The 55,031-nt window shown below is 43.7% G+C and overlaps 3 protein-coding genes and 1 non-coding gene across 18 annotated transcripts in view; 3 read left to right on the top strand and 1 right to left on the bottom strand.

Annotated features, from left to right (window-relative positions):
• Positions 1-3,783: 3,783 nt before the first annotated feature.
• HAUS4 (HAUS augmin like complex subunit 4) lies at positions 3,784-14,033 on the top strand. 2 transcript variants are annotated; one of them, XM_042477569.1, is made up of 10 exons: positions 3,784-3,990; positions 6,355-6,423; positions 6,509-6,651; positions 7,105-7,221; positions 8,319-8,459; positions 9,274-9,370; positions 9,500-9,645; positions 11,248-11,378; positions 11,726-11,794; positions 13,748-14,033. In XM_042477569.1, the coding sequence occupies exons 2-10, from the start codon at positions 6,378-6,380 to the stop codon at positions 13,923-13,925; spliced, it is 1,068 nt and encodes a 355-aa protein (XP_042333503.1). In that variant the 5' UTR covers positions 3,784-3,990; positions 6,355-6,377; the 3' UTR covers positions 13,926-14,033. The 2 variants fall into 2 exon arrangements, with proteins under 2 accessions (XP_042333503.1, XP_042333504.1); XM_042477570.1 differs by lacking the exon at positions 3,784-3,990 and adding an exon at positions 4,018-4,134.
• Positions 14,034-17,869: 3,836 nt separating this feature from the next.
• Positions 17,870-17,942, bottom strand: TRNAR-ACG. The gene has a single exon. It is a non-coding gene; the product is annotated as a tRNA-Arg (tRNA).
• Positions 17,943-18,424: 482 nt separating this feature from the next.
• Positions 18,425-42,481, top strand: PRMT5 (protein arginine methyltransferase 5). 2 transcript variants are annotated; one of them, XM_042476149.1, is made up of 17 exons: positions 18,425-18,597; positions 23,508-23,626; positions 24,298-24,383; positions 24,912-25,046; positions 26,081-26,196; positions 26,590-26,639; positions 26,780-26,943; positions 30,342-30,503; positions 30,763-30,840; positions 33,104-33,162; positions 34,303-34,425; positions 37,183-37,358; positions 37,760-37,869; positions 39,872-39,965; positions 40,248-40,364; positions 40,476-40,540; positions 42,090-42,481. In XM_042476149.1, exons 1-17 carry the CDS (start codon positions 18,449-18,451, stop codon positions 42,240-42,242), a joined length of 1,956 nt encoding a protein of 651 aa, XP_042332083.1. In that variant the 5' UTR covers positions 18,425-18,448; the 3' UTR covers positions 42,243-42,481. The 2 variants fall into 2 exon arrangements, with proteins under 2 accessions (XP_042332083.1, XP_042332084.1); XM_042476150.1 differs by lacking the exon at positions 18,425-18,597 and adding an exon at positions 18,757-18,775.
• Positions 42,482-44,948: 2,467 nt separating this feature from the next.
• The window catches only part of RBM23 (RNA binding motif protein 23), a 16,183-nt gene continuing 6,100 nt past the window's right edge, over positions 44,949-55,031 (top strand). For 3 of the 13 annotated variants that reach the window (XM_042474309.1, XM_042474306.1, XM_042474310.1), the window contains exons 1-9: positions 44,949-45,104; positions 51,360-51,488; positions 51,601-51,681; positions 52,851-52,898; positions 53,024-53,094; positions 53,179-53,229; positions 53,571-53,750; positions 54,528-54,581; positions 54,691-54,808. In XM_042474309.1, coding sequence (XP_042330243.1) covers positions 51,453-51,488; positions 51,601-51,681; positions 52,851-52,898; positions 53,024-53,094; positions 53,179-53,229; positions 53,571-53,750; positions 54,528-54,581; positions 54,691-54,808 — 639 coding nt within the window. In that variant the 5' untranslated portion in view covers positions 44,949-45,104; positions 51,360-51,452. Of the gene's footprint in view, positions 45,105-45,229; positions 45,376-51,359; positions 51,489-51,600; positions 51,682-52,850; positions 52,899-53,023; positions 53,095-53,178; positions 53,230-53,570; positions 53,751-54,527; positions 54,582-54,690; positions 54,809-55,031 lie in introns of those variants that run through there. The other 10 variants (XM_042474307.1, XM_042474311.1, XM_042474308.1 and 7 more) reach the window with 10 other exon arrangements.

Below are 55,031 nucleotides of genomic sequence, written 5' to 3'. Positions count from 1 at the left end.
AAGTTGTATTGGGTTCCTGGAATTAGTTCCCAGGAAAGAATATATGGGAATGCAGCTCTGTATAAGTACAACTCAATAATAATAATAATAATAATAATAATAATAATAATAATAATAATTATTATTATTATTATTAATAATAATATATCCTGTCTCTCCCTATGGATTGAGGGGGATTACAATAGGAAATAAAATACAAACACAATATCAGCAATATAACACAATCCCCCAAACCCTCCACCATACATAAATAACAATTACAATTTAAAATCAACTGCTAGATTTATCAAACTTCTTATCGTAAAAGCAGAGCCTTTTTGCTTTCTGACCAAGTGGAAACTAATAATAATAATAATAATAATAATAATAATTATTATTATTATTATTATTTATATACCGCCCTCTGGCAAACCAATCCGGGCGGTTGACAACAGTAAAATATAAAATATAACAATTAAAAACACTTTATCCCTCCCCCCTTAAGACAATATTAAACAGTATAACATATTAAAAACACAATATCAAGCATAAAAACAGCAATTAAAACCCTGATATCCCTCTGTTGATCCTCGACCATCACTGAGATGGGGCCACGGGAGGAATGAGGGAATCAGGGAACCTGGGCCGGGATGGTTAGTCTGGAAAGGCCTGCCAGAAGAGATCCGTCTTGACCGCTTTTTTAAAGCTGTCTAATGATGTTATCTGACGGATCTCATCTGGCAGGTCGTTCCAGAGTTTGGGGGCGACAGCAGAGAACGCCCTCTGGGAGGTTGCCGCAAGCCTAGATTTTAAAGGCTGCAGTAAGTTCTTCCCAGAGGACCGGAGAGCGCGGGGAAGATTGTACGGGAGGAGGCGGTCCCTGAGATAGCTTGGACCCAAGCCATTTAGGGCTTTAAAGGTGATAACCAACACCTTGTACTGGGCCCGGAAGCTGATAGGCAGCCAGTGGAGGGACCTCAAAACCGGAGTAATGTGGTCCCTCCTAGATGTTCCTGAGACAAGCCTGGCTGCCATGTTTTAAACCAGCTGTAATTTCCGAGTCAAGCACAGGGGTAGCCCCATGTAGAGTGCATTACAGAAGTCAAGGTGTGAGGTTACCAGCGCGTGCACAACCGTCTCGAGATCCCTTCCAGAAAAGGGTGCAGCTGGCATATCAGCCGAAGCTGATAACAGGCACTCCTGACTGTCGCATTTACCTGATTTCTCATCAGGAGCGACGAGTCAAGGAGCACCCCCAGACTGCGAACACAGTCACTGGAGGAGAGTGTGACCCCATCCAGGACTGGAGGTTGCAACCCAATTCTTGGTTTCGGGGCCGCTACCATGAGCACCTCCGTCTTGTCTGGATTCAGTTTCAATCTGTTTTTCCTCATCCAGCCCATTACCGCCTGAAGACATTCATTGAGAGAAGAGATGCCATCAGAATTCGAGGCCGATGAACGAGATACGGAGAAATAGATTTGGGTGTCATCAGCGTACTGATAACACCCAGCACCATGACTCCGTATTATCTCACCCAGCGGCTTCATATAGATGTTAAATAACATTGGGGACAAAATAGCCCCCTGAGGTACCCCACAAGTGAGGTACCTCTTACTGGAGCTACAGTCCCCGAGTAGCACCCTCTGAGACCTGCCCGAGAGGAAGGACCGGAACCACTGCAAGGCAGTGCCCCCGATACCTAACCCCCTCAGGCGGTCTAAGAGGATGCCGTGATCTATAGTATCGAAAGCCGCTGAGAGGTCTAAGAGCACCAACAGGGTCACACTCCCCCTGTCAATGCTCAGACGCAGATCGTCGGTCAAGGCAACCATGGCAGTCTCAACCCCAAAGCCTGTCCTAAAGCCGGTTTGAAATGGGTCTAGATAAACTAAAGATGACCTACAAAATTCCACAGAGCAATTCAAAAGAGATCTTTCATTTTAGCAACTTGGTGTGGTAAATTAATAAAATGCACCCATTTTACAAATAGGATAAACTGGAGATCAAGAGACAGCGACAATTGCTGGTCTGATTCAGCAACAGTTAATTCTAACAGCTGGTTCCAAGCAGACCATCAACTTTCTGGCCCTTGTAATGGGGGAAAATGGGAGTTTGTTACAGGTTTTAAGATATTTTGATATGAGAAAGGTGCAAACGTTGGCAGGTTTTTTTTGTCCTTTTCTTTTGTAGGAAGCTTTACAGTTTCTCCCCAAATAATACTTCTGCAGCACTGAGATGTGACCGGGGCTGGTCCTACTGTTTAACTAATGTACCACACTTTTGGTGTAATAAAAAGGGCAGCGAAAACATTCATTTGATGTGGTACTATAAGTTGTTCTAAGGTATCATAGAATCATAGAATCGTAGAGTTGGAAGAGATCACAAGGGCCATCCAGTCCAACCCCATTCTGCCATGCAGGAAATCTCAATCAAAGCATAGGTAGTACAGTATAGGTAACTTTAAGTTCCACTTGCTAGAGATGGAGAAAAATGGGTAAAGGACTGCATGCTTCATGTGATTAAAATAATTTGGGTGGTTTTGGAGCTGGGCCTTTTGGCCTAGGAGCTGATGGGGAGGGCACCATGGAATCCTAGAGTTGGAAGAGACCCCAAGATCCTTGATCCAGTCCAACCCCCTTCTGCCATGCAGGAACTCTCAATGAAAGCATCCCTGACAGATGGCCATCCAGCCTCTCTTTAAAGACCTCCAAAGAAGGAGACTCCACAATCCTCAGAAGAAGTGTCTTCCACAGTCAAACAGCAACTACCATCAGCAAGTTCCTCCTAATGTTCAGGTGGAATCTCTTTTCCTGCAGCTTGCATCCATTGCTCCAGGTTCTGTTCTCTGGAGCAGCAGAAAACAAGCTTGTTCCCTCCTCAATATGACATCCCTTCAAATATTTGAACAGGGCTATCATATCACCTCTTAGCCTTCTCTTCTCGAGGCTAAACATCCCCAGCTCCCTAAGTCTCTCTTCATAAGGCAAGGTTTTGCAGACCCTTCACCATTTTGGTCGTCCTCCTTTGGACATGATACAGTTTCTCAACATCCTTTTTGAATTGTTTTGCCCAGAACTGGACACAGCATTCCTGATGAGGCCTGATCAGAGCAGAGTAGAGTGGGACTATTACTTCCCTTGATCTAGACACTGTACTTCTATTGATGCAGCCTAGGATTGTATTGGCCTTTTTAGCTGCTGCATCACACTGTTGCCTCATGTTCAACTTGTGTCCTACTTGTGAAGCCAGGTGTCCTACTGCAAAATCCTGTTGCAAAAAGTGTCTTGGCAAGCCCTGGATCATGTGACAGATGCACCATCTGAATGAACCACTTCATCGTAGCTCTTAAAAGATACAAGACAGAGCACCATCTCTTTTATTTGTTTGTTTATTTATTTTGCAGGGCCCCATCCCATAATTTCCCCTTGCTCCCAAAATTTCCTGGTGGCAAGCAAGCGGTTAAGGCTGCGGGGAGGTTCCTTGAAGAGGGAAAACATTCATTAAAAATGGTCCTAAGTCCTTCCATATGCTTTTAACTACAACTCCCAGAATTCTTTATCATAGCCCGGGCTGCAAGGCCTTCTGGGAGTTGGAGTTCAAACTAGAGCGGAAGATTCCACGCGCAGCTGAGCCAGAGTTTAAACAGCGCCCCGCCCACTTTCCATCCTTAGGGTTCTGAATATTAAGCGTGGTGGTTAAGACTGACCAATCAGAAGATGAAGAGCGGATGAAGGCCCGCCTCCTCCGTTCATCCCTTCCTTCCATTGGTCCTGATTCTTGAACGTTATGTTGAGCTCTGCCTTCCTCCTCCCAGGTTCTTATTGCCTTGCTGTCTTTCGGAGGAGGCGGGTCTCTCTTGATCCTTTGCTGTACCTGAGCGGGCGGGCGAAGAAGAAGAAGAGATGAGCGGAAATTGTGCGCGGGCGGGCGCGCTCAAATCCGAACTTTGATAAAGAGGAAAGGCGGGAAAACGAAGAACGGAGAAAGGAGTGAAAAAAGGCGGGAAAGGTGCGGCTGCCTTTATTCTGACGTCACTGGCTCCCCCTCAGCAGCTTATTATAAGGCTTCCTTGGCAAAGTTTGTTCAGAGGGGGGCTGCCTTGCCTTCGCTCCTCTCTGAGGCTGAGAGAGTGTGACTTCAAGTGACTCCAAGGTGAACCAGTCATAGGGTTTCCTTAGCAAGATACGCTCAGGGAACTTGCATTTTGCCTTCCTCTGAGGCTGAGAGAGTGTGACATGAGGCTTCCTCTGAGGCTGAGAGGGTGTGACTTATGAGGCTTCCTCTGAGGCTGAGAGGGTGTGATTTATGAGGCTTCCTTTGAGGCTGAGAGGGTGTGACTTAAGAGGCTTCCTCCGAGGCTGAGAGAGTGTGACTTATGAGGCTTCCTCCGAGGCTGAGAGGGTGTGACTTATGAGGCTTCCTCCGAGGCTGAGAGGGTGTGACTTATGAGGCTTCCTCCGAGGTGAGAGAGTGTGATTATGAGGCTTCCTCTGAGGCTGAGAGGGTGTGATTTATGAGGCTTTCCTTTGAGGAGGAGAGGGTGTGACTTATGAGGCTTCCTCCGAGGCTGAGAGGGTGTGACTTATGGAGGCTTCCTCCGAGGCTGAGAGGGTGTGACTTATGAGGCTTTCCTCCGAGGCTGAGAGGAGTGTGACTTATGAGGCTTCCTCCGAGGCTGAGAGGGTGTGACTTATGAGGCTTCCTCCGAGGCTGAGAGGGTGTGAGCTTATGAGGCTTCCTCCGAGGCTGAGAGGGTGTGACTTATGAGGCTTCCTCCGAGGCTGAGAGGGTGTGAGGAGTCAGAAACACGTTCTTAAAAACATCTGAGGAAGTGGAACTGGCAAAGTCTCTGCCAAATAGGACAGTTGTGGTGTATCCTGTTTCCCTGCAAGTGCAGACTGGACCTCTGTCTGTCGATATCCGCTCTGTTTTAAAGGAAAGCTGCACCGGTTGAACGTCAGCCTGCCTTGAAGCTTTTAAAGCGCAGGTCTTCTCTTACACGGAAGATGGCTGAACATGCGATGAGGAAGGATGTCATGTGAAAGCGCATGGCTTTGTGGCTTTGACTTTTGCAGCTTTGATTATTCATGGATTTTAATATGGTCTCTCTAGGAATATCTAGGTCCTCCAGCACAACTCTATGGTCAACTTTAACCAAAAGTGGCACTGAAGGACCTAGAAGAGGTTCCTAGAGAGAACACTCCGCTAGGCCTTTGTAGCTCCTTCAGTGCAATTCTATGGTCAATGTCTAGCAGATGTTGACCATAGAGTTGCATTGGAGGAGCTAGAGAGATGGTCTCTAGTAGTTTGAGTGTTGGACTACGACTGGAGAACAGAGTTCGAATCCCTTCTTGGCCGTGGAAACCGACTAGTTGACCTCAGGCGAGTTATACTCTCTCAGCCTCAGAGGAAGATAAAAGCAAACCACCGCTGAACAAAACTTGCCGAGAAAATCCCATGATGGGTTTGTCTCAATGTTGCTTTAGGGGAACAACTTGAAGGCACACACAGCAACAAATGATTACATTTCGCTTGTTGTGGTCCATTGCCAGCTGGGAAATGTGATGCAGATTTGGCACGGCTGCCTGCAGCGGGATCCAGAGATGTCTTTCTTCAAGCTGACACAGTCATTGAAAGAGAGAGAATGGGTTGTCAATGGGAAATACAGATGATCTGGTATAAGGGAGATCTGTTTTAGGCTGTCTTGACTTGTATAGGGATGAGAATGCATTGGAAAGCTTTACAGAATTTGGCTCAGATTAGCGTGCTTTTTGTGCCATAGGAGATAAGAGAGGATTTTGGCCAAATGTGGTCCTACAGTAGGAAACCTGACCCTTTATTTTGTATTCCTGTCTTCAAGGAGTTTAGCCGATGCAGGTCATTAAGTCTGATACACCTTGGAGTCTTCTCCAGTGAGAAACTCCAAGATGTAGAACAAAGTGTACTCTTTTAACTATTCCTTCAGCTAGCATGAACGATCTCCATACCTCCATCAAAGCCCTGGTTCAGTTCTAGGGAATCCTGGGAACTGTAGTTGGTGATGGCACCAGAGCTCTCTGACAGAGAAGGCTAAACATCTAACAAAACTACAGTTCCCAGAATTCCCTCGCATTGAGCCAGGGCAGTTGAAGCAGTCTCAAACTGGATCTTTTTCTGCAGTTTGTTTTGGTGCTCATTGATGAAACTGGTGTAAATGTAGGCATACCAAAAGCTAGCTAGCTAGCTGTTGCCCAGTATCTACACAAGATGATTTGGACTTCATCCAGAATATAACAAACTTAGTTTCTGTGTTTCCTGTGGCCTCTGTTTATCTTACTATTGCTCCTGTTAAAAAAGAAACAAAATATTGATATCTCCTTTTGTCTTTTGCAGGTGGTTTCCCTGCTAAAGGGCCCATGGCATCTGCTTCAAGAACCATTGCTACCAAACTGCTGCAACAAGGTAATTTCAGTGGGGTTATGTCAATGAAGACTAAGGTGTCCAAAGGGAAGAGCTTCATTCTCTACCTTTGTTTTCTGTCCACCAGATCATGGCAGCCGCCTGCCCCCCTGTTCGCTCACTGATGACGATCTGGCTGCCCATCCTAGCTTGGCTAATCTTCTTATAGGTCTGACTAAACATATGGACTCCAGTGGGCTGAGTGTCAACTTGGCGCAGCAAATGGAAGAGGTAGGATGAGGGCTATCATCCAGACTACTCTGCACTTCATGGTTATAATGCACTTGTGTGGATGGAAAGTTCTTGGGCAGAAAGGCTCCATCCTGAAACCTTGCTTGCTTGCTTGCTTTCTCCCCTCCCCTTTTTTGATGTTGGTGGAAGAAGCAAAGTAATAGATCATAAGGCTGCAAAAATGTATCTCGAAAGCAATGGGTGGTGTGCTGCAGGATCTCAGAAGACAAATGGGAAGGCTTGCTGTAGCACAGCATGCCCCACATTTATTTACCTTCACCTGTTGCTAGCAAAAAATGGAATAAACTGTGTAAGGTAGATATAATTCAAGTTCGGTTGAGAAATGAGCCATTCCTTGTTGTAGATTTGCTGCAAAATGCAGAGGACAGTGGATTGTTTTAACCATTGACCGAGTTAGATGTACACCCCTTTTCTCTTCTTCTTCCCTTATAGGCAAAGAAAGAACTGCAGCTACAAAGAGCAAACTGGCTGAAATGGGAGGCGCTGCAGCGGCTTCTGAGGGAGGCAATAAGAGAATTGGGAACCGGCCCTCTCACGCAGGACAGAAAAGTAATGCTAGGAGAGAAACTTTGGAGAACTGGTGTATGAACAACAGGTCCAACTGGTCCATGAGAATTTGGAGAGTCTAGAAAATCTAAGCGAGACTAGCTGAGGAATTTAGTACAGGGGTGGGAACAGTGTAAGGTGCAGGGTGTGTCCAGCCTCTGAAGCCCCTGTGAAAGCCCCATCCCCATTTTTTTTAACTTGGGGGTGGAACATATTGCCCCAAAAGGACAGCTTGAAGCCGCCCCTGCGAAAGCCAGATTGGGGCTGCAGTAAGTGGACGCTGCAGCCTCAATCCGCCTTTTTCCTGCCCAAAAGGAAGGGGCAAATTCCCGCTCATTTTTGCAGCAGCAAGAAGCCGTTTTTTCCTTCTCCACTGCAGCTTTATGGCGCTTGTGCAGTGTGTAAATGCCACGTTGCTGGAGTGCCCAGAAGCCGGCTCACGTTTGGGCAGTTAAGCAGCTCACGGACGTGCGCCATCTAAACACCATGCCCCCAAGCCATCGGGAAGCTGGCGTTTAGTGCTGGTCTGTTTCATCCCTTTGGGGATTTTTTCCCAAACATCTGAAATGGTAAAAGGCTATCCCAAAATTTGAGAATTTGTGGTATAGTAGATTTTACGATCCCTCAGAAAATGAAAAAGAAAGAAAAACCTGGAAATAAAGCGATGCCAGAAGTGATGTGATTGTAGTTTTGGTGTTCTGAAATCACACTGGTGTTGACTGCTGAGAGGGAGGCAAAAATGGGCTCTTTCCCTCAGTGCAGTAGCCTAACCCTGGCTTAACATAATGTAGTACTGTATAAAAAATGGTGCTAGAGCATTAAAATGAAACCATGAAGAGATCTAACAAGGTTCACAGGCAACACATGGGATCTTAATTGGAAAAATGAAGACATTTATCCCCCCAAAATCAGGTTAAAAATTAATTCTGAGAAGTAAATGCAGAGGAAGTATGGCAATAGTGATATAGGATGATGTAAAAGTTTATAAAGCTCAAAGAAAACTTATCAGTCTTGATGGAATGGGAAGTCTATTGGGGCTGAGGAAAAATTTAAGACAGAAGTTTGTCTCTGTCCTTAATCTTTCCTGTTCTTATCCTCAGTTCCTGGAAGTCTTGGAACAGCAGCTTTTAATAGCTGAATTGAAACGAATGCTTGATGTTGATCCTTCTCTGCAAGGAACACAACCATCTCTCTTAGGTCTGGAGGCCTCTCATGTACTGGAACTTCTTCCCCCAAAACAAGTAAGGAGGACATCCTCATCTGCACCGTCCCTGATTTATACTCTGCTGTTCCTCATAAGAGATCAGGGTGACATATTTGTTTGCTAAAAGTATTGTTGTTGAAAGGGCAAAGCACAAAGCCAAACAAAAACTGGGGAGCAACCAGGGTAATTGGAGAAAACAAAAGACATCTTTCAAGTCATTCTGTGGATGAATGATTTATTAATAAAAAGCCCAATCTGTTTTTTCGATTTTGTGTAGCCCCTGAAGAAAGCCTTTGAGATTATTAAAAGGCTGAAATATGAATTGTAGTTTTAGACTGCAAATAGGACTTTAGGCTGCTTTGTTAAAATGTTCCTTTACCATGAGTATCTGTGGAATATTATTCCATGATTGAAGATTCTTTATTTTCTGGGTGTTCCAGTATCTGTGTTATTATTATTATTATTAACTTTTTTTATAAAGCGCCGTAAATCTACACGGCGCTGTACAAAACCAAGTAAAATCAAGAATATAAAAGCCTGCCTATGGCGTACAATCTAAAAGTTAAGGCAACAAATTAAAAACATCATATGAAATAAGTGAGTGCATCTGTGAGGATGGGGATCATTTGTGATAAATTCTGCCCTATCATATATAGGGCTGGATTAAATTATGTTCAGGCTTCATCACCAGCCCCAGAAAAATGTGTGTGTATTTGGTTGGTCCTTGATTTTTGGATGGTTCATTTACCAATTCGGTGTGTACAGCACTATCTTGAAAGTTAATCTGAAGTGTTTTCTTATGTATGTTAGTGAATAGTGCTGATTTGGCCTCTGCTTACATTTTGCTACAGGAGCTGGAGCAAATGCAAAAGCAGCTCCCCATGGAGCTGGAAAAACGTCTTAAGTCCAAATGCTTGGCTCTGCTCAGCTACTACCGTCCTGAAAGTGGTAAGGTACACTTTAAATGGGGTGGAAGCCCCTACAAATGGGAGAAGGAGTGCGAGAGTTGAGGAGAGTTAAGTGTATAGCAAGGGCCGAGGCTGGATATTGAGTGACTTGGATCTTCTTCACTTGCAGATAGTGCTGGGGAGACGGCTCGAGCTGCTATGTTTGGGACCCTCCCAGAAAGTCTGGTTGTAGAGAAGCAGCGTCTTCAGGAGACCCAGGATCGACACAAAGAACTCGTGGGGTTGCTGGAGCAGCAGAAAGCTGCATATCCACAGGTAAGGGGTGGAAGAGAAATTTTCTGACACTGACCTGCACCTCTGACATGTGTCTTGGTAAGGAAACCTAAACTTTGTCTAGAATTGTATGTTACTGTAGGTGAAGAAAGGCAGATGTGAGTTGGGTGTGTGTGTCTGGGCTTTATGGGTCTCTTGGGAGGCCCGAGGAGCTGAAAAATGGCATTTGGAACTGAGTGAGGTCTGTGGGGCACACTTTTCTGACCCCTGCTCCACCCACAGGATTTAGGAATAATCCTGGATATTATGTGTTGATGCAGAAGGAAGAGTCATTTTGTATGAATGTATTGTGTTTGTACCTTATTACTCGTTCCACAGAACTGGTTAGATAAGGACCTATGCCTTAATAGTCTAAAGAGGCTGGTTGTCTGGTTTTAAGAGGCAGGGATGGGAGCTCATTAACTTCTTGCCCTTACATTAAAACATTTTCTGAGGCATACATCATATTGAAATTTCCTCCAGTGGCTCTGAGGGTTTTGTTTAAGCCACCCTTGGAATCTCTTTGCTCTGAAACACTTGAACTGAAAGGTGCTTTTCTGGTGACTGTTTTATCAGCCAACAGTGTGAGAGAGTTGAGAACTCTGTCAGCCAGACCTGAATTCTGCATTTTGTGCCTAGATACTGAGTATTTTGGATCCATTCCTTATTCCTAAGGTTACTACTACTTTTCATCAGACACAGAATACTACCTTGACTTCATTTTGCCTTTTTCCTTGGTAAAGAAGTGGAATACGTTGAGTGTTCAGTGGGTGGTTAACATCTGTCTGAAGCATCAGGTCCTTTCTTTGTTTCATTCCAGCTAGATATGATGGACCATTGTGAGTAGAAAGCCACTCTTTCATGGTGGATAAAGGCATGTGTTCTGCTCTGCTATGTTTGTCTTTTGGGAAGTGGGAGAGATCATATCTCATCCCACTAGGATTTTGATACTGGGCTCCACTGGCAGATATTTGTAGACCTATCACATGGAAGACCATTTCAACATTTATCAAACATTATACGTCTACTAGATATGTTTGCCTCAGCTGTAAGGTCTCATTTGGCAGAGGGTCCTTCAGAAAGTAATTAATTACTAAGTAGTCATTTTTTTTTCATATACAGCATGGTTGATCTCAGAATGATTAGAAGCTTTGGGATGTCTGATCCAGAGGATGACTTCCTCTGCTACAGGAAGGAGAATTGTTAGTACTTAGCATGATATGGTTGTTTTTTCTACTGACAGAAAGTCATTCGCCTATTCCTCTGTGGCGCCTATGTGCTCCTGATGGATTGGCTGAGGGTTTTTTTTTAATTTGCTTTTTTTCTTCTCTCTCTTTTTTAAAATCTTCTGTTGGTCCTCATTTTATCATTCTGAGTGCTCCATTGTTGTGTTCATGTCCTGCTGCTCCTCTTTCGGATGTATCATGAGATTAATTTATAGAAGTTGCTCTCCCACACTAAAAATAGCTCCATGGTTGAAGAATCTGCCTGTCAGAATGAATGGAGAGGAGCAACTTATCCAGAGGTTTCCTTTCTGCCATAACAGTAAATGACCAAGTACCATCAGTCGCTCCATTCTCATAACCCTTTCCCCACACATTGCAGGTGCTGTTACGTTGTTTAGCCATGCTGAAACGTCTGGCTCGTGAGTATCGTCTTGGCACCCAGTCTGAACTGGACCAACTCAACACTCAGTACCTAGAATTGAAGTGCAGTGCCATGTTTCTTAAGATACGGTGAGCCCTTGTTTTTCTCTAGCATAGGGATCCAAACTTGGCAGTACATGTCAATTGTGTTTGTGTGGCAGGAATCAGCTCTCTCCCCACATAATTCTAGCGAGTGTTAGTGTTTGTATTTAATCATGGAAGGTGGTCAGAGGTTGACACTGAGGAGAGAGAACCACAGTGAATCACTGGCATTATAATTTTAAGAGTTTGGTTAAGACTCTTCTGGACACTTAAGTGCTAGAACTGATTACTCATCTGTCACTGAAGGGCAGGGCAGTTAAGAAACTGAGGATCTGAAGTGTGATAGAAATGGACGGAATCTGTTAACTCTGTTCCTTCAAATAACTCTGTCATAGGCTTGAGGAACTGAGCATCCTTTTAGAGACATACACTCCTGAGAAAGTGGATGTACACCGAAAGATGAGGTAAGCTGGTGTTTGTATGTATTTAGGGGGTTGTGGAGCAGCTTTTGTACAACAACAACAACAACAAAAAGAAATAGCCAGCTCTGTTTTGGATTTATTTTCATGGATCACACAGCTAATAGTGACCACTAAAATACCATTAAAAATGGGAGCTTTCTAGTCTTCCAGGAGTCTTCATCTAGCTGTGGGGCAGGTGAGGCAGAAATGACCCAAACAAATGGTGTCATTCAAAATAATTAACAACCAGTTCCCAATCCTGACTCTGCCCTGCAGCTCCAGAGGCTCTAGTCCTTCATTCCTCTGACCTTTCTGCCTCTTAGTGCTCCTTGTCTGTTCTGGTCCCTTCCTCCTCCTCCCCTTTGCTATGCCTGGCTCCCTTTTTAACCTCCCCAGCTTCTGCATCTTTTAACAATTTAAACAACTCGTTCTAGCGAACCAGTGCAAACCAGCTGAATGACACCACTGTCCCAGACTAAATCCCAGCTACCGTAAATGTTGAAGTCACATCTTCAACTAGGATCTCTAGTTAGAGCTTGCAGACTTGAAGAATCAACCTGAGGTATACTATTATCCAGTGGCTCTATCTGTTTCTCTAGAACACAAGTGGAGCACTGGGAGGGGGGGGGCTGTGGCCAGTTTTAAGTCCGATAACGGCCCCCACACGTCATGCCCTAACATCCTAGGCTCACCGCAATGGATGTGATGTCAGTTCCAGACACCATTTTTGGCTGATCTCAGCTTTTTTTCCTCATTCGTGATTTCTGGAGTTTGGGGGACTTTTTGTGGCGGTGGATATGTTAAAGTTCTGCTTTTATGGGAAGTTTTTGGATATTTTACCTGTTTGCAGTTGGGAAATTGTCTGAAAATTGGCCTGGGAAATGAAAAAAAAACTTGGGGGGATGTTGGGGGGCTTTGGGGAGCCTCCAGAGGGTCTTCAATAGGCTGCATGCAGCCCATGGGTTGCGTTTTCCCTGCCTCTGCTCTAGACAAAGGGCTGGCGGTCACACAGTGAACAACCCATTGTGTTTATTCAAAGAAAACAGCTCCTGTGTTGGATGGAAGCAAAAGCATCAAGGAATATGGCTATCCTCATATCAGAGCAGCTGGAGATTAAATATAGCTGGTGCCCTGGGAGAGGCAGTCAATTAAAGGCAAACTATGATTATTACTTAGTGATCCTTTAACCACTGGATAATACTTATAATTTGGTAGACTTTGAAAGCTTGTCTTTTAGTGATGTTGTATTTGTCCAGTAGACGTATTACTCAAACCTGCTTTTGGATTTTGTTCATGGTGATAAAACTGTGCAGCGAGAGCGGCGGTCTCATGGGTCCTAATGTTGTGGCAGGTGTGAATACTGATAGCAGCTGGAAGGTGATTAGCAGTAAATGGTGTTTTGTTGTCAAGGCAGTCCTTTCTTTAAAAAAAATAAATCTCTGAGGTACCTTAAGTCAGGGAGAGTCAGCTTTCATAGAGCTTTCTGGTGACTCACATCCTCACTAGAGGCAAGTCAAAGGAAAATGGAAGCCCAGTATTGAATTTTGAGGTCCAGTACACCTCACTTTTAAACCCATTTGTTTGTTGTTTTTGCGCAGCCCCGCATTTTGTCTTTGTTCTTGAGGCTATGATGTGGTATGTGGAGGTGACTGTAAAAAGACTCCTTCTGGCTAACTGCAGCTACTCTGACAGATTAAAGGGAAAGAAGTATGTGTTTCTTTGGTGCCCACTCAGTGGTACGATTCTAGAATTTGTAAGCTAAAGGTTTGTGCATGAAAGCAGTTCACTAGCTACCCACTCATTCTGCAGTCTCTAGAGAAGATAACTCAGGAAAGGCAGTGAAAAGGAGTCAAGTGTGCAGAGTTGAACAGGATGGGAAAGAAGGGCCATTTTCATGGTGATTGCTTTTCCAAACGCTTATCCTGCAACCTAGTCATGCAGCCTTTCCTTTTCCAGGGACAACTTGCAGGCAACTCTAAGCCAAGAAGAGCAAAACCTTGCCACTTCTCGCAAGATCCTTTCCAACTATGAGACGCTGGGCCCAGACTTTGAGGAACTGGTGAAAGAGTATGCCCGACTGCAAGCCATCATTGAGAACAGGCGATGGGCGCTGACTGAATTCAACAAAGACTGAGGTTGCTATGGTGTTAAGTTGTGCCTTGGGTCAAATTCTGAACAGTTCAGGACTGGCCAGTTTATGTATAATGGTCACTTTATACAATAAAACTTGAAGATGAGTGATCATTATGCCCTTATTTCCTTCTTCCTACTGTCCCAAGGTCTAGTTTCCTGCCTCCCATTATCTGTTGCTTTAATGCGCCAATACTCTTTCTTCTTTTGGTCCAAGCTTTTGGTTCAAAAGTGGAACCTAAAAGGCCCTCTACACATACCATACATACTTGATTATAAGTCATCCTCATGTATAAGTCGAGGGTAGGTTTTGGGGCCAAAATTATGGATTTTGATATGACCCATGGATAAGTCAAGGGTAAAACATAGGGGCATGTGACAAAGAATGTAAAGAATGAAGCAAGGAAAATAATGCCAAGCAATAGCATCTGTGGGTTTTTTGGGCTCTGTGGCCATGTTCTAGAAGAGTTTCTTCCTGACGTTTCACAAGCATCTGTGGCTGGCATCTTCAGAGAATGCTGGCATGGAAAAAGTTGGGTATATATATTGTGTGACCTGGAAAGGCAGGAGTGATTTGCATGTGGATTGTTCTGAAGATGCCAGCCACAGAAGCTGGCGAAACGTCAGGAAGAAACTCTTCTAGAACATGGCCACAGAGCCCAAAAAAACCATGGATGCCGGCCATGAAAGCCTTTGACTTCACAATGGCAAACAACTTACAAAATTCCATCAGGCACAACTGTTTGTGCTTGTCCTAAAGGTTGAATGATGAATGAGAGAGTAGAGGGAGGCCAATGCTTCCAGGACTGATTATGCTCTTGCTTTTCGCCAGGGCATGGTTCCTTTTTAAGTTCAAATACAGTACTTAGCTTCGCCCATGGCTTTTGGGGTCAATTTTTGACTAAAATTTCTAGACTTACACATGAGTATATATACAGTACATTTCCTTAATAATAGAATTTGGGTAATGCCGTCAAGCTTGCTGCTAATTGGAGTGATTAAACGGTGCTGGCGCTTGTGGTGATCTTGGTGGCCTTTCCTGCCTTGCTGTTTGTCCGAGAGCTAAAACGCATCGCAGGAATCCAGTGTCCCTGCTGCTTTTTGTTTGGTGTAATTCATTGCGCAACAAAAGGAGGATTGCGTTGCTTCTGTGGGTTTGTATCTTTGACCATCAGCCAAAAAGCCTGAGTTTGTTTGCGGCTCCTGCTACATTTTAGAGCGTGGCGTTCGCTGCCAAGGATCAGAAACGTGACAGGAGCAGCTCTGCTTATCCTTGTATTGTCACGTTGCATGGATTGTAATTTTAGGCTTCTTTGGCTTGAGAAGTAGGGTGTGTGTGTATACCAAATCCTCAGTGAAACAATGGATTAATATCCAGCACTTTGGTTCCAGACCTGTGCAGTGTCACTCATGTCTCTGTAGTTTGCGTGTTAACAACCATACATTCACAAAATGTCCAGAGATAAAACACGTTTTGTACAAATTTGCAGCAAGCACACACTTGATAACAAAAAGAAAGGAAGGAGGCTGCTATTGTACTTAGCAATGGATACTTGCCATCTAGTGCTGTGTTAACTGGCTTGGCAGAGTCAATGTGTTTCATAGACTTGTGACTTCTTCATTCCTTTATTTTTGCTTTTAAAGAAAACATAAATAAAATGGCTTTAATGCATATTGATGAGGCTTCTTAAAAATATCCCTTGGAGGAGGGGAGGATGAAGGGAAAGGATGCTTTTCTCAAAGATAACATTTAGAAGCTGCTGCATAATGGAGGGGAAAAATAAATAAGGATATTCTGCCAGCATTACTTAAGTATGAATTCTTGTGGGATCAAAGAAATGTAGCTTTCTGTCTCAAGCTTTTACAATTGCTAAAGGGTTTCTTCCTCTTGCGATCAAATATTCATTGGCTGGGACTCTGAATTACGATCCTGACCCTGGAAGCGAAGGTTGAGATGTTTAATTGAAATGCGGAAAACTTGGGGGAGTTTTTAAAAGGTTGTTTGGATATAATTGGCCCAGGCAGAAAATCTTTGGATCTATATACTTTTAGAACAAGTATACAAACTGAGAGATTCAAATGACATTAGGAAGATATTCCTAATATAATATAAAAATTGTACCAATAGCAGAGTAGATTGGAAGGCGATGGTCTATCCATCTTTGGAGGGCTTTAAACAGACATTGGATGGATAGCTTTCCAGAGGGATTTGTATATTCCTGCATGGAATATCATCAATATTTATATTGCCTAGATATATGGATTAGCAAATGAAGACGAGCAAACATCATGTTTTTATTTCCACTTTATTTGGAACGTGTTCTTTATAGTTTTAATTTTATTTCCATGCGTCGCGTCAGACTCTAAATCAATGCCTACGGGGTTTTTTGCCCAATATTTTTATTAGTTATTTATACATAAAACATATTTCTAACATAACAAGTAATGTGAAATAAAATAGTACATGTTCCACACTTAGATTACACTTATGGGCATATATTGAACATATATACTGTTTTAAATCATTCATTTAAATTATTGGACACATACTGTTATAAATTATTTATTTAAATTATTATTTCTAACAACACAAAATATAAAATAAAACAGAACATTTTCCTCATACATTTCACTTATGGGCCAATTGGACATATATACTATTTATTTATATATACACACACACACACACACATATAAATATATATATATATACACACACACACACATATATAAATATATATATACACACACACACACACATATATATAAATATATATATATATACACACACACACACACACATAGAGAGAGAGAGTTTTAAAAACATATGTTCAATTTAAAAACATATTGTATATATGCCTCCAGGGTCAAAGCTGAGTCCAAGAGTACCCCCAAACTGCAAACCTGTGTCTTCAGGGGGAGTGGGACCCCATCTAATGCATGCTGGATCCCTATTCCCTGACCTGCCTTCCGACTGACCAGGAGCACCTCTCTCTTGTCTGGATTAAGTTTCAACCTGTTTGCCCTCATCCAGTCCATTACTGAAGACAGGCAATGGTTTAGGACCAGGACAGCCTCCTTGGATTGAGGTGGGAAGGAGGAGGAGAGTTGAGTGTCATCTGCATATTGATGACATTGCACCCCAAAACTGGACAACCTCTCCCAGCAGTTTCATGTATATGTTAAACAGCATAGGGGACAACACAGGACCCTGAGGGACCCCACAGGTCAATGGCCAGGGGGCCGAACAGGAGTCCCCCAGGACCACCTTCTGAGTTTGCCCCTCCAGGAAGGAACAGTACCTCCAAGCCCCATCCCAGAGAGTCGGTCCAGAAGGATGCCATGATCCCTGCATGGATCATCCACCAAGACAGTCTGTTCCAGAGCCAGGTCTGAAACCAGATTGAAAGGGATCTAGATCATCCGTTTCATCCATATATATACACTCACATACACACACAAACATACATACACTTTATATATACATCGAAACATAGTTTTTTAAACATATATACATATGTATGGTTTTAAAAACAGCATATATGTTCAATTTAAAAACATACTGTACTGTGTGTGTATATATATATATATATAGTATATATATTAAAAAACATAATACATTTGATGTTTTTTATTATATAGATATATGCACTATAGTGTTTTTTAATTGAACATATATATACATATGTAGTTAAAAAGTATATATGTTCAATTTAAAAACACTATATATACACACACACAGTGTGTGTGTGTGTGTGTGTATATATATACACAAACATAGTTTTTAAAATTATACTATACTGTATACATATATATATATGTATGTATGTATGTATGTATATATAAAGGTAGACTTGGTGGAGTGCACAGTAATCCAATGCAGGGAAGGGCCCTTAAGAGAAGCCCAGCGTCTTATGGCCTTCCATTCAGGAAAAGGGAAGTCTGTTCCGAGCCAGCCAGGAGTCGAACCTAGAATCTTCTGATCCGTAGTCAGACGCGTTATCCATTGCGCCACTGGCCCTCAGACACAAGCCCAGCGTTCTGTCGCCTCCCTCATAAGGCATTCTATAGCGTCGCACGCTTAAGAATCACTAGTATTGCGAGGTATGCTGGGAAACTGAGTTCTTCCTTTCTTAAATCGCTTTGAGAAAGCAATGCATGCCGGTCCTTGTAGTACAAATATGTGACAGACCAAATGCAGGATGGGAAATGGAGTTTTTGCCTCACGTTGCTACTGTCACCGCCTCCGGCTTGGATTTTGATTGGTTGGTCTAGGACGACGCTAGCACCACCCCCTCCACCCCGCGATGAAAGGCGCCCTATGATTGGCTGCAGGGTTTAAAACGCGGACGATGATTGGTCCAAGCGAAGAAGTGGGCGTGGGAACCCCGGCTCTGGCTCCTCTGTGTGGCAGGCTATGAAAGGCGACCTATGATTGGCTGCGGAGTTTGAAACGCGGACGCTGATTGGTCGAAAAGACAAATTGGGCGTGGACACCCCGGCTCTGGCTCCTCTGTGTGGCGGGACATGGCGGCGGCGATGGCGGCAGCAGCAGCAGCGGCGGCCTCAGCGGTCGGACCCGGACCCGGAGCGGCGGCCGCTCGCGTCTCTTGCGGCAGGGACCTGAGTTGTGTCCCGGAAGTGGCCGGCACTCTCGGAGCGGTGGCGCGACAGGGGTGAGGGAAACCACGTGGTCCCCCGTGACCTATGACCCCGACCTCTGCCTCAGGAGGGTTCGAGTCGCCTTTATTTAGGCCCCTTTCGCGCATTTTAGGCCCTTTCCCAAATTTCAGTGAGTCTCGCGGTGACCTCTGACCCTCAGGGGAGGTTATAACCCCTGAACTTTGACCTCAGGTGAGGGCAGTAGTAGGACTGGGCTGCTGGGAAAACGTCGCTCTGCCTCTTAAGGACTCAAAAGGCTGGATAGACTCCACAAGGAAAGCTCAGTAGGGATGTGTGTTTGGTGCATCTGCACTGCAGAAATAATGCGGTTTGACACCCCTTTAACTGGGGCAAGTCCAAAGGAGGGCGACTAAAATGGTGAATGGCCTGGAAACCATGAAGCCCTATGAGGAACGACTTAGGGAGCTGGGGATATTTAGTCTGGAGAAGAGGAGGTTAAGAGGTGATATGATAGCCCTGTTTAAATACTTGAAGGGATGTCATATTGAGGAGGGAGCAAGCTTGTTTTCTGCTGCTCCAGAGAACAGGACCCAATGGAGCAATGGATGCAAGCTCCAGGAAAAGAGATTCCAGCTCAACATTAGGAGGAGCTTCCTGGCAACAGTGGAACACGCTCCTTCCTGGGAGGCAGAGGCTGGATGGCCATCTGTCAATGGGGTGCTTTGATGGAGAGTTCCTGCATGGCAGAAGGGGTCTGCACTGGATCAGGGCCCTTCTTGGGGTCTCTTCCAACTCTGGGATTCTTTGAGCTGCGTCAGTTCAAGTGGTGTCAAACTGCATTAACTCTTCAGTGTAGATGCCACCCAATTTGCTTGTCATCTGAAGGCAGCGACCGCACAAATTTCACAGGGTTTTCTTAGGCAAGGAATCCTCAGAGTGGTTTTGCCAGTTCCTTCCTCTGACGTTGGTTGTGTTGCTGTTTGGAAGGCTGAATAATCCCCACCTCTATTCTACGATATTTCACTGATGTGCCGACTGTTTTCCCACTCAGAATGACCAGTTCAGATGCCCTCGTTGTTTGTGGTCAAGTGCCCTCAGGTTGATCCTGACCCATGGTGACCCCATGGATGAGGCATCTCTAAGACTCTCTGTCCGCCTCTGCTTTGCTTAGGTCCTGCACATTCAAACCTGTGAGCATCTTAATAGAATCCATCTATCTAGCATGCGGCCTTCCTCTCTTTCTACTTTCCTCCACTTTTGCTAGCATTATTGTCTTTTCCAGAAATCTACACCTTCCCATTATGTGACCAAAGTACGACATGAAGTCAAAGGAAGGTTTTCACGGCCAGCATCCATAGTTTTCTGTGGGGTTTTTTTGGCTGTATAGCCACGTTCCCAACGTTTTGCCTGCATCTGTGGCTGTCGTCTTCAGAGGGCAGTGTAAACCCCTTCCTCCCAAACAAGGGCTCCGGAGGTATACATACCCCACACATTTCCATGGCACCACCCTCTGAAGATGCCAGCCACAGATGCAGGCAAATTCTTCCAGAATGTGGCCACATAGCTCAAAAAACCCAGAGAATACTTTGACCAAAATACAACAGCCCCAGTTTTATCATCTTTGCTTCCAGGGAAATTTTGAGGTTGATGTGTTCAAGGATCCATTTATTTGTGTTTTTGGCTGTCCACAGTATCCTCAGGACTCTTCTCCAGCACCACATCTCCAATGGATTGGTTTTCTTCCTATCCACTTTCTTCACTGTCCAGCTCCCACATCTGGAGGTGGGGAATACATTGGCTGACATACTGAATATAACGGCTGATATACTGATGGAGAAATGTGCCTTATTTTGTGGAAGAACTTTCCTGCAAACTATGGGCCCAAAAGTTGCTTTGGGTCAGTTTGGAGGTATGCTGTTTAGATGATGCTTGTGTCCTAAGAGGCCAGATGCCATGCCAAAGCCACACTCTAGTCTTTAAGACTGGAGCGCGGCTTTGGTGCAGCTTTTAGCCTCTTAAGATGCGTGTGTCATTTAAACAGCATACCTCCAAAGTGACCTGAAGCAGCTTTATTTTGACCTGTCTGTTTGGGCCCTATGCTGACAGCTCTGCTTGATTTCTCCTGTTACTACTCTCTCACAAAGGAGCATGAACAGCAATGGCACCAGGGTAGGAAGGATCCTCAAGGGAAGGCAATGGCAAACGTCTTCTAAATAAATGTTACCAAGAAAACCCCTTGATAGGTTCACCTTAGGATCATTGTAAGTCAGAAATGACTTGATGACACACTACAACAAAAAAAGGATCAGCTAAGATGTGGGCTGATCCAGCCTTGCTAGATCAGAGTAAAGGCCAATACATTCCTGCATCTGTTCCCAAAAGTGGCTGTTCAGATTACTGTGAAGAGACCTGCAAGCCGACTGTGAGTTCACTGACACCTTCCTGCTTCTCTCTCTCCAGCAAGAGATGCATGGCTGCCTCTGGGGAAGTGCCTCAAGAGTCTTAGTTTATGAATCTTGGTGCCAGCAAGAGCAAACTGGGTTGAGACTGTGTAACCTTTCTATGTATTTTCAAAAACATTAATGATGGAAGTAGCTACCTTGTGTTTTGAGGTTTGTCGGAGTGATGATAACCAGAAGAGTCCTCCAATCTGCAATGGGATTTTGAAAATGGAATACTTGACTAGTCTGCCAAACACAATTATGCATGTCGATGTGATAGACCTTTTCTGTTACATGTGCTTGCCTTTTCCTCTCATTCTAGGACAAGATTAGTGGTCTCAGAATCAAATTGGCCCTTTTCCCATGGCACCCCTTTGCTTTTAAAGAAAACGTGTTTTAGGTTCCTTGGAGAGACAATGTTATAAGATGGCAATGTTGCCGAACCTCTGCTCCACCAACAGGAATAACTATTTCTGCTCCTGTTTGTAGTCACATACCTCATAGAAAACACCAAGTAGGCATGGCTGGCTGGTGCATGTTTCTACAAGGGCAGAGAACTTTTCCCCCCTGATTTTATTACTGCTCCTCTTGTAGCTGTTCAAAGATGAATGAGAGCTTGGCTGGTACTGAAATTCTAAAGGGATAGGGACCAGTTCTGAGAAGCTCCCATTCATCTGAGAACAACTTTGAATGCATCTGCAATGCAGAATAGTGCAGTATGACACCGCTTTAACTGCCATGGCTCAGTGCTGTGGAGTTCTGTTGTGACAGCAGAGCTCTTTGACAGAGAAGGCTAAATATCTCAAAAAACTATAAAACCTCCAAATCCCATAGCTTTGAGCCATGGCATTTAAAGTGGTGTCGAACTGCATATTTCTGCAGTGCAAATGCAGCCTTTGAGAGAACTACTGCAAAATCCCTTCTGGGTTGTAGAAGAGGCCCATCGCTAGGTCAGCCTTCCAAAGTAGGCACCCAGAGTTACTAAACTGCTCACTAAATCCAGTTGTTAGCCTCATGTAGAGTAGATCAGTTTGATAAATGGAATTTACAAAATTGTTGACTTCCCCATTTCCCATTAATCTAATAATAATAATAATAATAATAATAATAATTTTTATTTATATCCCGCCTTTCCAATTGCATGATCAAGGCGGCTTACAAGACAGGAAACAATAAAATACAGGTAAAACATCACAATATAAAAAGTTTAGAAACATCATTACTAGGGGTAGGAACGGGAATCTATACAAATCACAATTCACTAATGGTTTTATGGTAGTTGGGATTCATAATGGAGTTAGACCAGAAATGTATGGTAAGAGTTTTCAGAAGAGTAGTTGTATTAGTCTGGTACAGTGAAAACTATCAAGAGTTTTGGTGCGTTAAAAGCAGATTTATTACGGCATGTGCTTTCTTGGTCTGTATCAGGTGCATGAAGTGTTATTGTATAATGACAGTTTGTTTTTTTGGGGGGGGGGGGGGAGAAAAGCAGAAATTAACTTTACCAGCAGGTGAAAATTTCCATAGATCTCTGGAGGTAATTCTTGCTTAAGCTAGTAACCATTTACAAAAAAATTTTTCTCTGTAGAAATCCTTAAGAATTCAGCAGAGATCATCTTGATTATTATCCCCATGAAGATCATTGAATGGGGGCTTGGGGAATAAAGGGACATCTGCATAATCTGTACTGATAAATTCTATTTTTATTTTATTTGATTGATTGTTTAATTAACTGATGAGTAGTTAAACATAAAAAAACCCTACCAGCAGCATATTATTTTATTGATTCAAAGTATTTTTATCTCATCTTTCCACTATTAGAAGTGGTCAAGGTGGATTACCATTTAATCAGCCTATTAAATAATAGCACGCAAAGTATTTAGTGACAAAAGAGAGGAGAGACAACCAGTGAAAAACATAATCTGATGTATTGGGGGTTTCACAACCCAATAATTCAAATATATATTGAAAATAAATGGCCTTGAATAGAGAAGAAGGCCATCACAAAGTAGGTGAGGTAGGCTTCCTTTACAGAATCCACGCGGAATTACAGAGAAACCCCTTTTGTGTATGCCAAACAAACACAACTCAGGATATTGTTGGGACTCAATGACATATCCTCGCACTGTCCTGATTTGGTAGGGACTGTCATGATCAATCCTCTGTCATCCCATCTCTTCACCTGCTTTTAAATTGTCCTGGCTTCTCTTTTCTCCTCCCACTTTCTTACTTTGACCTTGGCTTACTTCAGGTGCTGCAAACTTAATTCAAAGTGCACTGAATTAACTTACCAGGGAGGGTAGGAGGGGGGCACAACCTTGCTCTTCCCAGTCAGCTCAGGCAGAAGTAAACTGCTTCAGCCTCTCCTGGCTTGTGTGTTCTTCCTCAGTTGCTTGGCCACATCTGTCCTGGTTTTCATCTCTGAAACGTTAGAGAGTATGCAGTATTCGCTTTTAATATTGTCACAGGAGGATCTTAATCCATCCTTTTTCTTCCTATTTTCTCTTATATCTTTTTAACAGGTTTGATTTCCTCTGCATGCCCATTTTCCATCCCCGGTATAAGAGGGAGTTTTTCCAGGAGCCAGCTAAAAAAAGGCCAGGTCCACAAACCCGTTCTGACTTGCTTCTCTCAGGGAGAGGTGAGAACCCACTGCTTTTACTGATCCCAGAACAAGAATTTATGGATTAATTTACTTGTAAAAAGCACTGTGCTGTTTTCTCTTTCATTCTCAGAGGCTTGGAAAGAAGGAATACACGGAAAATAAAATAAGACACTCCTGCTTAATCCTGGCAAGGGAATGCTAGCCAAACAAATTCTCCCCATTACAAAGAGTATTGAGCTCTGGATCTGGATCAATATCTGTGGAGAATGGAATTTCTCAGTTGTGTGGGTGTAACCCAGGGTGCCAGAAATAAACTGCAGAAATAATGCCATTTGACCCTTCTCTAACTGCTATGGCTACATCCTACAGAGTCCTGGGATTTGTAATTTTATGAGGCACCAGAACTCTGCCAGAGAAAGCCACAGACCTTGTAAAGCTATAAAACCCATGATTCCATAGGATGGAGCTACAACACTTAAAGTGATGTCAAAACTGTATTATTACTACAGTGTAGATACACCTTTAGAATCTTTTTGCATACATTCTTATTTTCTTGTCCAAAACATAAATGGTTCATTTTTAAAAAAATGACTACTGTTTTGATTGAAAGGGCATGCCATATTCTCAGCCTAGCTCTGGGCTGTAACTGCTTTGCCCCAAATGAAGTTTTGCTTTTTCTAATCCCATCAACATCTTTCCCTCAATAGACTGGAACACACTGATTGTAGGCAAACTGTCCCCATGGATCCGAGCTGATTCCAATGTGGAGAATGTTCGCAGGAATTCAGAGGCGGTAAGTGAACTTGGCAAGTGAAGGGTTGTAAAATCTTGATCTTGCATGATGTACATATTTGGTTATGTTGCTTTTGAGAGGAGGAAATTGTGTCCTTGTTGTATTTGACCTGTGGACATTGCTTTGGTAGTGACCAGCTGGGTGCATTTACAAAGAGGAAAGTGCCAATGAAGGCAAAAAAAATACTTGCCACCCTGTTTATAATCTTCTTAGTCTGTATCCTGTTATCCTTAGTGGTGTAAAAATATAGAAGCTGTAACATCTTCATCCTTTCTAAACTTTGTCCTGCTTTGTTTAGACAGATCCAGACTTAGCAGTACTCTAACTAAACAACGGGACTGAAGTTTGTCCCGACTAACTGAGATCCAATTGCTATTGGTGAATTTCCTTGGGGTATGGATGAGTCTGGATCCAATCTGGCTATCATGTTCAGTTGAAATTTTCAAAAATGTCTCAGATGAAATAAAAGTTGGGCTTTATTATTTGTGCATTTATATATCAATACCTGTATTTCTCTGTTTTTTGCAGGCCATGTTGGAGGAACTGAATTTTGGGGCATACTTGGGGCTCCCAGCATTCCTCCTCCCCCTGACACAGGCAGACAACCCTAACCTGGCACGTGTTCTGTGTAACCACATCAACACTGGGCATCATACATCAATGGTATGTCTGACAAAATGTTTCCAACCCCACCCATGTTGAGCATCACAGAATATGCACAAAACCTCTTGCTCTGAATAGACACCATATTCCATGGAATTGTTCCCAAACCATGAATGTACAGATAGGTTCATCAAGTAGATGTGAGCATGAGGTTACAGAGTAATGGGTTCTGCAATTTTGTACAAGATACTGTAGGTCTTGTAACATTAACAAAACTCTGCAGTCTTTCCTGCTTGGTTTATTAGGCAAATTGATTAAGAGAAGAATATTCCAAAATCCATACAAAGCTTAATACAAATTCAGAATTCCTTCACTTAAGTTAGCTTGTTATAGGATTATGGGTATTGTAGTCCAACCTATCTAGAGCCCACCAGGCAGAGTCACCTGAATTAAATTTTATTGGGTGTTCCATCATGTCCAGGACCCTTTCTTTCTGTGGTCAGCCCTTAATTTGGCCTCAGAGGGAGCGACCAGGCAGACCCAGCAACATCAGGGACAGCCTGAAGGAAGAGGCCCCTCCCTCCTCAACTGTCATCTCGGCCTCAGAGGGAGTGATCAGGCAGAGCCAGCAACATCAGGGACAGCCTGAAGGAAGAGGCCCCTCCCTCCTCAACTGTCATCTTGGCCTCAGAGGGAGTGATCAGGCAGAGCCAGCAACATCAGGGACTGCCTGAAGGACGAGACTTCTCCCTCCTTTAATTTTCACCTTGTATTTGTATTGTATTCAATTTTTACTGTACACCGCTATGATCATTGCGGAATAGCGGTATATAAATAAAATGTATTATTATTATTATTATTATTAATTTCTCATCGACAATGGGATCAAACCCTAGAATCGTCAACTGAGCAGAATCCCTTCCTGGTTCTAATTCTTTGCTATTGAGGTTGTGCCAGGAGATGCAAAAGAAATCCTTCAAAAATATACACAGGTTAATTTTCAGTCCAGTGCAGGGTCCAGCTTCAGATGCATACTAAAAGTTCATCCTTTGCCTTACCCTCTGTGTTCCTTTTCTCTGCTTCCTCTTCCACAGTTCTGGATGCGAGTGCCATTGCTGGCCCCGGAAGATTTGCGGGATGATGTGATTGAAAATGAGGCCATACAGGGGGTGGAAGAAGAGTGTGCAGGCGAGGAGAAGACCTGGCAGTGGTGAGTGATGGCAGCTGGGACCTGGGCAGACTTTTAGATCATAGGAACCATTGGGTAGTAGAGTCAGGCTCTTCAGGTTGTCTGGGTAGTTGCAATGAGCAGACAGCATTTGTTGAGTCCATAAATGTACCTCTGCCTCGTCCAGCTCCAAGCTTAAAACACTGACAAAAGAAATGGCATTTAGTAAATTAGGGTTGGCCAATGTGTGCAGCCTCCTTAAGACTGGAGCGTGGCTTTGGCGACGTTTCCAGCCTCTTAGGATGCATGCATAATTTAAACAGCATACCTCCAAAGTGACCCGAAGCAGCTTTATTTTGGCCTGTCTGTATGGGCCCCTTGTGTCCAGTATTTCCTGTCTTCCAATGTGTCCAAATTAGCTTCTTATTTTCATAGGTGGCATAACTTCCGGACACTGTGTGACTACAACAAGCGTGTTGCTGTAGGTGAGTGCTGCTAGGCCAAAACTGAGAACACCAAGGTCAGGGCCGGGGGACTCACACTTCCATAACAGCCTTGTTGTGGGTAGACTGGCCCCTCTCCTTTCCTTTTGACAACTCTTTTTTCTTTTGTCCTTTTTTGTCAGCCCTAGAAGTGGGCCCTGACCTACCATCCAATCACGTCATTGACCGTTGGCTGGGAGAGCCCATCAAAGCTGCCATACTACCCACCAACATCTTCTTGACCAATAAGAAAGGTTTCCCTGTTCTTTCCAAAATGCATCAGCGCCTGATCTTTCGCCTCCTTAAGGTCAGCCTCTTCCTTGCCTTGCACCTTGAGCCTTGTCTCTTGAGCCATCTTGTCTACGAGGAGCCCAGTCACAGTATTATTTCACTTTAACTGCCATGGTTCGATCCTATGGAAACTTGGGGCTTGCAGTTTGGTGAGGCACTAGCACTCTGGCTCAGATTTTTAAATATTCCAGGATTCCATAGGATGTTACCATGACAGTTAAAGTGAAATGTAACAATATAATTGTGTAGTATAAATGGGCCTCTGCTTTTCATGGTCTTTAATTTGGAACGACAGTAAGACCCACCACATCGGCAGGACTGATAACCTGCATCTGAGATAATATATTCTCTCGTGACATTTTCTAAGTCATCCAGCGTGATTTTATGATATACTTCTGCTGGAAGGTGACCATAGAGTTGTGCTGGAGGACTTAGAGATTCCTAGAGAGAATTCTAGTTCCTCCAGCACAATTCTGTGATATGCTTCCACTGGAAATCATTCACTTCAGCTGTGTGAATCTGCAGCTCTGTATAAATAAACTATAATAATAATTCATTTCAACAGAGTTTGGTACTATCTGTGGTTTTGTACTAACATGATCATTCCTGCAGATATAGGGATTGTGCCATAATTCTTTGTGTGACAGTTGTTGTCGCACAAAAATGAATTAGGATATTTGCTTATCTGGATGATGGTTTACAGTTAGTGCCAAATAAAGGTTGCATGCTCCCTTAAGATATGCCATTTGGGAATGCTTCTTGATTCTGTGCTTTCTATGGAGACATTATGGGGCATCTATGGTTAGGGACTAGGTACAAGCCCTTTGTATCTGTGGTGGTTCTGTTCCAGATGCCCCGCCCCCATGGATGGCAAATTCTGTGGGACCTCAAGTCCCATTCTTTTCAACAGTGGTGCAACATGCGCATCATCATATCGGTGCAGCTGTGTGCATGCACTGTCAATGAGGAAAACAGGGTGGGCTTATCCACAGATGCTCCAGTTCGCAGATGGCAAGCCCACAGATGGGAAGAGCCCACTTTATTTATACATCTTATATCCATTCCGTACTAGTTACGTTGGTGGCCTGTTTGATTCAATACAACCATTAAAGGCTTAAATCAGGGTAGACAACCGTGGAATGTTTGGGGCTAATTTTATGCCTTGCGACCCTCTGAGGGCCACATGGACTACCAAAAATGAAATAAAAAACTGAAGTAGCCAAATGTCCATTTCTAGTTCTCAAAAATGGGATTGGCAGCACAACCTATTGTGCTTGCAGTCTATTGAAAAGGTAAATTGTTGCCCCTGGAACCATGCAACAATAACACAGCCAGAAAGGGCTTGATCTGAGGATTCTAGTGGTGTTGAGGGCCATAAAAATGTCCTTGAAGGGCCACATAAAGTACCACCCCTGGCCTGAATAGTTCAGGAAGAGCCCGTCTGAAGGACAACCTATACTCAGTTGCTCTTGCCTGAAGCTTGTGGTCATATCTATCATTGAGGATGATTGTACTGATGAGGACCAGTGGCATGACTTCTTCAGTGATGCCCTTCCCTGGGATATAGGAACTAACACTGGCCTCATTTGGGTGCTGAGTAAAAATGTCTGTTTACTAAAGTCTTTGTGGTCTCATTCATTCATTTGGAAATCCTTATGTGCATGGTTCTATGTTGTTTTAACTTCTTTAATCTATTTTAATTTACTGATGTGTTTCATATATTTTAATCCATTTAAATGATTTCTGTTGCTTTAAATTGTTTCAGTCTATTTATATACAATTTAGTGCTACACTGTCCTATGATCTCATGATATAGGGCTGGATATAAATACGTTATAAATGAGAACATTGACTTGTACAGTATTTTAATAATGTTTTACCCAGTGGTTTGTAAGACACATTGAGAGGGGGAGTAATTACAGAGACAGAATATCTTGTTTTTATTTAATTATTTCTCTTTTTATTTATCATCCCACTTTCCCCCCAATATGGGACTCCAGGTGGCTTACAATAAGAAACCAAATATATCTGAAAACTATTAAATAGTTAAAAACACTACATTGAAACAACTTCACAATACATTGAAATGTAGTAAAAGAATAAAAGCATAACATAATCCATTAAAATATCCTTTTGCCACATTAAGGCTGCATCTTCACTGCAGATATAATCAGTTTGACACCACTTTAACTGCCATGGCTGAGTGTTATGGAATTCTGGGAACTGTAGTGTTGTGAGATACTTAGCCTTCTCTGTCAAGAGCTCTGGTGCCACAACAAACTACAGTTCCCAGAATTCCATGGCATTGAGCCATGGCAGTTAAAATAGTGTCAAACTGGATTATATCTGGAGTGTGGATGCAGCCTAAGTTAAGAGCAAAATGCCTGGCTAAATAAAAAGGCTGTTTCCTGTTGATGGAAAGAGAATAGAGAAGAAGCCAACCAAGCCTCCCATGAAGGTCAGCACAATGTTCCTGTATCCTCACCAAATGCACCCGTGACACTGGGAGAATGGAATGAAGGCCCTCCCCAAGGATATTAGAAGTTGGACAGAAATGTTTAAAATAAATAAGTACATGGATACTTCCCCTCTTTTTCTGGAACATCTCTGGCTATCATAGAGAGCAGGAATCTCCCCTTCTAGGAAGTTATTACCCATGTCTGGAAAGAAATGTATTTTTTCCTAAAAGGCAGAACAGTGCTGGAGAAGTCTGGGCTACGGCCCAAAGTGATTTTAATAAATTAAATCCTCTTAAAAAGAGGGAGTTATATCTGTCTGTCAAAAAAAGAAGCATGAATAGAACAGCTGCCTGGCAACTTAACACCCGAGTAACTTGTGATCTGTGAGGTTGAGGCAAGGAACCATGAAATACATCAGAGAGATTTGCCCTAGTACAGTATTGTAAGGTGTAATTATGTTAAAGTACGTGTAATTCAGCTAATCTTGTAGTCTTTGCTTGTTTATTCCTGCCTCTGTTTTCCTCTCCATTTTTAGTTGTTTCCATGTGTCTGCTTTTAGCTTGTAAGCCCCTTGGGCAGGACCTGTCGGACTGGTTCTTTGTTCAGCACAATGGAAGCAGGGGATTGCCCTTGTGGTGTAGTGGTTTGAATGTTGAACTACAAGTGTGGAAGCCAGGATTTGAATCCCTGCTTGGCCATGGAAACCACTGGGTGGCCTTGGACAAGTCACTCTCTCCATCCCCAGAGGGGAGGGCAGGATCAAACCCCTATGAACAAATCTCGCCAAGAAAGCCCTGTGATAGATTTACCTTGGGATCACCATAGGTTAGAAATGACTTAAAGGCACACAATAACATGGTGTCATGAAAGTAAAAATAATAATAATACTATTGGTAGTGGGTCACAGGGGAGAATCTTAGCTTGGGTTGATCTCTTTTCTTCTGCCACTTCCCAGCTTGAGGTACAGTTCATCATCACAGGTGCCCATCATCACCCAGAGAAGGAGTTCTGCTCCTACCTACAGTACCTAGAATATCTCAGCCAGAATCGCCCACCTCCTTCTGCTTATGAGCTCTTTGCAAAGGGCTATGAAGACTACCTCCAGTCACCTTTGCAGGTAAGTCTACTTTCTGTTGAGGTTTGGGTTTGAGGCATGTTATGAACATGCAGAACTTGGCCAACTCACTTCGTTCAGCCTTTCTTTCCCATCTGTGAAATGGGAATAATATTCAATCAATTTTGAGCATGAGATCAGGCAAAGTGGATTCTAACATTGCAGTGTGTTATGCAAATTCCTCACAATATTTTTCCCTCAGGCCTTCCTACCTCCAGCCCTTTCTTTGCCACATATCCTTCTTGATGTTTTCACTTTGTAGCCCTTGATGGACAACTTGGAGTCCCAGACTTATGAAGTATTTGAGAAGGATCCCATTAAATACTCCCAGTACCAACAGGTGAGTGTGTATTGGCAAAAGGGCAGATCAGGCTTGCTGTGGCGAATCTAGGGTCTCTGAGAGAGGGGCAGGAAGCATCAGTTGTGGGTGTATGAGGAGAGGGGCATAGGCCAAGTAAGGGTTGTGGGTGCATGATGAAAAAAGCATAGGCCAAGTAAGCATGAGTAGAGAGGATACAAGGGGGAAAGCAAGGAGTGCGTGTGCGTGTGTGTGGAGAAGGAGATACTAGAGAGATGGGGCTGATACTTTTTTAATTCGATGGATATTTGAAGGAAATTGAAAATACAGGCTGAATCTCCCTTATCCAAAATGCTGTGACCAGAAGTGTTTTGGATTTTGGTATAGTTTTATTTGCATATACATACATAATGAAATATATTGGAGATGAGACCTGAGTCTAAACGGGAAATTTATCTGTGTTTCATATATATCTTATACATATAGACTGAAGGTAGTTTTGTACAATATTTTTAATAATCTTGTGCATGAAACAAAGTTTGCATACATTGAACTATCAGAAAGCAAAGGTGTCACTATCTTAGCCACCAATTAAAAAAAGATTTATGTTTTTACTTAGTATTTTTGATTTTGTAACTCCAGATAAAAGAGACCCAATCTGCATTACCCAGGAATAGAAAAGGGGGAAATTTAAAGAGGCTGTTGTTCCATTCCAAAAATGGATGTAGTTCCAGGTCTCCCCAGGAGTTCATTCAGTGCCAAAGGCTGCCATGTTACTATAGCATAAGCTTTCTTGGTGGTAAATGCTGCAGCAGATGGTACCCAGCAGAGAAGCATTCCAGCCCTTTTGCTGATGGGGTCCAGCATCCCCTTACAACCAATGGCAGAAATATGGGCCTAAACAACTGATTCTACCTATATCCCTCCCCCCAAAAAAAAGCTGGTAATCAAATTCCCCATAGCTGGCTGTTTGGGTTCCTTGAACTGGGTTGCACCCCGTCCAGGTCAAGGCTAGTAGAAAAATGGGCTTCCTGGGATTATATCATGCACAAGCAAAGAAAATCGAAGTGTGCAAATGTGACCCATCTTCCCTCAATAGCTATGAGAACTGTGCAAGCTGGTTAATAATAGAGAAAATTCACCTCTCCTCCAAGGTTCCATACCTTTTCCCAGGCTCAAACTGCAAACTGATACAAAGAGTATCAAAAGAAAGTTGCTGGTACAAATTAACTCTTTCAGCTGTTACCATTTGGCCAACATACTGACAAGGATTCCAAATCCCATCTGACTGTGGCAGATGCCAGCTCACTGTAGCTACCCAAGCCAGTCACCACTGCTCCCAATTCTCCAGTCCTAGCAAGGCTGGTTTTCAAACTCAGTCACGAACCTGAAACGGAGTTGCACTACTACTGTCTTTTTCTTATCCAATTTGCTCTGAGTCAGGGGACACCCAGATCTTATGAGATGACCAGGGTGCAAAGGAACAAGGAAACAACCCAAATCCTTATGCGCCCCCCCCCCCAGTCCAGTCAAGCTTCAAGTAGCAGTGAGCCAAGATGCCAGGAAAGTATTAGATTTAGTTTTAAGGCTTATTAGAATAACCAGCACATGCATTGCTTCCAAGGCAGTAGGATTATTATATACAAAGACACAGAGAACAGTTTGAGAGCAGAGTGTCAGAGGAAAATAGCAACATGTAGCTAAACGCCTATCCTATTACATATCAAAGCATGAATCTCTCACAAGATAGAGTCCATGAAGACAGAACTGTGCAAATAGAAAATAAGCTTCAGAGAAGAAAGAGAGACCAAGGCTGCTTCTGCACTGCAGAATTACCACAGTTTGGCACTGCTTTAACTGCCATGGGTCAGTACTCTGGAATTCTGGAAATTGTAGTTTTGTGAGAGATTTAGTCTTCTCTTGTCAGAGAACTCTGTTGCCACAACAAACTACAAATACCAGGATTCTATAGGATGGAGAGCTATGACAGTTAAAGCAGTGTCAAAGTGCAGTAATTCTGCAGTGTGGCAGCAGTCCAGAAGACAACTAAAGACTCCATGTTTCCCATTCCCATTTATACCTTTAATCTGGGAAAATGCAATTCCGTTTTAACCCAGGTATCACAGCAGCCCATGTGCTGCTCACTCTCACAGGGAATGAGACATTTCCCAGAACTCCTTTGGAACACAAAGCCTAACAAGGCAGTCCTTTTGGATTTCTTTGCAGGGATTATTAAAACATGTAGATGGCTCGGAAAAGCCACATTCTGCGAACATACTCCAACCTGCTTTTTTTTCCCCTTCAGGCTATATACAAGTGCCTGCTAGACCGTGTGCCTGAGGAAGAAAAAGAAACCAATGTCCAGTGAGTACATACTGCCTTGTAACCCAGACTGGCTGCTTTGCAAAGGATCCTGGGAAATGGATTACAAGATTTCAGAAACATCTTTTGGCATCTGCTTTTTTGCTTGCCAAATTAGTATGGTACTTCATGCTTCTGCAGCTTGTAATGTAACCCTAATGAGAACTAAATGACTGCTGTTTAGTTGCCTCTTAACTAATAAAATGGACACTCTCTATCATTCATATTTACTCAGGAAAATGTAGAATACTAATTTCCCAGACTGTTTTACACTGTCTTTTTCCAGGAACTGCAAGTCATTTGATGCTGAACTGCTGTTGAGCCCATCCAGCAAAACACTTTTATCGATAAAAGTATTCCAATTTTCCTGTTTTTAATTATGTAATTTGTTTTACTTTTAAATGCATGTGCCTTTTAATATATGAAAATAACTAGAACAAATAATGAAGGTGCAGGGAATGCACGTTGTCATGTTAAGAGGAGTCTGTAGTCTTCCATCTCCTCTCATTGAGAAGATGTGGATTCTTCCTCCTCTACACACTTTAATTGAAATTAGCTCTCTTGAATACAGTGGGACTTTTCTTTAAGTAAACCTTTAAGTAAGACTGAAAAGGTATGTAAGACTACAGACTCCTCTTAACATGGCAACGCACATTCCTTACACCTTCATTATTTGTTCTAGTTATTTTCATATATTAAAAGGCACATGCATTTAAAAGTAAAACAAATTACTGTACATAATAGTGTGTGATTGCTAAAATGAAATAACTCTAGCCAGTGGTTAAGTACAGCCTAGGAGGAATGGTTACAGATTTGAAGTAAGTAATCACCTTCCTTTATGATGCACATTAAGCACATCAGCATTTGCAATAAACTGGGGCCCATCTGCATATGGTGAGGCAGCCCATTATCAGTACTTTTTGTTTGCAGTATGTAGATGAGCTTAGTTTATGGCAAGTGCTGATGTATTTTCTGGTACACAGCTATAACTCTCCAGCTGGGTTGTGAATTTTAGCAGTGTTGCTCTCAGCAGGTTCCAGCTCAGCTTGAAAACAAGCTTTCAAAAACACCCTGTTGATTTTATCCCCTTCAGTGTCTTCTTCCTTTCTCTCCTTGTTTTCCCCTCACTCCCTTGGTCTTCAGGGTTGTGATGGTTCTGGGGGCAGGCCGGGGCCCCCTTGTGAATGCTTCTCTGCGAGCTGCCCGACAGGCCAACCGGCACATCAAGATTTACGCCGTAGAGAAAAACCCCAATGCTGTAGTGACGTGAGTAATTTCTGGCCCTCATAGTTCTTTTCTCTCATGCATAGCTTTCTAAGTAGGAAAGAAATGAAAGGAACATTCTGTGGGTACTCCTTTGTGACAAGATGGTTGGAAATCCACTCAAAGCCTTTGTCTCTGTGAGCAAAGGTAGCTGAAAATGGCATAGGTGAGGAAATGTCTAGGACTTGTGCCAAATGGAAACATATTTATTCACAGGCATACCCCAGTTAACAAAACCTCAGCCAAAGAAGGTCCTCTTTACAAAGTGTTTTTATTCTCACCCCAGCCCTTCCTTTCCCCTCCTCCTCATCTGCCTAGTTGGAAGTATTTTTAGCAGCAGCTACATGGCAAGGATGAAAAAGGAGGGTTGCAGAAGAGGGTCTGCAGTGAACAATGCAATAAAGCTTAAGTTGGGAAAGAATGGGGTTCTCTTTCAACTGATCCTGATGTAGCTGCTGGCAAGAGGCAAGGCAAACAGCAACAGCCTGCAGAATTCCTTACTGAATTCCTTACTTGAGCAGCAAGAGAGAAAAGAGGAGAGCAGGTGTCTTTTTTCGCTAGCTACCACCAGCATATAAAAAAACATAGCCTCCAAAATGGTAATCATAAGAAGAGGGGGGCTGGTGAAAAAAGAAGCCATCCCTGCATTCATTTTGGAAGAAGCTTTCAAATGGTCTAGAATCTTCAAAATTGTCTTCCTTACTTATGCAAGGCTTACCTGACCTAGTTGTCACTATTCACATGCGCATATTGTACATTTTTGAATAACAAGTTTACTGAAACATATTGAACTACTTTTAACCTCTTTATTCATTCCATGTTATTTCTGCCTCTGTATAAAATATTCTGTTAAATAAGGAACACATCTGTTCTGTTAACTGAGGTATCCCTGTATTTATAGCATTTTTACCTGTCTTTAACCCAGTTTGCCTCAATTTAGCACCCACCATTTATGCTGGCCTACAGTCTCCATCATCTGGAAAGCTGAGAATCGTAGTCCAGCATATCAGGAGGGTACTGGACTGGAGAAGCTTGATTTACTCCAAAGAGGGGGAAAGTTTCTCATAGTAGCTTCCGGGCATCAGTAGCAAGATAGCCCCTACTCTCAGGCTTACAATTAGATTTTCAAGATGTGACACATAAGGAGGAAAGGAAGAGCAGGGGCGAGGAAGAAAAAAGCACGTTCAGGTTTCAGTTATGGTTATCTTGATCAGCTGGGCTAGAAACAATTCACAGGGGCTGCATCCACACTGGAGAAATAACGTGGTTTGGCACCACTTTAACTGCCCTAGCTCAAGGCTATGGCGTTCTGGGAGTTGGAGTTTGTTGTGGGGCCCAGAGCGGAGCAGAGCTCCGCTCTGGTCCCCACAACAAACTCCAACTCCCAGAACACCATAACCTTGAGCTAGGGCAGTTAAAGCGGTGCCATTTCTCCAGCTCTTGCAGCCTGACAGAATGGCTGCTGCTAGGCGACAGCCCCAGGAGAGCCAACTATTGAATCCTAAGGATAAAAGTTCACACCTTTGAAGTAACTGCGTGATCTCCATGGTTACCAGCTGATAACCAGAAAGTATGGGATGGCATCACTGCGGGTCATTGCATCTTGCCACCTCAGAGAAAACACCCCCCAAGGAAGAAACAAAATGGGAGAAGGCAGAGGAATCTCTGATGTTTTTCTGATTAGGTTAGATATTTTTAACGTGTGAATATGCCATTCCTGCCATTTTTCTTAAACTTGGGAAGTATAAATATCCTTTAGTAGCAAAGCAGGAGACGCAAAAGGTAGGCTTTGGGATTCCACTAGGTTCTTGTCCATTCTCTTTCCCCTTGTATTTCACATTAGTTTAAGCTGGACATAAACATGCATATTTTTTACAAGTCTTCCTTGTTTTGGAGCCAAAGAGGCAGCAGTGAGGATGGGTAGGCACCTGAAATGTCCCTGACTGCTTTTGGGAACTGATGCCCAGCAATGCATCTTTTCACTCCTGTGTAGATGGTCCTTCAGTTCCCAGCTGCTTTTCCCAAGGTTTTTTTGGGATGAAACAGCTGGTAGAGAGTTGGATGCCTCTTTTTTAAAAGGAACAGGGGTCCTTCAAACAGTCATGTTACCCATTCCCACCTGGCCTGTCTCTCAGGAAATGCAGACACTAGGGATTGGATGGGAGGTATCTGCAAAGAGAAAGAGAAGGAAAAGTATAGAAATAGTTGCATCCTTGGTTGTCATTGCCTTTGTCCTTATGTCTCAGTAATGTTTTTTGCTAGATTGAAATGAGGGCATAAACTGCTCCACACATTACAGTGTGTTAAAACCCAACACAGGAAGACTGATAGATGAAGACGTTGAACTTGCTGAAATTGACAAATTGACAATGTTGATCTAAGAAAAATCTATGAACAATTTTAAGAAAGATTGGGACTTGGGGATATAAATCAGCTCTAGGTTTTCTAAAATAAACAGTTTGTATATTGTAAAGACATATATTATATAAGGAAGTATAATAATAGTGGTATATATCCATCAGGAAGGGAGAGTCAGTAGTGTCTGTTTGTTTTTGTTTAGTAATTTAGCTAAGTTTGTTTTGTTATTATTTGTATATGCATGTTTTGGATATAAGTATAAAATCTGCTTGTGGTTGTGTTTAGGTTTAATCTAAAAAAATTTTTAAAAGTGCATTAAAACCTTTGGAGGGAAAAGCCTTGCTCAAGATGGAGAGATTGGCTCCTGGATCTTAACTGCTGTCTCCCTCTGTTTCCCTGCAGGCTGGAGAGCTGGCAGTATGAGGAGTGGGGTTCCCAGGTGACAGTGGTTTCCTGTGACATGAGGGAATGGGAGGCTCCGGAGAAGGCCGACCTCATGGTGTCAGAACTGTTAGGGTCATTTGCCGACAATGAGCTCTCCCCCGAATGTCTGGATGGGGCAGAGCACTGTCTCAAAGGTGAGGGCAGAGCAAGGCACACAGCAGAGGGAGCCCATACACGGGACAGAGTAGAGATGTGTAATTTCTGGGACTTCTGAACCGATGGCGGGGAGGAACTAGTGTTTTTTGGAAAAACAGATATTTGAAAAAAAATACAAAAAATATGATACCTTTAATAGTATCCTTTATAGATTGAAATGCATGTTGTTACACTAGAAACCTAAAATGTGCATGACTAATTTGGAGTGGCATAAAATGATCTTTGGAATACTGCAGGTACTGCTTATTTAGACAATGATTACAAATAGAATTTTCTTTTTCAAATATATAAATTTCTTACAAATGGAGCTACAAAGTCCTGGACTCAAAAGCTGAGCTCATACAATTCTAACTGCCTGGTCCCTTTTCCCCTTACACAGAGGGGGGTGTCAGCATTCCCTGTGGATATACCTCCTTCCTGGGCCCAATCTCATCCTCAAAGCTCTACAACGAAGTTCGTGCCTGTCGGGAGAAAGACCGTGATCCTGAGGTGAGGTTTCCACTGCACACTGTTTATTGCATGACATCTCCACAACTCTGTGGAGCAAGGCTAAAGAGAAATCACGGTTGTTTGCTCAGGAAAAGCAGGATCCCATATGATCCCTAAAAATAACAGATGGAAAAGGAAACTATTCCCAGTTACAAATACTGAATAAAAATGATGCACATCACAGTTTTTAAAATCCTTAAAATAGTGCGTTTTCAGATATATATAAAACTTGGTTTGCAAGGCTGGGAGATCCAGCATTTAAATTCAGGGAAAGCAACATTTGAAACACTAATCCAGTTACTGCTGCAAACATTTGTACAAAGAAAATTCTAATCCACCAAAAGTGTTCTGTCTGTTTTTGTTGCTGTTTTTCTTTCTCAGGTTGTTTTTGATTTATGGCAGCCCTAAGATGAATGCGTCACAGGGTTTTCTTGGCAAGATTTATTCAGAGGGGTTTTTTGGCTTTGCCTTCCTCTGAGGCTGAGAAAGTGGGACTTGCCCAAGGTGGGTTTCCATGGCTGAGCGGCAATTCAAACCCTGATCTCCATAGTCATTGTCCAGTGCTCAAACCACTACACCACACCGACTCATTGTTAATTTTTTACAAAAACAAATATTGGTTTTAACTCAGATTTTAAATGTCTCAACTCTGTATAAGTTTCCTCCAAAATAATGGATTCTTGTCATAAATTCACTCAGACAGACCTTTAGGTTCTAATAAGCAGAAGAGCTACTGTATGCAGTTTTAAAGTTTTTTCTTAGTCCTGCCCTTATTCATAGAACTACGCAGCACACAGTCAGATTGTGACTGTTTGCTTTTAGATAACTGCCGAGGACAGTGAAGTTGAAATGCTGGGATGGATTTATCTGACAGATTTTCTGTCTACTGAATTCACTTTAAAACTACTTATGACTCATAAGGTTGCTTATTAACATGTTAAAAAGAGTAGATTCTGTCATTTTTATTTTATTTTTTTACTTTTGATTGGCAAATTATTTTGAGACAATTTGTACTTTACCTTCAATCCCCGAATTTCTTGCATTGCAAAAATTTTAACTTAAACTTTGATTTAAATTTTAAACTTAAAATTTCAGCTGAGTGTTTAGTCTGTACTTTGTTACCCTGGTTTTTATCATCTCTATCTATAAATTGGCTTTTTGAGCTAGATACCTGTCATACATGCATTGGACTGCAGTGGCTATGCAGTCCAAAACATCTGTAGGCCATCGGGTTGGCAAAGACTGATAAGAATCATGCAAACCAAGTAAATATGTTGCTGTTATCACTTATGTGTTATAGCACCATCAGTGTACATGGTGTTGTTGAAAACTAAAGCAAACTCATCAATGGAGAAAAATGTAATTACAGTATACATTGCAAAACTGATCCTCTTTCGGAAAGATCTGTGCATGCCAATTGCTGGTCCTTGGCCCAACTTGCCCTTTCCTCTCACTGATTACAATTCTGATGCTTCACCAGGCATTGCTTATATGCTGTCAAGACTATTTGAAGCCTAGATGTGCAGCTCTAAGATCTATGAAGCGTGTTTTTCAACAAGCAAAATGAAAGATGATTAGAATGGGCTGTTCTTCATCCAAATTCCACACGGTACCCAGCTTGGGAGTACTTGCAGATCAATAGCTTGTACGAAAACCTTGGCATTAATGCATTTGTAAAGGAGTCAGAATGAAGACCTTGAGTGTGGAGTGAAACAGACCATAACAATAGATCAGCGAATTGAATCACACTGCTCCAAATTCACCAGTTCCAGTCTGTGAATCAGTGGTTGAAAAAAAGATAGGCTTCTTTTAAATTATTCTATAAGCAGGTATTCTTGTGCTATATTTTCCCACAGTAGTGGAATCTTAAGGGAAGAAAATAATTGTAAACCTTTAATCTGATGTTCTTTGTCATTAGAGGTTTTTCCCTAAGTGAGAAAAGTGGATTTTAAAATTATGTCTTTATTATGTTTTCTTTTGTTCCTGTCATTGTCTTCTCCAGGCTCAGTTCGAAATGCCTTACGTTGTTCGGCTTCACAACTTCCACCAGTTAGCACCTCCGAAAGCCTGCTTCACCTTTAGACACCCCAGCCCAGGTAGGAAAAGCACTGTGGTGGAGCCAACCACATGTACAATGCTATGAGGGTAGGATTTGGAATAACTACATCTTTGGGTAGGGCAGAGACTTCCAGCTGCTCCTTTGAAAGCCACTGCCTTCACCACAAAACCTGTGTTTACACACCTTACAGATAGTAGGAACATCCTCCAGTCCTCCAAAGAGGAAGGGCCCCCCCCCCCCCATTGATATGTCTCCTTGCCATCCTTAGAGGATCATGTATTGGCTGATCACTCCCTTTCATACCTTTTCCCTCATCCAGGTCCTGTTAAAGACAACAACCGCTACCAGACGCTAGAGTTCCAAGTCGATGTGAACACAGTGCTTCATGGTTTTGCTGGCTACTTTGAGACCACATTATATGGTGACATCACTCTCAGTAAGTTGAATGGGAAGAAATGAAGCTTTCAGGTTGAGGAAGAAGAGCAGAGGAAATAGTTCTGATGGTGCAAAATGGGCCTTTCATGTTTTCTTCCTTTTCCTCTTCTAGGTATTCGGCCTGAGACTCACTCACCAGGCATGTTTTCGTGGTTCCCTATTTTTTTCCCCATCAAGGTGAGGGCTTTCTTAAATCCTTCTTGCTGTACACTCTGTTTTGCGTTGGTAGTTATATTCTGGGAAGTAAGGATTTTTCACCCAGCAAACCTCACCCAGCAAACGAAAGCAACTGCAGTGTGCCTTTGTATTCCCCTGCCTTCAGAGGGTTAGGAAGAGTATTCCAGGTTCATGATATTCTCTTCTAAGTCAATGGCAGCTATGTTTGTTCCCCTCATCCCAACTGTTGCCATGTCTTTCCCTTCCATTCCTCCTGCTATGCCTTCTGCATATCTGTCTTTTGTTTTCGCCTTTTTATTGTGCTTCCCCCGCCTCCGTTTCTACTGAGTCAGTTGTTTGGAATGTTTGGGTTCTTCTTATAAACTAGTTTTTACATGGGTGATAAAAACAAGGCAGGCTGGGGCAGAAAAAGCAGAACAAAATAACAATTGTATAATTATAATTGTCTTTTTAATTTTTTTTAATTTATAAAATGTTAAGGGCAAGGAAAGGTCTGCTTAGTTCGATCCCAGGGCTCTCAGGTTGACTCAGCCTTCCATCCTTTCATAGGTCGGTAAAATGAGTACCCAGATTGTTGGGGACAGTTGGCTTCCAGATTGTAAACTGCTTAGACAGTGCTGAGTTAAGAAATGTAATTGCTATTGCTGTTGCTAAGATGTCTCTGGGATGCAGCTATTTTTATTTATTTATTTTTATTTTATTTAAAACATTTTTTTAAGTACATTAAAAAGAATTTTTAAACTGGTCCAACATCCCAGTCTGTCCTTATAGCAATTCCTTCAAGGCCTGTGTGAACAGGTAGGTCTTCACCTGCCGCCGGAAGGCCATCAAGGAGGGAGCCGTCCTGATCTCTTCCCTGGGAGATCAGGGAGTCCCAGAGTCTAGGAAGGGCAGCCACTGAGAAGGCCCTCCCTCGCGTCCCCACCAACCGAGTTTGTGATGATGTTGGGACAGAGAGAAGGGCTTCTGTGGAGGATCCGAGTCCAGGCTGGTTCACGCCAGGAGAAACGGGCTGCCAAATAGTGTGGACCTGAGCCATGGAGGGCTTTGTAGGTAATAACCAGGGCCTGGAATTGTGCCTGGAAACAGACTGGCAGCCAATGAAGCTGTTTCAACAGGGGCCTTGTATGGTCTCTGTCATCTGCCCCGTTAGCAGCCTGGCAGTGGCTCTTTGAACCAGCTGCATTTTCCAAACACTTTTCAAAGGCAGTCCTATGTAGAGCCCCTTACAGTCGTCCAAACGGGATCTAACCAAGGCATGCACCACCGTGGCCAAATCTGGCTTCTCAAGGAACGGGCACAGCTGGCGTACAAGTTTTAAATGTGTGAAAGCATTGCTGGGCCTCCAGGGTCAAAGCTGAGTCCAAGAGTACCCCCAAACTGCAAACCTGTGTCTTCAGGGGGAGTGGGACCCCATCCTTCTGGGAACACTCTTACTAGGGTTTCTGCTATTAATAGAAAATAAGCTTGTGGCTCATCAGGTGTGTCGGGATGGTGTATTCTTGGCCAGTGAATAGTCTCTCCACTAATAACAATCTTCTTCCCACAGCAACCCATGAATATCCAGGCAGGTGAACACATCCAGGTGGCCTTCTGGCGTTGCAGCACCTCCAAGAAAGTGTGGTATGAGTGGGCTGTCGTCTCCCCCATGTCTTCGGTCATCCACAACTCCACAGGACGCTCCTACACCATTGGGCTCTGAGCAGGAGTCCAGTCTGTTTCCTTTTAATGGGATTCCCGTTGCTCCAGCACTGAGATGCAGGGGAGCCTCTTCCACTCCAGAGTAGCATGAAAGACTTGCTTTTTTCTACACAGAGGCAAAAGCTCTCCCAACTTTTGTTGGGTGTAGGTCAGAGGAAGGTCCTTTGCTTGGATTCCTCCTCCTACATTGATCATGTTTTTCTGGTCTGTGAAATTTCAATAAATTCATTGAAATGTGTATTTGGACCTGCTGTTGATGAAGAAGTAAGGATTTGGTTGCAGATGTGCATGGAAAGGAATGCAGTGTTTTCTGGAGTTCACTGTTTTAGGTCACTTAAGGAATAATGGAACGCTCTGTTGGGAGATTTATGTCTTAGCAGTGAGAGATACATCTAAGTTTCATGTCCTGGGGCAAGCGAGATGCTTGCGGGTGAGATTCCCTGAGGCACTGGCCCAAGCCACCTGAACTGTTCCTGCTTAATGTTTTCTGAGCCATCCAGGTCCTCCACTTCACAGCTTGAATATTTTGTGCTCCTTGCTCAAACCTTTAATGGGATTTTTAAAGGCATGGCAGTGAAACGAATTGCAAACCAGTTTAAAAAGTGTATTGTTGCGCTGCTGTATCTAGAGGCTGGCTGAAAGCAATATATATGTAAAAGAGACACAGTCCCCGGCCGCGGCTGAAGGATAGCCTCACAAGAAGCGTAGCAAATGGAAGGTTACATGAACACCCCTCCCATTAACCACTATCTGTGTGGGTTACTATATATATCTTTATCTATACATACATCTCTTGTTGCTATTGCGCATTCAGGTAGTTTCCCTTTCGTGGGGTATTCTTGGGAAGCTTTGTTCAGAGGAGGTTTGGCCTTGTCTTCCCCTCCGGCCGAGAGACTGTGACTTGCCCAAAACCTATCATGGGGTTTTCTTGGCAGGTTTCTTCAGAGGGGTTTTGCCATTGCCATCCTCTGAGGCTGAGAGAGTGTGACTTGCCCAGGGTCAACCATTGGTAACAACTCTCAGCCTCAGAGGATGGCAATGGCAAAACCCCTCTGAAGAAACCTGCCAAGAAAACCCCATGATAGGTTTGCCTTAAGAGTCACCCAAAGTCAGAAACGCCTTGCAGTGCCTTTGGGCAAGTTTTCCTTCAAGTCATATCTATGTGGGTGACTCTCTCTCTCTCTACACAGACACACACACATCCCTCCATATTTGTGGATTTGATTATTCACGGATTTAATATGTTCTCTCTAGGAATATCTCGGTCCTCCAGAGCAACTCTATGGTCAACTTTAACAAAGTTTAACTGAAGGACCTAGAAGAGATTCCTGGAGAGAACACTCCGCTAGGCCTTTGTAGCTCCTCCGGTACAATTCTATGGTCAGTGTCTATGGGACGTTAACCAGAGTTGCCCTGGAGGACCTAGAGATTCCTAGAGAGGTTTCCTCTCAGGTAAAAACATGCTGTTTGTGTTATTTGTGGATTTTCCTGTGCCCCTGAGTCTAGCGAATACGGAGGGACAGGTGTGTGCCTAGAAGTAGTTCCCCATGGCATCATCCCTCAGCAACTCTGCCACAGGCTTTTCTTGGGAAGCTTTGTCCAGAGGAGGTTTGCCATTGCCTTCCTCTGAGGCTGAGAGAGTGTGACTCCTTCCTTGCCCAAGGGCTCCCAGAGGGTTTCGTGGCTGAGCTTGGAGTCAAGTCTTGGTCTCCAGTCGCAGTCCAACACTCAGAACCCTGTTGGTTCTCCTCAGGGTCAGCATTTGTTTCATGGCTTGTATTTTGGAGCACTGAGACCCTGACGATGCTCTTCCCTGAAGGCTCTCCGTGGCTGACGACAGCGATTAGTACTAGTATCTTTAATTAGAGGGTCCCCTGCCCTCAGGCTCACAATCGAAAAAGACGGAGGGTCTCCTCCTCTCCCTCTGAGGAAACTCAGGAGTTAAAAGGCAGGAGAACAATGTATACATTGATGTGTATATTTTATGCATGTGTCTATATATAAAAGCGTTTGAAACGGAGAGGCAGGCGGTCCTTGCGGCGCAGACTCCGCTGCCGCAGCCATTTCGGAGCAGAGGCGGGCGCGAGGCCTTGAAGGCCGGGCCTAGAGGGAATCCTAGGAGCCTGTCCGCTGTTGCCATGGCAACTGCGCCTGCAGGGCCGCCTCCTTTTCCACAGGCCTTCGTTGACCTTCGACCTCTCGCCGGGAGAAAAAAAAGCCTTCCCAACAGCAATGCGACCAATCAGGGCTCCTCTTCCACCTCGAGACGGACTGGCCAATCAGCGCAGGCGTCGACCGCAGTGTGACAAAAACACAAGCTAGGTTGAGACGCTTCGCATTAACCTCCCTCCCCCACCTCGAACTTCAACCAATAATAATCGCCGTAGGGAAAGGTACAGCCTTTATTTTTCCTCACCCAATCAGTTTCCACCCTTACCATTCTTCTCTCGGATTGTCCAATCAGCTTCCAGGAGATCCCGCCTCCGCGTTTCATCGATTGGGTCCACCTGGGGAGGGGCGGGGCAAGGAAGGAGGTGGCACCTCCGAATACGTGAACCACCGTCGAATCAGCGTCGACGTCGCAGACCTCCGTCCGGCGCTGAACCAATCACCGTCGGGCTTTGGCCTTCAGCCCCTCCTCCACAGGTGTCACTCTTCCACCTCTTAGCCAACCAATACTGAAGAAGCGATTGCGCAGGCGCGGTACGGCCCAAGGAGAAAGGAGGGGGGTGGAAGGAGAAGGGAGGGAGAAGAGCCCGCCGCCATCTTAGCGTCGCTACTAGTGCTACTGCTGAGGAGAGAACGGGAAAGCCTCGGAGGCGCCCAGCCGGGGCTCTAACGGCCAAAAGGGAGGGGGAGGTGGGTGAGTGTCTTTTTTGAGGCGCTAGGGAAGGGGAAGAGGAGGAGGGGGCGGCGATGTCACTGCCGCGGAGGTGACGTCTGCGGCCCCACATTCTTTTACGGGGGGGAAAAACCGGGGGGGGGGAGAGCGCGGGTCCGGGAAGAGCAGAGTGTCAAGGGGCGTGGCTTTGGGGCTGAGGGGGCGTGGCCTTGGCGTCTTCCTTGTCTGTTCTCCTCCCTGCGCCCCCTCCCTCTGTTGTGGCTGGGAAACAGAGGAGAACCAAGAGGCCCAGGTAAAGAGAGGCAGAGATATACCTATATCTGTGGTTTGTGTTTGTATCAGGCGGGTCCTTTTCCATGGATAGAGAGGCCTATTGGGGCTTCAGAAGCAGGGGACAAAATGGTGCCTGGGAGGCTGGAACATGGCGGTGGTGGCCTGCCTCCCTTTCTTCGTTGTGGGAGGCAAGAGTGTCGGGAAAGGGGGCTTTATTCCTCCTCTGGAGGGTCCGAGACTCACTGCAGGAACGGGGGACGTACTAAGACAAAGGACAGCACTTGCCCATAGGGAAACGTGGGGATTACTCACCCGATGGGCAAGCAATTCCCAGTGTTTCCCTATGGACAAGTATTCCCCATGATTCTCTATGGGCAAGTATTCTCCAATCATTCTCTATGAACAAGTATGGTGTCTCCTGTGGGCAAGTACTGACCTTTGTTTTAGTACATCCCAGAAATGGTCCACTTTGAGACCGCTTTAACTGCCCCCCCCCCCCGGATCATAGAGTTGGAAGAGACCCCCCCAGGGGTCCTTCCAGTCCAACTCCATTCTGCTCCTAATACAGTGGTTCTCAACTTTTGGGCCTCCAGATGTCTTGGACTTCGATTTCCCAGAAGTCCCAGTCAGTATACTCATTGTCCACGGATTCTGGGAGTTGAAGTCTCAAAATGTCTAGAGGACCAAAGGTTGAGAACCGCTGCTCTAATAGGTGCCTGTCCAGCCTCTGCTTAAAGACCTCCAGAGAAGGAGACTCTACCACTTTCCACAGAATCATAGTTGGAACAGACCGCAAGGGTCCACCCAGTCTAACCCCATTCTGCCATGCAGGAATTCACAATCAAAGAACCTCTATCCAGCCTCTGCTTAAAGACCTCCAAGGAAGGAGTGCGTTCCACTGTCAAACAGCTCCTGCTGTCAGGAAGTTCCTCCTAATGTTGACCTGAAATCTCTTTTCCAGTGGTTTGAATCCCTTACTCAGTGTCCTAGTTTCTGGAGCAGCAGAAAACATGCGTGTGCCATTCTCAATATGAAATCCCTTCAAATATTTAAAAAGCTACAATTCCCAGGATTCCCTAGCACTTATTCAGGGCAGTGAAAGCGGTCTGAAACTGGATTATTTCTGCAATCTGTTGGACCGGTTTCAAGGGAGATGCAGACAACTCCAGGAGAGGGGCCACCTTTGTCTGCGAACAGAGCAAAAATGTGCTAGAGTTGTTGCTGCTGCTGTTATAAACTGCCTTTGAGATGACCCAAAACATAGCCTTTATGGTCCAAAACAGACTACAAAAATAATCCAGTTTGACATCACTTTAACTGCCCTGGCTCAGTGCTAGGGAATTCTGGGAACTGTAGTTTGTTGTGGCACCAGTGTTCTTTCACAGAAGTCTCACAGAACTATAGTTCCCAGAATTCCCTAACACTGAACCAGGGCAGTTAAAGCAGTTTCAAACCGCATTATTTCTGCAGTGTGGGTTAGACCTATCTCTTTGCTGGGGTGCTCAGGCCCTGTGTAATAGAATCCTAAAGTTGGAAGAGATCCCCCAAGGGCCATTCAGTCTCTGCTGCCATGCAGGGAAACGCCATCAAAGCATCCCCAACAGATGGCCATCCATCCTCTGTTTAAATGCCTCCAAAGGATACATGGAGAGACTCCACCACTCTCCAAAGCAGCATGTTACATTGTCAAACAGCTCTTCCTCTCAGGAACTTCTTCCTAATGTTTAGGTGGAACCTCTTTTCCTATCGTTTGCATCCATTGCTCTCTATTCTCTGGAGCAGCAGAAGACAAACTTGCTGCATCTTCAGTATGACATCTTTCCATATATCCTCAGCCACTCCAGGACCTGTCTTCCACTTCTCTGCTCAGGTCTTGGAAGCCCAGGCTCATGTCCTCCCTGATCGAATCCATCCATCTGGCCTACGGTCGTCTTCTCTCTCTTCTGCCCGCCTACCTTTTTCTAATGATTCATGCCTTCTCGTGACATGGTCAAAGTACAACAGCCTCAATTTGGTCATCTTAGCTTCCAGGGAAAATTGGGGCTTGATCTGTTCTAGAATCCCTTTATTTGTCTTCTTGACCCTCTGTGGTCTCCTCAGCCCTCTTCTCCAGCACCACATCTCACATGAGTTGATGATTCTATGATTCTCACATCCATACATGGTAATTGGGAATACTATGCCTTGAACAATCCTCACTTTAGGGTTCAGAGTTATATCTTTGTACAGTACTTTAGGCTCTCACTTAGTTTTTCCATAGCTGTTCTTCCCAATCCTTCCCAATTCTTGACTGCAATCTTTGTTCTGATCAGTGTATGATCCAAAGTATGGGAAATCTTTGACTAGCTTCCTTGGTATCTCAGATGAATCTTCTGTGGTCATTATCTTTGTTGGCTAAAGCCACAATAGGTGCTAAACAAGAAGCCTCAATGGCCACAAAGATCAATATGGCATACTGTTGGGCTCCCTTCTTCTTACAGTGTCATTCAGTCCCTGTTTCCTCAGACCATGAGCCTGCTCTGTTTGCTTCCACACCAGTCTGGGGAGGATTACGGTCTGAAGTGTGAAAGAAAGCTGCCTTTTCTTTCTCCCTTTGTGTTTGCAACCAAAGAAGTGGGAAATCCCTGTTTCACACCCTTTGTGGTTTATAATTCTTGGTCACTTTTTATTATATCTCAATGAGAGGAGCTCCAAAGCCTCACTATGCATTAAGTGACCTGTGAAAAGAGGGAGGTGTTAGAAAGTAAACCATTATGAACAAGGAAGAAGTTGTAAGAGAAAACTTGGCCAGGGAAGGATTTAGAGTTCTGGAGTTTGGTTACATGGGGATTTAGAAAGCTGCTGGGTTGTATCAGGAAACATCTGGTGCTGAGGCCATCCTGAACTAGAGGTTTTCCAGGTGTGTTGGGACTACATTACCCACCATCCCCAGCTACTATGTAAATGGCTGGTTGTGAATGTTGTGATCCTAATTGTCAGGAGAGCACAAGGCAGGGAAGGACGCTCTAGAATTACTAATAGCCAAAGAGACACGTGACTTCTCTGATCAAAGTCTAGTGAACGAGGAAGTTGAATGTTTTTCAGTGTTAAAGAGACCTCCAGCCTTTTGGGTGAGGATTGGTGCAGAAATAAAATAGGAGCGTTGAAACTCCAGTTAAAGTGATTTGGGCAGGGGCAGGTGGCCTGAAATCTTGAAGTGGTAGCTGTCAGGAAAGGATTGAATCCTTAACACTCAAACATAGCAGGATTATTGGAGACTTTGAATACTTCATTGGTCTTCAGTTCCCATCAGCCATAGCTACTACAGTTGCTGGGCTGGTCATAGATCTGGAAACATTTGGCAGGGCACCAGTCCCCCCCCTTCCCTCCCTAAAATGTGAAGTTTGGAAGCACTTTTGCTCCAGTTGACTTATTGATCAGGTTTAGTTGGACCCTGTCTTCTGGTTTTAACAAGGCTGTCTGACTCAAGTGCTATCCGTTGTGTCTTGAAAGCATGTAGCTTGGCAGCTCTTTTTCTGCCTGTAGAATAAGTGTAAACGTTGGTGGTGTGGCTGGCTAGAAGAGCAATCTTTTTGTATTTTTTGGTGTGTTGTATAAGGCACCAAATAAATCAATTGTTGGCGTGTCAAGAGTACTGCTGTATCTGCATCATAAGATCTTGCTAAGCCTGGACATATTTCAAAAGGCCATTTATGTCAAGGAAGCCAAAGTTTGGGCAAATATTCATGCATACTTACATTGCATGGCCTATTTAACATTTGTCTCATTTTTCTAGCATCTGGTTTATTTAAGCAGATAGAAACTTAAGGATGAAGGGTTATATTTGGGAAGTCTAATGAAGAAGGGCAGAGAACACTTTTGTTTGGGAGCTTGTAGGAATTATGGACTGAGAGTTATGAACTAATGGCCTGAATACCTAAAGGCGCCATATCCTGTGTCTGCTCTTGGAAGCTAAACGGGCTCAGCCCTGTTTAGTACTTGGATGAGAGACCACCAACAAATACCAGGTGCTGTAAACTGTATTTCAGAGAAAGGAACTAGCAAAACCACATGAGAATACCTTATTAAATTGATAGGGTCACCATAAACTGACAGGTAGCTTGAAGGCACATGCACACAGAGTCATGGAGAGGTTTGTGCAAACTATGCCTAGCTATTTTGTGTCCTTCTGAATTCCACCTTCACTAGAACGTGCGTCCTTACAAATATGTTTTTATTCTAAAAACACTTAGGAGCTGATCAAGAGAAATTAAGGCATCCCCTGTGCTGCCTTCTCCATTATTCTTTTGAGTCTAGATGCTATCACTTGATCTTTCTGCCTGAATAAATCACTGAAAGGTGGGAAAATTTCCCACTGTGTCCCAAGAAAGTTTCATTTTTTGTTCTGAAGTGAGGATTGGTTGGTGGCTCACTCCTTTTGTTGGAGACACAAAGCCAGAGACATTTCAGGGTAGTGTGTGAGGCATGGGGGCCTCTGGGGAGGATGTTCATGATTGCAAAATTAATTGCTTAGAGACAAGGGCCAACACTCTTAAGACAGCTTTTTAAAAAAAAATTGCATTAGTTGAAATCTTCTGTTGTAGAGCTCTGTAAAGGTTTCCATTTCATATGTCTTACTATTGTAACCAGTTCATAAAACTCTCGTGTGTCCACTGGCTGTGCCTTGCTATCCAGGCATCTTTGTGGCTGTATGCAAATGGTATTAATTGTGCTTATCCCAAATAAGCAGATTCTTCTTATTTGCCTGATTGCCTGATCCTATTTTGACATCTCCTTTTTGCGGTGGTTCACGGGGCGGAGGGGGGGGAGTCAATTCCTGAAGGGAAAAGTATAACACTTGTTCCTCTCAGCAACAGAGGTTTAGTGTTGTAGCATCTAACAGAGAACGCTTCAGAAGGAAAGGGAACATAGCACCGATTTTGGCTTCAGCAACTCCTCTCTTTCCTGCCCCTTGACCGAATAATTGGCTGCTGACTTTAGGCAAGAGTCAGAGATGCCCAGTTCTGGTCCTTCTAGAGCCATTGTTGGCTTGATGTGCCAGTTTTCAGACCTGTGCACTTGGAGCATATGTAAGATTGTGGATAGAGGGGATTACTGGCAGCTCACATAGCTAGAGTAAATTTGGAAGTAGGCCAGTGTTTCAAATGTTTAGGAAGATTCTTCAGGAGGGAGTCTAAAACCAATATCACCTGGGAGGTCTTCCTTAAGAAGGCCCCATTTGTTAAGGACTTGCATTTCTACTAAATGCGTGTTTACATGGAAATAAATCCTGCTGAATTTGGGGAGCCTTCCTCCAAAGAAGGGCATTAAAAGTGCACTCCCTAGGCTGCCTTCTTAAGCATGCACACAGTCCTCAGAAATAAATGCAAGTGAATTTATAATAAAGTTCTCTAGGATTGCGAGGTTGAGCTTCTCATATCCAGAAGATGGGTTTTAACTTGAGAGGCAGTGAATGCCTCCTCTTACATTTTTCCAGTGCCCTTTCTCTGTTTCAGTGATGTTTCCTAATTGATTGATTTAAAAATTAGAAGAGTGCTTCTGTTTTCCTCTGCTTCCTCTCCCTCACCCCAAATTATACTGTGACCAATATTTTGCAAGTATATCTAAGAGGCATACTGAAACCTAGTAGAAGGGGTACAAATACTTTAATTCTGAATTCTCTGAGATATTTTTTTAGAGTGTAAAGTTCCTAGAGATGATATGAAATGTGAACCCAATGGGAAAAGGGATTTCTTGCATGTACAAAGTTTTCTCTAGATTAGAAAAGGGAGGCCAGACAGATTGTGAATGTTTGGCAAACAAGGGATCTTCCATGTTTGTGTTTTGCTGTTCCAGAATCCCAGAGGTCAGTGCTTGGGCTTCAGTTGGTTTCCAGATCAGCAAAGTTCTAGAACACAATTCTGTTCTGGGATTTAGAATGTACTGTATCCAAGCAACATGCCTGGTCTTACCCCATCTGCATAGCCCACTCCTCAATTTCACTCATGCCTCCATCTTCTCCAGGCTGTGATCAGATTCTTTGCCTGCTAGACGCCCTTCTCCACTAGCAGCTCCTGTGTCTCGGGGTGGTGGGGAGCCCACCCATTTGGGCCAGCCATGGATCCGGCGTTCCCCAATCCATCCCAGGACCCAGTGAGTAGCCACTGTTACCCCTTTTTCCTTACTTTTGGGAAGGTAGGGTTGTGGGTTTTCATTTGAGAAACTCCTTTTTTCAAACACTTGTTCCTTCTCTTCCTATTTGCAGAGCCAAGAAGACGGCATGGCTGCAGACGACTTCGATATTGTTATAGAGGCCATGCTGGAGGCCCCATACAAGAAAGAAGAGGTGAGATTAGGATACTGAAATGACAGCAGCCCAACATGTGGGAAAAAGTTAAGTCATGCAGTCAAGAGTGTGGTGTAATTCATAATGCACTATTTAGCTTAGACTTAACTCCCTCTGACTCCATTGATTTGGAGGCATATCCTTTCTGAAGTCTCTGTATGCAAGCATAAGCACAGTTTCCCATTTTCTAGTAGAAAGCTTTCTCTCTTGCAATTGTATGGGTCACATAAACCCATCAGTAGTTGTGACCATGGCAGAGGGTTTCATAGAGTTGTAAACCAAACACAAAGCAAAACAATAACATAAGAAAATTAATAAGAACTTGCTGTTGCTAGAACCTAATCAATATTAAGCAGAGAAAAATTCTCTATATTTTTATATTTTTGTAAATTGTGACATTCTTGCAGGGTTGGTTCTGATTTAATATCTTCTTCCTTAGGAACTTGGAATATTTTCCAAGTCAGTTTGTTTAAAGATATTTTTTTTAAGCAGTAAGGGAGAACTCAGTTTTTTGACTCATTAGTATTAAGGAGGATGTACAGTGGCTGAACCTTAATGTTTTCTTAAAAAATGGGTTTCTTAGGATGGCAGAATTGTATCTGAGTATAAACAGGTTTGATTAACTGTATTTTAAAATTATATTAATTTTTTTAAGAAAATTGACTTGCTTCGGTATATATGTTTGTGCATATTTAGAGAAAATAATTCATAGTACTGGAATGGTGTAAAGGGTCTTTCATATCTGTCATGTCAGGGTTTTGGTGTCATTCATTGTATTGACCAGTCTGGCACTCATCATCTTTTGCCAAACATACTTCTGAAAGTATATTTGAAACATAACAGTTTCAGGGTGCTCTCTTTTTTTCATAATACCAAGTGACTAATCTCCATGTGAAGGAGCCCAGGTCTCTGCCTGTAGATGGCACTGTGTCTCTTCCAGCCTAAAATATATTTAGGTTCATGTTATGCTGCTTGGTGGCTTTAGTGCTAAAACCTAGCTGCTGCTTCACCCAAGGTATTAAACATATGGTCAGAAAAGCCCACGTCATAGAGGTTGAGGTTTTCTTTGATTTGAATGGGGTAGGGAGTTGTGGAGTATGTCTGTGGTCCCCTCTCCCTGTCTCAGTGAACCTTTCCTGCTGGGCCCACCCCTCCTGTGTTTGCTCCAGGCCCAGCCAGGACCCTCAAAGCCACCAGCCGATCCCCCTACAGCACAGGTAATGTATGAAAGCGATCGGGAGCTGGGGGACTGGGAACGTGGGCTGATCCTTAGGAGAGGGCTGCAGTGTGGGAGATTGCATGCTGACTCTCTTTTTCTCTGAACTGGCCTTTTTTCCCCTAGCCACCTCAAGAGGAGCAAGGAAAGGAGACAAAGAAAGACAGTGCCCCCAGCAGCAGTGGAGAAAGCAGCAGGTGAGTTGATGGGTTTCCTTTGGCCCTCTGTTCCTTCCCTCCCTCCCGCAGCCCACTTCTTATCTGTCTCCTTCCTGATTGTAGCAAAAAGAAGAAAAGCAGGAGCCGGAGCAGGAGCCGTGACCACAGACACAGGTAGGAGTGGGTCTGGAGAGAAGCCTGGGCACAGAAAGTAAGGCAGGGCTGCTGGGTGGGAGTATATGGGAGTTGTAGTCTTAGCATCCACAGAATACACCAAGTTGGGAAAACTAGCTTCAGAACATTTAATCAATATGCTGTTTTTAAAACGATGTCTATGCGGCAGGCCTGTTAGCAAATCTTCACAGGCCATGGACAAGAGTTCCCTCTGCTTTGCATTTTTATTGTTTCTTCATTTTCCCTCCATTTGGGCAAATGCCAACCTGGTGCCCCCAGCATGCTTACTTTGTGTCTCCCCCCACTTTGTAATGCTAACTCATTTTCTGAATCTTCTCTAGCCGTAGCCGGGACCGAGACCGCCACCGCAGGCGCAGCCGGAGCCGGGATCGCCGCAGCCGTCACCGGAGCAGAAGCCGCCATCGAAGCCGCAGCCGGGATCGGAGACGGGGAAGCAGGTCTCGCAGCAGAGAGCGCCGGCGGGATGAGAGAGTGCGTTATCGCAGCCCTCCACCCCCTGGGTAAGGGACACAGTGGTCACAGCATCATTATGTACTTCTCACACAGCAGGGGAAATATTGATGATCAGTAGCTATCTTGGTGATCACTTCTTGAACTTCCAATTTTTTTCCTCTTAAAAACACTTTTTGTTACTTTCTCGCATGAGTCTGACAATATTGATGCATGACTGTTTAGTACAACAGCTGTGCAGAGGCACCCATTCTGTCACCTGAGATGAGAGTGTTCATACTGGTTTTAGTCTTAAATGGCTGACTTAGGTCTGGTCTTCCATTCTCTGGGTTGATAAGAAAGGAGGAATCTCACAGTATGGGATTCTCTCTGTCTCCACTCAGAGAAACGACGTGGTAGAAGTTTGAATTTCATTAGTGCCTAATATAATAATAATAATTTATTTATAGCCCGCCCAATCACAAGGAATCCAGGCGGGTTACAACAGTAAAAATAAAGATAATAAAATAAAATACAATAAATATATAAAATACAATAAAATTAAAGAGAGCGAAGTGAGTACATTCACAGTTAGGCCTGATGGAAGTTGGGCCTCTCTTTTTCACTCCCTCCCAGGTCTGATGATGATGTCATGGAGGGAGGGCTCTTCTTCTTGAGGCAAGGATTTTATTTTAATTAATTTTAATTTAATTCTTCTCATTAAATTTAAGAGAAGAATTGGTGGACAGAGTGACATAAGTCACAGTAAATGTCGCTGTTCAGAATTACTTGTTGCACCAGTGTTGAAATGGGTTGTTATACACTATATTCCTCTTCCTTCACTATAGGCGGCGCTTTGGACACAGCAAGAGTCCCCTCTACAGAGAGAAGAGCCCTCTCCGGTAAGTGTTCTCATTACATTGGGAGTGGTTGTTTGACCAAGAAGATGTAACATACCTTCTCCTGGGTTTAAGCTCCCTCCACCTGATTAACCTCTGCTTTCTCCCACAGAGAGCCCTTGGGCAGCTTGAGCCCAGAAGAACGTGATGCCCGTACAGTGTTCTGCATGCAGTTGGCTGCCCGTATTCGCCCACGTGACCTTGAGGACTTTTTCTCTGCCGTTGGGAAGGTAATGCTTCTTGGTTCATTTGTTTGTTGCAGTTTTTATCCCGCCTTCCTACCAAAAAAAGCATTTAAGGCGGCTTACAAACATCATTAAAACAATTTAAAACAGTAGAACCATTAAAGTCATTATAATAAACAAAACAGTTTGAAAGGCCAAATTGAAAAGATGCATCTTCACACCCTTCCTAAAGGCAGCGAGAGTGGGAAGTGATCCACAACTCCAAGGG

The sequence above is a fragment of the Sceloporus undulatus genome, chromosome 6 (assembly GCF_019175285.1).
Source record: "Sceloporus undulatus isolate JIND9_A2432 ecotype Alabama chromosome 6, SceUnd_v1.1, whole genome shotgun sequence".
NCBI lineage: Eukaryota > Metazoa > Chordata > Lepidosauria > Squamata > Phrynosomatidae > Sceloporus > Sceloporus undulatus.
The sequence above is the reverse complement of the archived record's forward strand: the minus strand, read 5'-3'. Positions and strand labels throughout refer to the sequence as shown.

Bases quoted from the DNA above. Each gene is read 5' to 3' on its own strand.
- HAUS4 (XM_042477569.1), top strand. From the start codon at position 6,378: ATGGCATCTGCTTCAAGAACCATTGCTACCAAACTGCTGCAACAAG. The intron at 7,222-8,318 runs GTAATGCTAGGA...TCTTATCCTCAG, and splicing joins CTCTCACGCAGGACAGAAAA to TTCCTGGAAGTCTTGGAACA. The intron at 11,795-13,747 runs GTAAGCTGGTGT...TTCCTTTTCCAG, and splicing joins GATGTACACCGAAAGATGAG to GGACAACTTGCAGGCAACTC.
- PRMT5 (XM_042476149.1), top strand. From the start codon at position 18,449: ATGGCGGCGGCGATGGCGGCAGCAGCAGCAGCGGCGGCCTCAGCGGTC. The intron at 18,598-23,507 runs GTGAGGGAAACC...TCTTTTTAACAG, and splicing joins GGAGCGGTGGCGCGACAGGG to GTTTGATTTCCTCTGCATGC. The intron at 34,426-37,182 runs GTGAGTAATTTC...GTTTCCCTGCAG, and splicing joins AACCCCAATGCTGTAGTGAC to GCTGGAGAGCTGGCAGTATG.